General features: G+C 44.7%; 1 protein-coding gene across 1 annotated transcript; it reads left to right on the top strand.

Annotated features, from left to right (window-relative positions):
- The first annotated feature begins 17,896 nt into the window (after positions 1 to 17,896).
- On the top strand, positions 17,897 to 58,884 carry ACBD3 (acyl-CoA binding domain containing 3). Its single transcript, XM_058669260.1, has 8 exons — positions 17,897 to 18,301; positions 42,866 to 43,007; positions 43,590 to 43,730; positions 46,800 to 46,958; positions 48,270 to 48,444; positions 52,881 to 53,067; positions 54,687 to 54,971; positions 56,845 to 58,884. The coding sequence occupies exons 1-8, from the start codon at positions 18,013 to 18,015 to the stop codon at positions 57,054 to 57,056; spliced, it is 1,590 nt and encodes a 529-aa protein (XP_058525243.1). The 5' UTR covers positions 17,897 to 18,012; the 3' UTR covers positions 57,057 to 58,884.
- Positions 58,885 to 64,203: the final 5,319 nt, after the last annotated feature.

Raw genomic sequence — 64,203 nt, 5'->3', positions numbered from 1 at the left:
AGCAACCCAGTAGGTGGTACCTGGTGCACTGGCCTGGGCTGAGGCAGAGGGTGTGGCCGGCCTGCACTCTTGCAACTTGCAAGGTCTTTTTTAATTGGCGTTGTATTTGATTAGCACCTTTATTATCTGCTGTCTGGCACCTGGGACAGCTACAGCCCTGTCCCCCTGTGCTGGGCCCTGCACAACACTTCTTCCTGGGCGTTGTTGGGACTTCCCACTGTTACCAGATATGCAGTGAGACGACCACTGCTGGCTGTTAGAACCGCCCAAGCCTGCACCCACACCCTTCTGCTTCTCTCAGGCCTGATGATCAGCAGGCAAGATCTACGGCCTTCACCTGAAACTGAACTCCACAGACCGCATCCTGGCCACCCACGATCCCACAGCCTCCTTCCTCAGCACAAAGTTCCCTTGCCCTGCTTTTCTGATTGCAAATCAACCTCTAACTACTACAAATCTTTGAAAATTGAGGGAGTGGTGTAGCCAACGCTTCAGAGTCCCCAGTTGCAAGACTCAAGCTGTCATTTCTCTCCCCTAGAGATAACACCATTTTTCTTTTAAAGATTTATTTATTTATTTGAAAGAGTTACACAGAGAGAGGGGCACACACACACATGCCTACACACACACACACAGATCTCCCATCAGCTGGCTCACTCCCCAGATAGCTATAATATCCAGACCAAAGTCAGGAACTTCATCTTGGTCTCCAATGTGGGTGGCAGGGGCTCAAACACTTAGGTCATCTTCTGCTTTTCTCAGGTATATAAGCAGGGGTTTGAAGTGCAGCAGCCAGGGCACAAATAAGCACTCATTTGGGATGCCAGCATGGCATGGCATGGAAACAGCTTTACTCTCTATGCCACAATGCTGGTCCCACAAAGTCATTTATTTCTGCCATAGAAAACATTTTGATGCCTGGGCTGGTCTTGAGGATTATTTTTTTCTAGCAATCCTAATGCTCAAGCAAGAAATAAACAACTGACTTACAGGAGTCTACTTTGCCAGCATCACAATTCCTAAAGAATGTATTTTCAGGCCTGGTGGTAGCCCAGTGGGCTGAAGTCCTCACATTGCATGTGACAGGATCCCATGTAATCACCTGTTCTAATCCCGGTTGCTTCACCTCTCATCTAGCTCTCTGCCTGTGGCCTGGGAAAGCAGAGGACAGCCCAAAGCCTTGAGACCCTACACCCACGTAGGAGACCAGGAAGAAGCTCCCGGCTCCTGGCTTTGGATTGGATCAGCTCTGGCTGTTGCGGCCACTTGAGTGAACCAGCAGATGGAAGATCTCTTTGTATCTCCTTCTCTCTGTATATCTGCCTTTCCAAAAATAATTAAAAAAAAGACTCTTAAAAAAAAAAAAAAGAATGTGTTTTCAACCAATCAGAGACATCAGCCCTACAGACCAATCAGGGACACAGCAACGAACTTCTCAACTCCAGGTTCAGTGTAAGAACCTTTGCCCCTAACTTGTCAGGGAGCCTGGGTATCAGGTGACAGCTACTCGCCCCTTGCTTTGCAGTTAACACTTCCTTTGTTCCTTTAGCCCCATGAGAGTGATTGGCTTGCTGTGCATCAAGGGCACAGATCTACTTTTGGCAGTTCTAGGGCAGCTCCAACCAGTTTTGGGGTGTTGCATGACACATCCACCACCATCCCACAACCACCAGACAGTCACAGAGACATAAATATCATCTGTGATTATCAGAGCATTGCAAAGTCATATACATAGAGAGGAGGAGAGACAGAGAGGAAGATCTTATGTCTGATGATTCACTCCCCAAGTGAGCACAACGGCCAGAGCTGTGCCAATCCAAAGCCAGCAGCCCAGAGTTCTTCCGGGTCTCCCACGTAGGTGCAGGGTCCCAAGGCTTTGAGCTATCCGTGATTGCTTTTCCAGACCATAAGCAGGGAGCTGGATGGGAAGCGGGGCTGCAGGGATTGGAACCAGCACCTATATGGGAGCTTGGTGTCCTCAAGTCCCAGCACAATGAATTTTTGCTTGGTTTTAACCCACACTGAACTTCTCTGAGAAATTATTTACTACCAAAACAATGTTGTTGTTGTTGTTGTTTTCCCAAGGATCATTCAAAATTTAAATGATTGCTCCAGGAGTGAGTCTTTGGCCTTGCAGTTAAGTAGCTACTTGGGAAGCTCACATCCCGTTTCAGGGTGCTTGTGGTCAAGTTCCAGCTGCACTTCCAAATCTGGCTTCCTGCTAATGTGCATCCTGGAAAGCAACAGTGATGGTTTAAGTAACTGAGTCCCTGTCACTCACCTGAGTGACCCAAACTGAACTCCTGGCTCCTGGTTTACCTGCCCAGCCCCAGATATTGCAGGCATTTGCGCATTTGTCAGATTGGGTCAGATTGGTGGTACCTTAAGCTTCCCCTGCCTGATCCCTTTTGATTGCTGCACTTTTAACATATGTGTATGGGAAAGTGCAAGTTGTGGGATAAAGAGGATAAAGAACTTTACTAGGAACATCTTTAGGGAAAATTAACCCTGACCCTTGCTCTGACCTGCTCAAATACAGGGGCTCCAAAGAGTTCTTAGAAAAGAGTGATTAAAACATAACATGGGGGCCCGGCGGCGTGGCCTAGCGGCTAAAGTCCTCGCCTTGAAAGCCCCGGGATCCCATATGGGCGCTGGTTCTGATCCCGGCGGCTCCACTTCCCATCCAGCTCCCTGCTTGTGGCCTGGGAAAGCAGTTGAGGATGGCCCAATGTATTGGGACCCTACACATGCGTGGGAGACCCGGAGGAGGTTCCGGGTTCCCGGCTTCGGATCGGCGCGCATCGGCCCGTTGCGGCTCACTTGGGGAGTGAATCATCGGAGGGAAGATCTTCCTCTCTGTCTCTCCTCCTCTGTGTATACCTGGCTGTAATAAAAAATGAATAAATCTTAAAAAAAAAAAAAAAAGATAACATGGGACTAGGCATTGTGATAGAGTTAAGCCACCACTTGCAATACCTGCTTCTCAGAGTGTCTGGGTTCAAGTGCTGGCTGTGTGTCTGCTCCAGCTTTCTGCTAATGTACACCCAGGAGAAGCAGTAGATGGTGGCTCAAGTACCTACGTTCCTACCACTCATGCTGAAGACTTGAATGGAGTTCCTGACTGCTGGCTTTGGTCTGACCCAGCCCTGACTGCTGCTGGCTTTTAGGGAATAAATCGGCGTATGGAAGGCTCTCTGTCTCTCTTGTTCTCATTCTTGCTCTCATTCTGTGTTTCAGATGAATAAATACGTTTTTTTAAAAAGATTTATTTTATTTTTATTACAAAGTCAGATATACTGAGAGGAGGAGAGACAGAGAGGAAGTGGAGCTGCCAGGATTAGAACCAGCGGCCATATGGGATCAAGGCGAGGACCTTAGCCACTAGGCCACGCTGCCAAGCCCCGAATAAATACATTTTTTAAAAATCTGTCCAGCATTATGGTGCAGTGGGTTAAGCTGCCAACTATGACACCAACATCTCATGTGGGAGTTGGTTTGAGTCTCAGATGTTCTGCTTCTGTTCCAGCTCCCTGCTAATGTGCATGGGAAAGCAAGAAGGTCTAAGGGTTTGGGCCCCTGCCTACGTAGGAGACCCAGATGGAGTTCTGGGCTCCTGGTTTCAGCTTAGACTGGCCTGGGCCTTTGAAGCCATCTAGGCAATGAACCAGCAGATGGACAATCTCTCTCTCTCTCTCTCTCTCCATTACTCTGGCCTTCAAATAAGTAATTTTAAGAAAGAAAACAAATATTCAATTTAAAAAATCCTGTGCATTTCCATGAATCTTTTGAAGCTCCTTCGTGTGAAGGGACCAGCATGTGTTTTCTGAATGAACATGAGCAACAGCTGAGTTTCTGGTGAGAGGGGCAGGCTGCAAAAGTTCTAAGAAAGTCTTGTCCCTTAATCTGCTCTTCAGGGACTGTGGACACCCTTGAAGGGTTGGTATGGTGGATTCAGTTCAGGAAATAGTCTGTGAGAGAAATTAAGGTAAGAAAGAAATGCCTCTGACCTTTACACCATGTTTATTCATTTGCTGAACACATGTTTATTTAGCATCTATGATGTGTTGGCTCCAGGAGGCATTTCAACTACCCTAGCGCTAGCAGCTGGTAAAAAATCCTGCAGTAGACTTTGACAAAAAGATGATTTTATTAGCATGCAATCATGTACGAAATCAAAAGGTTCTCCAAAAACTTAGCATCTTCCCAGAGAAGCCTCCACAGCATTTGGAAAAAAAAAAAAATGGATGTATGTGGTTAGAAAAGTCAGGTAGTACAGAAAAGGAGAAAATGGAAGGTTAAACTCCCCTCAACCATCCTGGCAATTTCTACTTGTCCCATCTGCATAAATATCTTAAGTCACATGACCTAAAACAACCATACATGAAGTTCTGTGCTGGGCTTTTGCAACCATAATAACATCCTATTGTGGTTTTTCCCATACTAAGGCATCCTGCTAGACGTTCCTGGCACCTTATCGAGAGTACACACTGGGATGCCTGCATGGGTCACTTGTTCTCCCCAATGGGGATTCAGTAGATTCTGTGTCGTAACACTCATGCAGCCCTTGCCACCAGACTGGAGTTCTACTTCGTCCTCGCCTAGCTGGAGGAGAAGTGAGCAGGGCTTTGTCTCCCAAACATAGTAGTCCCTGCTGGGTTGGACTCCATACGCACCCTGGCAGGGAGAGCAGATAGTATCCCCAGGAGCTCTCTGGTGCCAAAACTCTTTGGGCTTTCCCTGAAGCACATTCCACGCTGGCAAAGTGCGCTGTAGCACACAAGCACTTTCATAGTTCAGACCAGTGGGCCTAGATTTTCACTGAATTGCTTGATGGCACACTCTGAAGGCAGATCTTCCCCCTCCTGACAGACTGGCTTTTCCTGGGGGTGGAGCAGGAGCTGTGCTTTCTCTGGAAGATTTCTATAAAAGTAGAAATAACATCCAGTGCAGAGGCTAAAGTCCTTGCCTTAAATGCATCGGGATCCCATATGGGCACCACTTTTAGTCCCGGCAGCCCTGCTTCCCTTACAGTTCTCTACTAGTGACCTGGGCAAGCAGTGGGGAGGACAGCCCAAAACCTTGGAACCCTGCACCCATGTAGGAGACCCAGAAGAAACTCCTGACTCCTGGCTTCAGATCAGCTCAGTTCCAGCCACTGTGGCTGCTTGGGGAGTGAATCATCAGATGGAAGATCTTCTTCTCTTTCTTTTTCTCTGTATTCTGACTTTCCAAAAAGAAAGGAGAAATAAAGTTGGCATTTAGTGGACTACTTCAGTCACCATTCTGTGATATGAATATGTGAGTTGTGATAAATGCCCACAGCACTGCCCTGGCTAGGTACTGTTATTATAGTTCCATTTTATGGATGTGGCAATGGGGATACTGAGCAAGTGTGTCTCATGGCCAGGATGGCACAGCTAGATAAAACTGGCTCCAAAGTCAAATGAATTAGCTTGAGAGTCCAGTGTGCATGGCATACTGTTCATGCAGCTGTTAAATGAGCTTCTCACAGGCCTCCGTGTCTTCTTCCTCAAAGGGGAATGGGACCCCAGCATTCAATTCCAGAGGTGTTTGAGAAACAAAGGGGTCAGGATATGAAGTGCCTGGATTCTGGGATGTGAGGATGGAGTGGTGGCCTCAGGGTTTTGGGGTTTGGGGAGCTGGACCCTTGGACTTTGGCCTTGCATGGATCCCTCTACTCCTCCCCACACACTTGAAGAACACTGTCAGCCACAGAAAGTGATGATGAGATGGCTCGTGGCAGCTTAGGCTCCACAGGCTCTGCACTTCAGGCTGACCTCACCGCTGCCGAGGCTTTGGGGAAAGCCGACCCGGCCACACATCCTCATTCCTCCCCCAGCTCCAGGCAAGGATGCACCACCAGCATACATGGCTTAGCCTCCGTGACTTGGTTCCCCTGATGTTTCAGTGGGAACAAAGATGTGTATCATCCACAGCTGTTGGGAAGTTCAATAAGACTAAGTGCACGAGAGCTCAGCCGAGTCCCTCGCACCTACAGCGTGCTCAGTTGCACGTGCTAGCACTCTTTCTCTTTCTTTCTTTCTTTCTTTCTTTCTTTCTTTCTTTCTTTCTTTCTTTCTTTCTTTCTTTCTTTCTTCTCTCTCTCTCTCTCTTCTTTCTTTCTTTCTTTCTTCTTATTTGAAAAGGCATATTTGCAGAGAAAAGGAGAAATCTGTCCACTGATTCACTCCCCAAGTGCCCACAACTGCCCGAACTGAGCTGATTCAGGAGCCAGGAGTTTTCTCTAGGTCTCCCATGTGGGTACAGGGTCCCAAAGCTTTGGGCCATCCTCGACTGGTTTCTCAGGCCACAAGCAGGGAGTTGGAAGGGAAGTGGAGTGGCTGGGACACAAGCCAGTACCTGGTAGATGTAAGGTGAGAATTTAGCCACTAGGCTATTGCACTGGGGCCCTCACAGGCACTCTTTAAAGAAAAGTCCTAATAGTCAGAAAGCTAGTGAGCTGCAATTGACATTCTGAAACTTCCTGGCATTATCATAAAAAAATTGCTGACTTTTCCATTTCTTCGAACGTTGATTGGACATCTCTTCTGTGCCAGAAACTGGGCTAGGTCTGTGAGCTCAATGCCCGTGTAGAGAAGCACTCGTCTGCCACATCACTGGGATAGGCAGCCTTAACCATGCAAGATCCTTGACATAGCTCCCTCCAAGTTCAGCCTGCCTCTCTTGAGTCCGTTAGGCTGTGCCCCTCACATCTGGCTGCTTATTGACTCCAACGAGATCTCAAGCCTGCTTTCTTCCAAGAGGCCCTCCTACACCGCACCAAGCAGTTACATCACCTGCTCTGCATCATCTTGTCAGCACCTGGGGACTCAATTTCCATTCTTCCTATTTGTTTACCTTTGTTGGTTTTCTCATTTTTTGCCACTTTAAAAAAAAACATTTATTTTACATACAGAAGGAGAGACAGAGAGATCCTCCATCCACAGTTTCACTCTCCAAATGACCATAATGAGATGAGATGGCCAAAGAGCCAGAAGCCAGGAGCTTCCCAGGGATTTTCCATGTGGGCATAGGGTCTCTAGGCTTTGGGCCATTTTCTGCTGCTTTCCACAACCAGGGCACTGAATGGGAAGTGGAGCAGCCAAGAATAGAACTGGTGTCCACGTGGAATACCAGTGCCTGCAGGTGAATGGTTAGCCTGTGAGCCATGGCACTAGTCCCTTGTTGCCACTTTTCTAAAGAACAACTCAGTGACCCCAGACACTGTCTGAGGAAGTGAAAGACAGCATGCATGAGGAGTCACAGCTCATGTTCTTCAGGGGACTTTGGTTAGTCTAGCTTGGCCAGTGGGGAGCTCTAGTGCAGGCACAAGTGTAGCAGCATATCCCTGTAGGAAACTGTGATGAAGCTGAGGAAAAAAAAAACTTGAGATGGTTTCAGGACAAGTGAGTGATGGAGCCGTCCTGGAAGACTTGTTTTGGAGCTTTAGTCAGGAGTACGTTCCTGAAACACACCCAAGTGAGAGCACAACTGGATTTTGTGGGGTCTGATACTTACAGTTATGGCAAGGGAGGGGTCTTTAAGAAAAAACAGAAAATGCAGTATAAGAATTGATGCTTCAGTAGAATGAGAGGGGAAAAAACACACACATCAGGTTTCAGCTATTAAAAACCTAGGGACTCAAAATGCAAATAACACAGTAATGATTACAACTGTTATTATTTGTTGAACTACTTGATTTCCTGGCACAGCTATTTTTTTTTTTTTTTGCCACATGCTCCTTGGTCTCTGTCTGATAACATCTGCATAACTTAAATTTTCCACAGACTGAAGAGAGAGAAAATACTGTCTGTCCTACATGGCTGACTGAACTTGGGTTTCTATAACGATCATGTGGAAAATGTCTTCCTCCACAGCTCATTGTCTGTGGTAGCCCTGCCCAGAGCCTCAGTGGCGGCTCCTCTTCCCCCATCTCAGCTGCATTTCTCTTCCCTCACCCAGGCTCAGGAGGCCTTGGAGTGACCAAAGATGCCAAGCAGGTCTGGCAGCCCCTCACCCTGCTGGAGCAGAGCTACCGCATCTGGCCAGCAGGGGGCGCGAGGGACATTCAAGCCTAGGCTTCAGTCTATTTTTTGAACAGATCTTTGATACAAGGGCTGTGTTGTAATCACCATCACCACTGTGATAGGAATACTAATTTTCAGGACAAATGGAAAATATTTTTTCCCAAGTAATAGGATTATAGGAAATGTTTCCTTATATTTGAGTCCCTTTGGTTAGAGTTATTTTTCTTTTGAATCTGAAAGCATCCACATGACTTATTCGTGGACAGTGACCCTTAGGAGTGGTTTGGAGAGCAATGGTGATAGTAGTGATAGCAAGCCAACCTTATCTATTTAGGCTCTGAAGCCCCTTTGCTGAGAGAAGTGACAAGACCCAGACAGAAGTCATGTCCACTTTTACAGATACGGAAATAGAGGCCCAGGCAGTGGGCCAAAAGTCCCTACGGCTGACAGGTGCCTCCTTCACCTGCTTCCCCTCATCTGCTCGCGAGCTTGCTTGACTCAGTTCACTGTACACTCAGCATGTTTGCTAAGGGGACTGTCAGAAGCTTCTAATTGGCTTTCTTGCTGCTAGCCATTTCTTCCACGGCATGATAGTCTCCTGTGGCCGGCTTCTACCTCTTTCCCCTGTTCATTTCCTGTCAGCTTCCCCTGACTCCACCCACATTAACTGAACATGCCCAGTTCTACTGACACTCAGGACTTCAGCAAAAGACGCTCCTTCTGCCTAGAATGTCATTTCTACATTCTTCCACCATTAAAACCCACACCAGGGCGGTGGGGGGAGGGGAATTTGTGCTTTTTCTGTTTTAGCAAGTTACAGCATGAATGCCTTACCGTGGTGCTGAATGTTTTGGTCACTAAACAGGATGGTGTTAGGGTCAGGGCTTTCGGGAAGCGGTGAGGTCATTAATGTGGAGCCCTCAGAGGGTCTCCTCCTACAACAGACCCCAGAGAACTCGTGTGTGAGGACACAGCCAGAAGAGCCAGACCCCAGATCAGCTGGTGTCCTAATCCTGGACTTCTCGCACCTTCAAAATAGTGAGAAATACATTTCCGTTAACTGTAAGCCACATTGGCTATGGTCTCCTGTTACAGAGGCATGACTGGACCGAGATAGTGACCAGCTTGATAAGAACATCAGCTGCTAGAGTTCATATCTGGTCATCAGTTTGCACGGCCCACTTTCAGATTCCTGCTGTATGGAGCACGGTCAGGCGTCATGAATGGCTGTGTCTATCATATAGGGGATGCACTCTGGGCAACCCTAGTTCTCCGCTGTCAAGCCCTGATGCTTGGCCCACGGTTGCCACATTGCGTTTTTTAAAAAAGATTTATTTACTTTTATTACAAAGTCAGATATACGAAGAGGAGGAGAGACAGAGAGGAAGATCTTCCGTCTGATGATTCACTCCCCAAGTGACCGCAATGGCCGCAGGGTCCCAGTGCTCTGGGCCGTCCTCAACTGCTTTCCCAGGCTGCAAGCAGGGAGCTGGATGGGGATTGGAGCTGCCAGGATTAGAACCGGTGCCCATATGGGATCCCGGTGTGTTGAAGGCCGCTAGGCCATGCCGTCGGGCCCTGCCTTTTTTTTTTTCAACCTGAGCCATACATCTAGATTTTTACATTTAAATATCCAATTTTACAAACCTAACAACAGACTCAAGTTTAAAGCTTGGTGGGCACCAGCTCCTGTAGGTTTAATGAAAGATACTATTTGGCACTTTATCTTGTGGTATGCGCATGGCCCCTCCCCTGTGGCTCACCCCTCTTTTCCATTGTGATGGCACACTGTGTCTAACAGTGATCAGCTTTTCTTAAAGCACCATATGTGTCATACAGAACTTCTGCTCAGTGATGTGAATCCAGTTTTCTCAACAGCCTGAAAGGTGGGTACTATAATTATTACCCTTCTATAAAAGAGGAAACAGAAGTTCAGCAACCTGCTCAAGGTGACTGAGTGGGTAAAAAAAAAATCCCAGCCCTTGCAGCCTCACCCTGACCTGTCATGGTGCTGCCCCACCATGGTCCTTCCTGCTGGACACAGGTGTCTTTGCTTAGACACTGCCACCCCTCATCTTCATGCCTCCTACCACACCTCGTATCCCGGGCTCTCCTCCAGTGTGGCTCAGCTGAATGGCTGTTACATGTCACAGCTGCAATCACACTTCCATTCACTCACCCAATAAAACACTCTGAGTGCCTATGAAGAGGTTTCCCAACGTCTCTGCCAGCAATGGTGGGAGTGACTGTGACCTTTGCCTTCCAGGTGCTTGCAGTCAATTTGCACAAAACAGTTCTCATTCCTCAAGGAAGCTGCACTATTCAATTTTATGAGTGACGGCATAGGCGCTGATGACCAGTTCTCCCAATAATGTCAGGAACAGAATGCTGAACTCAGTGCCTCTCTGGCAACGTAATAGTATCTAACAGAGTCGAAGTATGTGACACACACAGAAAAGGAGAGGTGGATTTTAGGGAAGAAACTTAAGAAAACAAATTTAGAAATGGTGGTCCTATACCTGGAAAACAACTGGATGGAATGGAGCCCAATCAGAATTCACACAGCAAAGTGAGTAAGCGGAAGTGTTCTTGTGTGTGTAAGAATGGACTTAGAGAAGAGATTTGAAAGGTTTCTGAAAACAGCACTCTGTGGTAATACTGTGGACCTCCTCACATCCAAAAGATGAGAGATTAGAGAGACAGGTCTCAGGCCTAGTGCAATGCTCGATTCACTAATCCTCCCCCTTCAGGTGCCGGGATCCCATGTGGATTCTGGTTCATGTCCTAGCTGCTCCACTTCCCATCTCGCTTCCTGCTTGTGGCCTGAGAAAGCAGCAGAGGACGGCCTGATACCTTGGGACGCTGAACCCATGTGGGAGACCTGGAGAAACTCCTGGCTCCTGGCTACAGATCGGCTCAGCTCTGGCCATTGTGGCCATTTGGGGAGTGAGTCAGCAAATGTAAGATCTTTCTGTCTCTCCCTCTCTCTGTATATTTGCTGTTCCAATAAAAGTAAATAAATCTTAAAAAAAGTCTGTACAAGAACTGCTTACATATGTCATTCACTACTGTAACAAGCACACTGTCATAACTGTGTATGAAAAAGTCCTACGAGAGAGAGAGATTTAAAGAGACATGGTGGCTACATTATCTTTTTGTTTTAAGATTTATTTGAGGGCCCAGCGGCGTGGCCTAGCGGCTAAAGTCCTCGCCTTGAACGTCCCAGGATCCCATATGGGCGCCGGTTCTAATCCCGGCAGCTCCACTTCCCATCCAGCTCCCTGCTTGTGGCCTGGGAAAGCAGTCAAGGACGGCCCAATGCATGGGGACCCTGCACCCGCGTGGGAGACCCGGAAGAGGTTCCTGGTTCCCGGCTTCGGATCAGCGTGTACTGGCCTGTTGCGGCTCACTTGGGGATTGAATCATCGGACGGAAGATCTTCCTCTCTGTCTCTCCTCCTCTCTGTATATCTGACTTTGTAATAAAATAAATAAATCTTTTGAAAAAAAAAGATTTGAGACCTATGGTCTGACAAGGGAATGCAACTGTGAAAACTAGACCTCCTCAGTGGCTTTGACAGAGCACTGGACCCAGAGGCACATGGAGGATATATCAGACCACTGGAGCCTGCAGAAGACACCTGTACCATAGCAGAGGACGGAGGGCAGAACAAATTGATCAACTACCACAGTAAAGCACAACAGCAAGTATCTGAGCAAATGGAGATTCAGAGGTGGACTGTGTGAACCAATGGACCTGGAAAGGTTTCCTCATCCTTGCATCTGTGAGATCAACAGCATTTCAGAACGATCAAAACCACCTGAGCAGAACTCTTGTGGCATGCTCCACATCAGGGACTTTGGGATGACATTGATCTCCATCCCTGGGTCCTAAGGCGGTTGTGGGCTGAGTGTGGTTTCTTCCCTCATCTCTCCCTTTCCCCCAGATACAGGAAGAAGGAAAAGAAACAAAGGTCTCACCCATTTCTCCCAATCCTGGACTAATCAACTATGTAAACATTATAAAAAAAAAAAAAAGATTTATTTGTGAGGTAGAGCAGGAGCGAGTGCGCAAGCTTGAGAAAGAGATTCCATCAGCTGTTCATTCCGCAAATGGCCAAAACAAGGAGCCAAAAACTGCATTTGGGCCTCCAGTTGGGTGGGAGGGACCCAAGCATCTGGTTCATCTTCTGCCTTCCCAGGGATATTAGCAGGAAGTTGGATGGCAAAGTGGAGCAGCTGGGACTCTCAAACTAGCCCTCAGTTACAGGAACTGCAGCTTAACTTGCCACGCTGGCACCTGTTTGTTCTCATGATTGTAGTAACGGTTCTGCGATTATATGCATATTTCAAAACCCATCAAATTGTAAGCTTTAGTACCTTTCAATCATACCTCATTAAAGAAGCAGAAGAAAAGTCTCCTAGACTCTTGGCTCTCAGAGTAGCACCCATGTCATCAGGAAGCGTTTCTGGAAGGCATACTCGTGGGCCTGCCAACACACCTGCTGCTCAGGGCCTTGCAGGTGGTTTCCGTCCACGTGGCAGTGGGCCTCTTGTTCTAGTGAGTGCCTGCACCTCATCTCCTACACTGAGTAGGGAAGGTATGGCCTTCCATCTTTTTTGGGCACCAAGAGGAATGACCTGCAGCACGGCCTTTCAGGAGTCTATTACGAAGAGATTTAGCTCTTTGTTCTGGAAGATGTTTGGGTTTTTGAGGAATATTCAATAGGCTCAATTCCAAGACAATAAAAATATCAATAGATTAATTTTTATTGTGTTTTATCTATCTTTCTACATACATCCTACAGGTTTTAGTATCCATACTCTCTTTTCTAGTAACTTCTTTTTACAGAAGAAATGCTTACACCATGGAAAATAGCATCTATAATTCTATGAAGTAAAGGTATGCTTACCCATCTCATTATCACCCTGAACAGCTATTGAATAAAAAGGGTAGGACACTGGGTCAGACAGATAACTATATGAAATATATCTATATCTAGATATTCATATGTTCCTTATTATGTGCCTCCTTTTAAACTGCTTCATGCTAGCCCTAGAGATCTAAACTAAGTTGGAAAAACCTAGGGCTTATGTGGTAGCACTGGTTTTGGGACTGAGTTTGCTTTAGCTCAGGACCTCTTATGACAGCTCTTTCAAGGGCCATGAAAGGCCCTAGCAGTGTATGCACACAGTTAACTGTTTCTGTGAAGGTCTTCTTTTAAATTTTAATCTTACTTTTTAAAATATTGGGGCCCAGTATAGTAGCCTAGCAGCTAAAGTCTTTGCCTTGTATGTGCCAGGATCCCATGTGGGCGCTAGTTCATGTCCCAGTGGTCTAGCTTCCCATCCAGCTCCCTGCTCGCAGCTGGGAAGGCAGTCAAGGACGGCCCAAAGCCTTGGTACCCTGCACCTGCGTGGGAGACCTGGAGGATGCTCCTGATCCTGGCTTTGGCTCAGCTCAGAATGGAGCCATGACTCCAGCCCAAGCATGGGCACTCTGATAGAGGACACAGGCTTCCCAAGCACCATCTTAACTACCCAACACATCAAGTGCCTGTCCCCTGTGTTACTGTTTTAAAAGTTAGCGGTTTTAGGGGCTGCCATGGTGGCTCAACAAGCTAATCCTCCACTTGCAAGTGCAAGCATCTCATAAAGACTCTGGTTTGTGTCCGGGCTACTTCCCATATAGCTCTTTGCTTATGGCCCGGGAAAGCATCAGAGGATGGCCTAAGGCCTTGGGACCCTGCACCCATGTGGGAGACTCACAGAAGCTCCTAGTTCCTGGCCTCATATCAGCTCAACTGTGGTTGCTGTGGCCATTTGGGGAGTGAACCAGCAGATGGAGGATCTTCATCTGTCTCTCCTACTCTATGTAAATCTGCCTTTCCATAATAGTAGCAAAAAGAGTTAGCTGTTGTGCCTGGTATGGTAGCCTAGCGACTAAAGTCTTCTCCTTGAATGCGCCGGGATCCCATATGGGTGCTGGTTCTAATCCTGGTGGCCCCACTTCCCATCCAGCTCCCTGCTTGTGGCCTGGGAAAGCAGCCCAGGATGGCCCAAAGCCTTGGGACACTATACCCGCATGGGAGATCCAGAAGAGGCTCCTGGCTTCTAACTTCAGGTCAGCACAGCACCGGCCATTGCAGTCACTTGGGGAATGAATCATTGGACAGAAGAGCTTCCTCTCTGTCTCTTGTTCTCTCTGTATATCTGACTTTGCCATAGAAATAAATAAATCTTTAAAAAAAAAATCTTAAAAGAGTTTGTTTCAGAATGCTGTGTGTTTCTCCCTTCTGTACATTAGGAGTTGTTGGAATGGCCATAGACATTGGGGAATCCAGCTAAGGCAGTGATGGTTGCATAAGGGATACATTTAGCTTGGATTTAAGGGCATGCATTTAAGTGGTTTGAGGTCACTTCCGTGTACTGTTCAATTATTGCTCACTGTGGGTGTGGGAATGGCTTTCTGGGATACACTTACTGCTCATTATGCCAAAGTAGCCAGCACCATGTCAAAACAGTGCAGGGCCAGAGGGCAGGAGTTCTGTGCTGTCTGGCACAGGAAGTATGTGGGTAGTAGACAAGAACTAAGGTTTGAAAGAACAGAAGCTAGCCATAGAATGTTTTTCCAAACATCAGAAGGGGAAATTTATAAGCAGAGGAATTGATTCTCTCAAGGCTTAACGAGATGGGAGTTTCTCACTCATAAAAAAATATAAAACTGGCATCCACTCGATCATAGAGGTAGTATATTTTTTATGTGAGCTATGTGAATAGGGTGGTTAGAAGTTCTGTTTATAGGACACAAACCTGTAATTTTACTACAGTTAATCTGTTTGCATGCAATAATACATGCTTCATTTATCTTAATAAATCAGATTGTTAGACTATAACAGATAAATCTTTTAAAAAATTATTTCTAGGGCCCAGCGGTGTGGCCTAGCAGCTAAAATCCTCATCTTGAACGTGCCGGGATCCCATATGGGCGCCGGTTCTAATCCCGGCAGCCCCACTTCCCATCCAGCTCCCTGCTTGTGGCTTGGGAAAGCAGTTGAGGACCGCCCAAAGCTTTGGGACCCTGCACCCGCGTGGGAGACCTGGAAGAGGTTCCAGGTTCCCGGCTTCGGATCAGCACAGCACTGGCCGTTGTGCTCACTTGGGGAATGAATCATCAGACAGAAGAGCTTCTTCGCTGTCTCTTCTCTGTATATCTGACTTTGCAATAGAAATAATTTTTTTAAGCTTTATTTTATTTTATTACAAAGTCAGAAATACAGAGAGGAGGAGAGACAGAGAGGAAGATCTTCCGTCTGATGATTCACTCCCCAAGTGACTGCAATGGCCAGTGCTGTGCTGACCTGAAGCTAGGAGCCAGGAGCCTCTTCTGGGTCTCTCATGAGGGTATAGTGTCCCAAGGCTTTGGGCTATTCTAGACTGCTTTCCCAGGCCACAAGCAGGGAGCTGGATGGGAAGCGGGGCTGCCAGGATTAGAACTGGCGCCTACATGGAATCCCAGTGCATTCAAGGTGACCACTTTAGCCGCAGAGCCACCGACTGGGCCCAGCAGATAAATCTTAAACTGAATAATCTCTCTCAGACACCAGTAACAAACAAACAAACAAACAAACCCCCCAATAATGGGCAAGTACTGTGGTATAGTGGTTAAGTCACTGTTTGGTGTACTTAATCTCATACAGGAGTCCTAAAATGGAGTACCATCTCCAATTTTAATCCAGCTTCTTGCTAATATGCACCCTGGGAAACAGAAGGTGATGGCTCAAGTACTAGGGTCCCTGTCACCCACATGGGAGAAATGCTCCTAACTACTAGCTTTGGCCTGATCCAGCCATAGTTTGGGGGCATTTGTGGAGTGAACCAGCAATGGACAAACATGGTTTTCTCTTTTATCTCTCCCCATTTCTCTGTTGGTCTCCTTCCAAAGAAATAAAAGTAAGCCTAAACACACATTTGTCAAGGAATAGCCAAAGAACTCTAAAATGTTAAAGCTTTTATGGATACGAGGAAAGTTTGATAGAGATCTTCCCAAACTTGACAGTTCACTCTAAAAATTAAGTAGAAATATCAGTTATGACTTGTGAAACTGAGAGAAATGTGTACATAATTTTTCAATATTTTATTCATTTTTGAGAGAACAGTTTTAATTTAATGAAAGGTTTAATGCTGCTATTAAACAGTGCAGTAATAGGCAATGGCTGCATACAAAAATAAAGGGAGAGAGGTTCAACTTTACTCATGTAAATTTTAATATAGTCACAAAATCATGAAAATTATAGTAGTAAACAATTCCTGGGCCCGGCGGCGTGGCCTAGCGGCTAAAGTCCCCGCCTTGAAAGCCCCGGGATCCCATATGGGCACCGGTTCTAATCCCGGCAGCTCCACTTCCCATCCAGCTCCCTGCTTGTGGCCTGGGAAAGCAGTTGAGGATGGCCCAATGCATTGGGACACTACACCCGCGTGGGAGACCCAGAAGAGGTTCCGGGTTCCCGGCTTCGGATCGGCGCATAGGCCCGTTGCGGCTCACTTGGGGAGTGAATCATTGGACGGAAAATCTTCCTCTCTGTCTCTCCTCCTCTGTGTATATCTGGCTGTAATTAAATGAATAAAAATCTTAAAAAACAAACAAACAAACAAAAAAAACAATTCCTAACGATGTTGGGCAAAGATTTAAAATAAAATTTGACAAAAACACTGTGTTTGCAATAAAACTGACTTACGTGGTCATTAAAAAAGAAATGAGCTCCCATATAAGGAAATAATTATCAATACAAACAAATGTAATCAATTGTGCCAGAGAAAAAAACCGATTTATCACATTTCTTTATAGAAAATATTATGAAGTAATTGCCATCGGAAAAGTGATGAAAAGTATGCAGCCAAAACACATAAAGAAAAGATCCTATTCAGTCGGTGCCCCAGAGTCTAATTCACAGTCAAGGGAATACGTGGACTGGTAGCTTCAGTCTTGTTTCTGGGTTATCCTACAGCAACTTACCAGGCAGTGAACAAATATTACAGCATGTTGGTGTTGGGTGTGGCGGTTCAATGAAGGGTGGGGGCTTCCTTCTCACAGAGGGTGCTTTCCTTAGGGCAGGCCCTGGGGAAGGCAGTGCAGGTCAGTGATTGGGTTCCTGCCGCCCACGTGGGGGTCCTGCATGGACATCAGCTCCCAGTGGACACTGGGCCCAGTCCCCAGACTTTGCTGGAATTTTAGAACAAACCAGCGGATGGGAGCTCCTTTTCTCTTTCTGCCTCTTAGGGGGAAAAAAAGGTGGGGTGGTCTTTGTGTGTGTGTTTTAGTTTAACAGGCTATTTATGATTTTTAAGTATATAAGGAATTTTTTTATTCATCTCATACTTTTTTCCCCCTCTAAAGAGTCCCCTTAACTCTATGAGCTTCAGTTCTTGCAAAGCCACCATCTTCCTGTCTGCAACAGGCTAGGAAAACGCAATGAATCCTCAGCTCGGGTCTCCACTGAAAAGAACTGGCATTGGCCTGGCATTTTCTCCAAGGGAGACTAAACCAAACCAAACCATGCTGGGCACAAGGGCTCTGCCCCACAAACAACTTAGCACAGCGGTGAAGACTGCCTACTGGACCCGGCCGGGCCCACCCCGCCCCGGCTGGACCCGTGGGAGCCGCGGACTGACCGGGACGAACCGTGCGGTCGCGGAGAACCGGGGTCGAGCAAAGGCTGTGAGGAGACCGGCGCGGGGAGGCCGGTCTAGAACGGCGTTCGCCAAGGGGGCGTGGCCGGCGGGCTTGAGAGGGCGTGGCCGGGCTACCCGGAGGGGGCGGGCCCCCAGGCTCCAGCCCCACTCTGGAGCTCCAGAGCCGTCTCAGCAGCGGAAGTTCCGGTGTCGGTAAGCGGAGGTTGGAGGTCAGCAGGAAGTCGATACGTGGCCGCCGCCTGTGCCCCGCGGAGGAGGCGCAGCAGCCGGAGATGGCGGCGGTGCTGAACGCCGAGAGACTCGAGGTGTCCGTCGACGGCCTGACGTTGAGCCCAGACCCGGAGGAGCGGCCCGGCGCGGAGGGCGCTCCGCTGCTGCTGCCGCCGCCGCTGCCGCCTCCGCCTGCGGGGCCCGGCCGGGTGCCGGGCGCCGGCGGAGAGCAGCCCGGGGAGCCCGGGGAGGCGGCGGCTGGGGGCGCGGCTGAGGAGGCGCGGCGGCTGGAGCAGCGCTGGGGCTTCGGCCTGGAGGAGCTCCACGGCCTGGCGTTGCGCTTCTTCCGAGGTGAGCCGGCCGGCGCCGCGCTGGGCCGCCGTCCTTGGCTGGGTCCCCGAAGTTTGTCACTGCGAGCTCGCTGGTTGGGTCACACCCTTTGCGGGACCGTCCGCGTCCTGCCCTCCCGAGGTGATCAGGGCGTGGGGTACTAGCCTAGCGTCCCTGATGTCCAGTGGCCAGGTCCCCAGCCCCGGCGAGCCCCTTCTGGATTTGGGGCTGCCTTTTTTTTTTTTTTGTAACCGATACTTTTCTGTGTTCCATGGTGGCTACATCAGATTGCACCGATTTCTCCGCTTTTCTTTGAGCGGAAGAAATCCGTGGGTCCCCCCACATAGCTTCCCAGGCACCCCCGGATAGGAGCTGGTCGGCTGTCAGTACTGATGTAGTAGGGCTGGAAGTCGAGGCAGCTCTGGTGCTCCCTCTGGCTGGTCAGGCTGCGCCGAGCGGGAGGTCCGCTACCTTCTAGTAACTTGGCGGCGGCATGGAAGAGTGCATTCTGTGCTTTTCGTGTAATGAGTCGTTCGTTGTCTCCTGTCTCGGAGCAAGGCTGTGGTGTGTGATGTGTTTGTTTCACTGGGTGCAATGGTGGCGATAGCAGTCACATGCTGTTAGTGGGAAACACTACTGAGAGGGCTGTGGGTTTGACTCTGAAAGATGTTGCCCTCTTGGTGGGGGGAGGGGCAGGGAGCGAGACATCTGCACAGGAAACTTTAAAAGGGGTTGCTAGGTTTCACATACATTCCAGAACCGCTTATTCATGACACCTTCCCCCAGAGGGAGTGCCTTTTGGAGTCCGTATTTTATTAACTGAAGTTGAATAGTTCAGTGTAATGATATAGGCTAGTTTTTTCTTTCTTTCAGAATGATTGATTGTTAAAATTTTCCAGAACATTCAAATATTCTACATTCTTTCTCGTTAAAAAGTTTATCCTTGAACTATTCCTTTTCGTTGCACAGTAAGTTCAGCCCTCAGTGTATTTGCTAGCTTCAGAAATTGGTAGTGGCTGGGTTTTGAATTCACTTGATCTTTAGCTGCCATTTATTTGCTTATCCGGCTGCAGTTTGTTTATTTGAAAAGCAGAGTCACAGAGAAAGACAGAGATCTTCATCCTCTGGTCTATTCTCCAAATGGCCGCAGTGGCCACAGCTGGGGCAGTATGAAGCTAGGAGCCAGGAGCTTTCTCCAGGTCTTCCATGTGGGTGCAGGTGCCCAAGCATTTGGGCCAAACTCTGCTGTGTTCCCCCGGCACAGTATCCAGGAGCTGAATTGGAAGTGGAGCTACCAGAATTCAAAGTGGTGCTCACAGGGGATGCTGGCACTGTAGGTGGACTGTCTCCCTGGCTGGAATTTAAAGTTTGTTGTAGTAATGACTCTATATTCCCACTAGTATAAAAATGTAGTAGTTTCTGCACAATTCATCTGTATTCTACTTTAACTTTTTATTCTTGGAACTTACTTTTTTAAATTATTTATTATTTTTAATTCATTAATTACATTGTATTATGTGACACAGTTTCATAGGTACTTGGGTTCTCCCCACCCCTCCCCAAACCCTCCCACCATGGTGGATTCCTCCACCTTGTTGCATAACCACAGCTCAAGTTCAGTTGAGATTCCCCCATTGCAAGCGTATACCAAACATAGAGTCCAGCATCTTATTGTCCAGTCAAGTTCAACGGCTTCTTAGGTATATCCTTTCTGGTCTGAAGACAGAGCCAGCAGAGTATCATCTCAGTCAATTGAAAGTTCCAACATACCATCACCAAAAATTTACATCATTATGGATTGGAACTTACTTTTAAAGGTTCAGTTACCTTGTAGAAGAGATTGGGAATCTAAAAATACCAAGTTAACATTCTTCACTTTTGTCATGACTAACAGAAATGAGTAATTTCATTTTCTGTCCTTGCTTGTTTGAAGGTAGTCATATATTCTTTGAAAGAACATTGAATAAGGTGCAGTAAGCATCACATTGCTGTGAGATTCAGGAAGCTTGGTTCTGGTTACCACATCAACTCTCAGATGGTTAACTTTTCCCAGCTAGTTTCACGTGTACATTTAGAGCTGGATTCCAAAAAAAATTTGGTATCTCAGATTTCAGGTTCAGTGGCTTAACCCATGAGATTATTTGAGCATGTTTGTGTTCATTATTTAAATCATCTGCTGAGTGGCAAAAATTTTAGCGAACCCATAATTTGGGGGCCAATTATCAATCAGCTTAGAGAAAAAGCTACACTGAAAGATATGATTCGCTCACTTAAATTCAGCACCAGAGCCACATCCAAGTGGTTTAGAAGGAGGATGGCTGTTTGGCAATTAAAATCTGCCTTTCTGCCTGTATCATTACATCCGAGAGCAGTGAAGAGGCTGCCAGCTCTGGGAATGCTAACCGGAAGGATGTAAAGACAGACTAATGATGGAAAGGAGAGCAAGCCAAGTAATGCAGACTTTATTTTTTTTAATTATTTTTTAATAATCTTACTTAGTTGATTAGGGAACAAATTGTCAAGGGCTACAGGGTGAAAGTGGGTAATACCATTGTTTCCACATCAATATCATTTTACCCTGTATCTGGGGTCAGGAAAAAAACAAAGGGAAAAGCCCCATCCAACCTCCCACCCATCCCAGATCCCCAACGGGAGGCACGCTCTGAGGGTCCTGCTCATACGGTTTTGATAGTTCATCAGTTCTGGATTGCTGCCAATCTCTCAGTTCCAATCGCAATGAACCCTATTCAGAATCCACTGGCTGACAGTCTCTTCATGGTTGGGGTTCTAAGATCAGCAGTTCAGTTGGAGGGATCTCCAAAGAAACTTCATCTAAGATGATTCCAGGCCTGATTCTTGCGCGAGTTTGCTAGTACAGAGTCTGACACCGTCCATCACACCAATCAGCTTATGCTCATGCTGGTCGTTGGGATTGCTGGGTTCATTCTGTTTCCAGGCCTGTCTTCCTCGTGAACCAATGGGTGTTGTAGTCCAGTTCGATCCTGCCCACTTCATACTCGGTCCTCACGCAAACCGGTTGGAGCTGCAACCTGGTTGGGGCAACTCCCCATAACCCCCACCAGTTCTGCCCCCTACCCTGGTTCCCATGCTTGCCAGTACGCACCACAGGCTTGTCAAGTCTGTCCCACATCCTGTTTAGCTCTCGCACATGTCAGTGGGCATTGAAGCCCAGCTCAACCTAACCAACCTACTGTCTAGCCCACACACCTACTGGCAGGTGCCCTTCTGTACAGCCACCCCTGCCCCTGTCCTGGTGTTCGTGTGGTCCAATGAGAGTGGTAGCCCCGAAGCAGGTGCCCACTATTTCCCTTCAAGGCCACACTCACTCCCAGATTATGCACTCTCCAGGTAGTTCTGGCATTTGACTTGACAGAATTAGCTCCAAGTGCCAGCCTCTGCCAGCTAGTACTGCGGCTAGCCCAACCAACCCTCACCCACTCTAGTTTTTGCTTGCACCAGTCGAAACAGTCAGCCCACCGTGGCCCTTCCCCTATCTAGCCCACTTGAGGCCCACAGGTGTAACAGCCCTGCCTATTCTGATCTGCCCCCATCCCGACTCACGCTTTCCAATGGAAGTAGTTGTCCAGCAGGGGAGCCCACATTCCCCTGTCAGCTTTGCCTCCTCCCCCTGATTATCACATGTGCTGTTTGGGCGCTGCAACCACATCTGGTACGGCTCATCTTACCTTGGCATTCCTTATTGTGTACTAGTATGTGTCACAACCGAACCTGGCTCGACCCACACTCTGTTCTGGCGCTCGGACTCACCAGCGGGTGATGTGAATAAGTTCAGCCTGGTCTGCCCCCAATCTATGCCATGTGTATGCCAGTGGGATAATTTCCATAGCCTGTACTGGGCTGTTTCCTATTGTGCTTCTTGCGCTTAACTGCAGGGACTGTGTCCTGCCAGAAGAGTTGCCCAGGCTCCTCCATCAGAAATTCTCCCAGTGTCAGGTTTCGCGCATACCAGTAGGTCCATGAGCCAGCCCTGTTCAGTTACCTCCTGTCCTAGCAGGAACAGTGGTGTTTCCTGACTGTTCTTCAACCCAATCTGGTTCTTATTGTTGGATGTTTCAACCCAGCCATGGCTCTTCCATACCCCCATATAGCTTACACAAGGTTCAGTAAGGGCTGAGACCTAGCCTAGTCTGTCATACATTTCCCCTGGTCCTGCAGAGCACCAGATGGTGTTGGAGTGTGGCCCGGCTTGGTGCTTCCATTCCCAGTCCACACTTGTGCCAAGTGGGATTACACTCGTATCCTGATCGGAACGCAGCCCCATTTACAGCCCATGCGCTCATTGGTGGGAAACTCAACCCAGCTAGAATATCCCCTTAGCTGCCCAACCGGGCCTATTCCCAGCCTTAGATCTCGTGAAGGCCAGTGGTTGCTCTGATTCAACTTGGTAGAGCCCCTCTCTTGTCCTGTCCCCTTAGATTCTGTGACTTATCATCCCTGTCTTACGCAGATCAGTAAGTGCCAGGAGCTACTTGGCATGACCTGTGCTCCAACCTGATTTCTGTTGTTTCTTGTGAGTTAAGGTTTGTTCAGCCCTGCCCATTCTGTCCCCTTCCAGTGGCAGCAAGGCCCACCCCACATCCTGTTAAAGGATGCACTTTCAGGTGCTGCTGCCTTGACCTGCACTGACTGTTTTGGGTTCCTGCACCCGTGTGTGATGGCAGGTGGCATGGTCACATCTAGCTTAGTCCATCCCAACCCCAGCTTGCGAGTTAACCAGAGGAACTTGTATTTCCACAGGGTTGGGCCCACACAACCCCATAGAGTCTACCCCCAGACCAAGTTCTCTCGCGTGCTGGATAGAGTCTTGACCCTGCCAAATGTGACCACTCCACCACTCCATCAAACAGTAGGGTAATGGTACCCATCACTGCCAAAGAGGCTCCCATCCATAGCATTGGTGTGGGCTGGTGTGTGACGATCAGTGATGTTCTAGGCAAACAGGCCATTTCTGTATTCCGAATTGGGTTGGTGTATCTGACTAACCGTAATTGTCTCCTGGGGACTTCCCTCCAAACCACCAGGTCTCAGTCCCCAAGCATGCCTAAAACATCTATGACCCTGTCACTGGGAATCACCCAAGATTCAGTACTCACCTACACTAAAATTGGACTTAGTCATAGGTGTCCCCAGGCAGCAAACATATCTTTAAAAACCCCAGAGTTTGCCGCGGGGCGGCCAGCAGGCAAAGCCTGGCACCACATGGTGCACTGGCCGCCCTGGGGGAGGCTGAGGACTCGTTCACTGCCTTGCGGCAGTGTCTTTGGTGTGAGCCCCCAGCATTGGGTCCGACTTGGCAGGGGCACCCCCCACAGCCGCCACACTGTGAGGAGCGGCACTTGCCCCCAAACCCAAGGCCCGAACCCCTCCCAAACTCACCCAGATGCAAGATATTAGCAGCTGGGCGGAGCCAGGAATTTTAACCCAGTTCCCAAGTTCCCTCATGGTGCACTTACCCTGAGGAAAGAGCTCTCTTGGGTCCTGGGTGAGGCCGAGGACTCGTTCACTGCCTTGTGGCAGTGGCAGACTTTATTTTAATGTGTGAAATCTTGAGAATTCCTGGCATTTTTTTAATCAGTCTTAATGAGGGCTTCTAATAGATCATTACTTTATGAGTTTTGCATTAGAATGTCAAGAATTGTAAGAAAAATACATTTTGTGGAATCATTGTGGAATAAGAATTTTGAAAGCTTTTTTTTCTTGAATAGTTTGGATTGGCAATCAGGAATCATGTTTTTTGTTCCTTCCTTGATTATGGTTGTCCTAGGCCAGTGACTAGACACATTATGTCAACTACCTACTCTTGGTTTTCTGAAGGCAAAGCAAAAACAATATAAGAAAATACAGGGTATCTCAGAAAAGTTCATGGAAATGTGAAGTTGAAAGACAAGTTCATTATGGAGCAGAAAAACTGGAAATATGTGCAGTTTTTTCATATGCTTAGATTTTTGAAGGCTTCTTGTATTGATTTCAGGATTGTGTGGGTATGTATGGGTGAGCTTACAGCAAAATAAACATTTGTCAATTCCATTCTCTACATATGAGGAAATGTAAGTTAGTGATTTTCCTTCTAAATTTTAGTGGTTTGTTGGTGAGACCATCTCTGGTCTGAAGGTAGAGCCGGCAGATTATCATCCCAATCAATTAAAAGCCCCAACATAATATTTCCAACCATTTACAACATTATGGCCTTAACTGACATGGTATTGATTAATATGTTACTAGGAAAATGCAGGTTCTCAACCACAACCTGTGACTTCACCTGCTAAATTTTAAACATTATTGAATTTTTTTATTTTTTAAAAAAGATTTTATTTGTTTAAAAGAGAAAGAAAGAGATCAGTCTTCTATCTGCTGAGTCAGGCTGAAGCCAGGAGCCATGAGCTTCATCTTGGTCTCTGCGTGAACACACAGGCCAAGCATTTGGGTGATCTTCTGCTGGTTTCCCAGGCACATTAGCAGGTAGCTGGATTAGAAATGGAACAGCTGGGACTCAAACTGGCACCTATATGGGATGCTGGTGTCCCAGGTGGTGTCTTAAGTAGTAATGCTACATTGTTGACCCCTGTTGAATTCTTATTTTGGAAAAAAATTTTCATGTTGGGTTACCACTATGATTTTATTTGTTATTGCTGTTATGGAGCTTGTAGTGCAGAGGAGGAGTCAGGCTCAGTGACAGCTGCAGTGTGAAGGACTGAGGGAGCACATAGCATTCTAGAGGGTCAGCTTGTGTGGCAGCAGTAGACAGCTTGGTGCAGAGAGGTGGAAAGGTGAGCTGGGTTCCCGTCCTGGGAGAATGGGAATGTCATTGTAAATAGTTTCGCTGTTCTGTGAGGTTGAGATAGGGTACCTTGGAAGGCTTTTAAATGAAGGAACAAAGTTCCTCATTCTGTGTTAGCACAATTAAAGTGGATAGTCTTACCTTTTGGGTTAGGGGCCAAATGGGCTCACTTCACTATATAAGCTTTACACTTCTTGGGTGGAGTTAACCTGGGGAATTGTATTTTGGTTTTTAGAGTTCTTTGGATAGATTTTCCCTTCTCTAGTACTTTATTGCCTCATTAAATTAAGATGGTAAATTGTTTGCATCAGTTGTTTTTATTATTTATTTTTAATTTTAGTATTGCATCAGTTGTTTTTAAAGATTTGTTTATGGAAGGAACCTGGAACTCCATTTGGGTCTTGCATGTGGATTACAGGGGCCCAAGTATTTGGGCCTTGCTGCTGCTTCCCTAGATGTGTTAGGAAGGAGCTGGATCAGAGGTGGATCAGCCAGGACTATAACTGGTGTCCGTGTGGGATGCTGGTATCACAGATGGCACCAGCTCACTATATGACAGCACAGAACATTAATTTAAAGTTCCAGATTAATGATTGCCAATAGTTATGAAGCAGATACTCAGTAAATGTCTTTCATTCTTCTGAAGGCTGTGTATAACACTGTTTTCTTAGTCCTCTAAGCCCATCTCTGGGGCTGTTATCCCCATTTCTCGTTTGAAGAACCTGCCCTGGGCCTGGTGTGATAGCGTAGTGGTTAAAGTCCTCGCCTTGAACACGCCAGGATCCCATATGGGTGCCAGTTCTAGTCCTGGCTGCCCTGCTTCCCATCCAACTCCCTGCCTGTGGCCTGTGGGTGCAGTAGAGGACGGCCCAGGGCTTTGGGACCCTGTACCCATGTGGGAGACCTGGAGGAGGCTTGTGGCTCCTGACTTCGGATTGGCTCAGCTCCAGCCGTTGCGGCCGCTTGGGGAGTGAATCAGCGGGTGGAAGATCTTCCTCTCTGTCTCTCCTCCTCTCTGTAGATCTGCCTTTCCAATAAAAATAAATAAATCTTAAAAAAAAAAAAAAACCTGCCCTAGGAGTAAGAGACCTGATTGATTCTCAGATTGATTGCAAAGACTTCTGATTAATGGAGGTGAAAAGTGAATGTAAACCCTGCTTTTTTAGTGGTGTTCAAACTTATCTTCAGCTGTGTTACTGCATTTGGGAATTTCTTTAATATATTTGCTTGGAAAAAATTGAGGGCTGATGGAAAGATCAAGCTGTTTTTTCAAGTGTGATCATTTTATGGAACATCCCAGATATCTGTAAAAAATAAAGTGTGGGGAAACTGTCTACTCTGAGTGATAGGAGTGTGTGCTCAGTGTTGACTGAATTGGTTGTTACTTCAAGGCCTTGTCAGTAGACAGGTGTTGGAGGTGGGAGGGAGTAGTTTTGAGGGTGTCCTGTGTGAAGGGAAACTGGGACTGGTGGTGTGGTGCATTTAGTTGAGCTGCCACTTGTGACGCCAGCATCCAGTATGAGTTCTGGTTCAAGTCCCAGTTGCTCTACTTCCAACCTGGTTCCCTGCTGTGGTGCCTAAGAAGGCAGCAAAGGGTGATCCAATTAATTGGGCTCCTACCACCCATATGGGGAGACCCAGATGGAGTTCCAGGCTTCTGTCTTGGCCAGTGCAGCCATTTGAGGAGTGAACCAGGAGTGGAAAATCTCGCTTCCCTCTGTTTTGCCTTCTCTGTAACTCTTTCAAATTTGTATGCGTGCACACACACACACACACACACAAATCTGTGGTTGGATTTGGAGGAACTAAAGTTTTGGGCCGTCTCTTTATGGGGTAATCTAGTTCTACTAATATTACTGTTGCTTATATCCAGTGTATTAGAATGTTACATGTTTAGAGAATAATAATAATGGCAGTGACAGTTGAAATGGTTGTTTTTCCTGTTGGTTTCTTTAACTGTAAACATTTGCAAGAACTTTTACAAATGACTTCAGAAATGTTTTGAGATATTATACAGCTGTCATGTATTTGTTGGTAATTTATATAATTAGTGTGTGTTTCCTGTACTTAAATGGTCTAGGCACAGATAGTTTCAAGTTTATTACAATGAAACATCTGTGAATTTTGAATTTATTTTTCCTTTTCTTTGTCTTTTGTAATAGTATAGAATGTAATGTAATAGTGTTTCTTTGGAGTTAGTGCACTCTGTGTGTATGTGTTTAAGACTTACTTGTTTTTGTTTGAAAGGCAGATTTACAGAGAAAGAGAGACAGCAATAGAATCCATCTGCTGCTTCACTTCACAAGTGGCTGCAGCAGCCAAGGGTGAGCTCGGTTGAAGCCAGGAGCCAGGAGATTCTTTTGGTTCTCCCTCTTAGGTACAGAAGCATGTGGGCCTTTCTCTGCTGCTTTCCTGGGTCGTAAGTAGGGAGCTGGATGGTAGAAGTTCTGCAGCCAGGACAAAATATGTGATGCCAGTGTTGCAGGAGGATTAGCCAGCTGTGCCACTATGTCAGCCCCTGTATATGTATTTTAATTATTTCAGTATTGCCTGAGGACTCCCTTTTTCAATTATGAAGAGAAATGTATAGATCTTAAGTATGTAGCTTGGTGAATTTTCACAAAGTGGGCATATAACCAACACCCACAATGAGATGTTTAGTTTTTTAGATTTAACTATACTGAGAGCCACTGTGACTCATTATTTGTTTAGTAAGGTATGCTCTGGGATGTTTCCCCCCTCACCCTGCTTCTTAATTCTTTAAGCTCTTTGTGTCTTTCTAAGCTCAAAGGGTTGTAAGAATTATAAAAAAACAATGTAAATTCTTTGCAGATTATGTAGCTGTTGATGTTCTCTAGCTGTATATGTTATTGCTAATGAGAAATCAGTAAGGATTGATTATGGAGTGTTTGAATTGATGGGGAGTGTAAAATCCTAAAATATACTCAGTACTGGGACCAGCGTTGAAGCATAGCAGATTAAGCTGTCCCCTGCAATGCTGGCATTCCATATGAGCACTGAGTTGAGGCACAGCCACTCCACTTCCCTTCCAGCTCCCCACTATTCACCTAGGGCTTCTGCATGGAGTTCCAGAGATCCTTGCTTTGGCTTTGTGCAGCTCTGACCATTACAACCCTTTAGGGAGTGAACCAGCAGATGGAAGATGGATCTTTCTCTCACTCACTCATTTTCCTTCCCCCTCCTCTCACCCTGCCAAACTCTGCCTTTTCCAATAACTCTTTTTTAAAAATTTACGAAGTACTTGGTACCTGTTAGATAATTTCCTAAGTATTTCATAATGTATCAGTTTTTATTTTCCCAATCCATCGTGGGGGAAATATATATTTTTTTAAAGATTGATTTATTTTTATTGGAAAGGCAGATTTATAGAGAGAAGGCAAGACAGAAAGATCTTACATCCATTGTTTCACTCCACAAATAGCCATGACGAGTGGAGCTGAGCCAATCTGAAGCCAGGAGCTTCTTCCAGTACAAGATCCCTAAGGCTTTTTTTTTTTTTAAAGATCTATTTATTCTTATTACAAAATCACATATACAGAGAGGAGGAGAGACAGACAGAAAGATCCTCCATCTGATGATTCACTCCCCAAGTGAGCCGCAACGGCCGGTGCTGTGCCAGTCCGAAGCCAGGAGCCAGGAACCTCCTCCAGGTCTCCTACACGGGTGCAGGGTCCCAAGACCTTGGGCCGTCCTCGACTGCTCTCCCAGGCCACAAGCAGGGTTCTGGATGGGAAGTGGAGCTGCCAGGATCAGAACCAGCACCCATATGGGATCCTGGCACGTTCAAGGCGAGGACTTTAGCCACTAGGCCATGCCGCCGGACCCAATCCCTAAGGCTTTGAGCCATTCTCCGTTGCTTTCTCAGGCCACAAACAGGGAACTAGGTGGGAAATAGAGCAGCCATGACACAAACTAGCACCCATATAGGATCCAGTGCTTGCAAGGCGAGGATTTAGTCACTGAGCCATTATTCCTGGCCCAGAAATGTGCTTTTGATTTTAATATTTCTTAAGAGATGGGTTTATCAAAGTGTACCTCCTGTGAGGCTACAGTGGAAGTATGTCCTTGAAAGGAAATGGATGTGATTTTGGGCTTCTGCTGCGATAGCAGTGTGGTACTGTGGATGAGGGAAGAGAGGCTGTTGCACTCTTCATCTGGCCCGTCAGTCTTAGACACTGCTTTCAGTTGGAGGTGTTATCTTTTAAGGTTAAGGTCAAAATATGGCTCCTCAGAGAGATCAACTTGTGTTGGGGGAATGCAGTGGTTAGTATAATGGCTGCTGTTGAGTCAGTGTGTCTTGTGTGCAGACTCTATACAAAGACTTTGGAACTTTGATTTCTCACCCTCACAAGAACTCTAAGAGAGTAGTATGTCTGTTTTATTGATGGAAAAACTGAGGTTCTGGGGCTGGTGATATGGCATAGTAGGTTAAGCCAATGTCTGCAGTTTTATGTGCAGGTCCCAAATGGGTGCTAGTTTGATACCTGGTTGATCCACTCGCGCTCCATCTCTCTCTACTAGTGCCCCTGGGAAAGCAGCACAGGATGACCTAAAGGCTTGGCCTCCTGCATCCACATGCAATACCCGAAGGAAGCTCCGTGCTCCTGGCTCCTGGCTCCTGGCCTCAGCCTGGCGGGGTGAACCAGCAGATGGAAAAACATTTTGTCTCACCCTCTGTCTGTGTAATTCTGCCTTCCAGATAAATAAATACATTTTTTTAAAGATTTATTTTTATTACAAAGTCAGATATACAGAGAGGAGGAGAGACAGAGAGGAAATCTTCCATCCAATGATTCACTCCCCAAGTGAGCTGCAACGGCCGGTGCTGTGCCGATCCGATGCCGAGAACCAGGAACCTCTTCCAGGTCTCCCACATGGGTGCAGTGTCCCAATGCATTGGGCTGTCCTCAACTGCTTTCCCAGGCCACAAGAAGGGAGCTGGATGGGAAGTGGAGCTGCCGGGATTAGAACCGGCGCCCATATGGGATCCCGGCGTGTTCAAGATGAGGATTTTAGCTGCTAGGCCACGCCGCCGGGCCCATAAATACATTTTTAAATAAAAAATCTGAGATTCGGGAAAGTGAGATGACTTTTCTCCTATTGTATACTTAAATAGTGAAGCTGGGGCTTATGTTTTGGTCATTGTGAGTTTTGATTGAATTAAAGGGGTGGTTAGCCTGCAGGATTGAGAACCCAGACATGACATGAGTATTTTGTGACTATTTTGAGGTCTGATCTGTAGGAAGTGTTTTATCTGATGCTATGGACAAGAAATAGACTCTGGATAGAAATGAGAGATCCCAACTCAGCTACCCAGCAATGGAGTAGACTGTTGTGGGACAGGACTTCCCATCACCAGAAATTCAAGCGTAGGTTACTGGCGGATGGATATATAGAGGGGATTTGAACTGTGGTTTTGCAACTCAGTCACCTGTGTTTAATACGTCTTCCAACCCATTGGATTTATAGCATTCATTTAAGCAAATAATGATATGAATGTGATATATCCACTTAAAATTACTTCCCGAGAGGAGAAGCATGTGAAAACATTTCTCCTATAAGCTAGCAATTGAAATGTGAGCATAATTTTTGTATAATCAATTTTGCGTGGAAGGTAATTATCTTTCAGAGCTTTGGGCTTGGTAATAAACTATAACACTATTTGCAAGCTACTTTTAAAAAAAATATATCAATTTTTATTTGAATGACAGATTTTATAGAGAGAAGCTTCCATCCGCAGTTCACTCCTCAAATGGCCACAATGGCCGGAGCCAAGCTGATCCAGAGCCAGGAGCCCCTCCAGGTCTCCCATGTGGGAGCATGGGTCTAAGGATTGAGCCCTCCACTGCTTTCCCAGGCCACAAGCAGAGAGGTGGACGGAAAGTGGAGCAGCTGGGACACCAACTGGCACCCGTATGGAATGTCAGTTCTTGGAGGCAGAAGATTGGCTTGCTGCATTACCATGCCAGCCCCCTTAACATGCTGTTTGTGTTATCTTATGAGAAGTTTAAAGTTAAATATTTGTAGATTCAATAAGATAATAACATAGATACTGTGTGTATTGTTATTTGGGAAGATGTATTTTGTATGTTGAATTAGTTTTCTTTTGCCCTTGTAACAAGTTACCAAAATTCAGCGGCTTAAAACCAGCCTAAACACTTAATAGAGGTTAGAAATCCAAAATGGATCTTCCTGGAATAAAATCACCACATCAGCATGGATTTGTTCTTTGGAGAGACTCCAGGGGAAAATCTGTTTTTCTGCCTCATCCAGGTTCTAAGGGAGCACTGTGCACTTTGGTTTGTGGCCTCATCTTCCATTTTCTTTTTTTTTTTTTTTTTTTTTTTAAGATTTTATTCATTTTATTACAGCCAGATATACACAGAGGAGGAGAGACAGAGAGGAAGATCTTCCGTCCGATGATTCACTCCCCAAGTGAGCCGCAACGGGCCGGTGCGCGCCGATCCGATGCCGGGAACCTGGAACCTCTTCCGGGTCTCCCAGGCGGGTGCAGGGTCCCAACGCATTGGGCCGTCCTCGACTGCTTTCCCAGGCCACAAGCAGGGAGCTGGATGGGAAGTGGAGCTGCCGGGATTAGAACCGGCGCCCATATGGGATCCCGGGGCTTTCAAGGCGAGGACTTTAGCCGCTAGGCCACGCCGCTGGGCCCTCATCTTCCATTTTCAAAACCAACAATCCAGCATCTTCACCTTGGCCTCTGATTATTTTTCCTCTTCCATCTATGAGGACTCATGTGATTACGTTGCACATGAAAGGGTAATTTAGGTAAAGTTGCTGCAACCTTGGTTCCCCTACCGTAACATGCATATGGGTTCCAGGGATTAGGACATACACATAGGGGACCAGATTCTGCTGACTGCATGTCAGAATATCTTTGTAACTGAAATTGAGTGTATGAATTTATTCCGTTTACAATTCTATCAAAGTAGAAATCAAAGCAATTGAAAAGGTCAAATTGTACCATAAAATTCGTAATGAAAAATAACCATCCCTGTTTTTCCCACCTTCTGTATCCTAATCGCTTTCCCAGGCGGGCACTTTCCTTTATTTTTAAGGGTTTTTTGTTTGTTTGTTTGTTTATTTGTTTTTTTAAAGGTAGGATTACAGAGAGAAGAGAGACAAAGAGATCTTTGATCTGCACATTCACTCCTCAGATGGCGACAGTGGCCAGAGCTGGGCTGGTCCAGAAAGCCAGAAGCCAGGAGCTACTTCTGGGTCATTTCCACTTCTTTTCCAGGCACATTAGCAGGCAGCTGGATTGAAACTGGATTTGGGAGTTGAACTGGCATCCAGTTGGGATACCAGCAGCACAGGCAGAGGCTTAGCTTGCTATGCCAGGCCTGGTACCAACCTTAATTTTCTAGAAAAATTTTTATTACTTCCATTTTTATATTGTTCTTTTAGCTTTATTTTTATTTGAAAGGCAGAATTACAGAGGTGAGACAGAGAGAGATCCTTCATCTGCTGGTTCACTCCCTAAATGGCCACAATGGTTGGAGCTGGGCCAATAAGAGGCCAAGAGCCTGGAGCTTCCACCATTCCCAACCCATCCCCCCAGGTTTCCCACATAGGTCCAGAGTTCCAAGCACTTGGGCCGTTCTTTTTTTTTTTGGCTCTCCCAGGCCACCAGCAGGGAGATAGGTCAGAAGTGGAGCAGCTAGGGCATGGTTCTGGCCCCCACACAAATGTGTGTATCCATCTTTCCAAACTTTTAATTTTATACCTCATTTGTGATTAAGTCAATGTTAGTGTTTGGCTGTTTGTGTTATTGTTACTGAGGCAGATCGTGTACTTTGGTTACACTTTGTATAAAAATGTCTTTTGTGGGCCTGGTATGGTAGCCTGGCGGTTACCTTGCATGCGCCAGGATCCCATATGGGTGCCAGTTCTAATCCCGGCAGCTCCATTTCCCATCCAGCTCCCTGCTTGTGGCCTGGGAAAGCAGTCGAGGACGGCCCAAAGCCTTGGGACCCTGCACCTGCATGGGAGACCTGGAGGAGGTTCCTGGCTCCTGGCTCCTTGCTCCTGGCTTTGGATCGGCACAGCACTGGCTGTTGCAGTCACTTGGCGAGTGAACCATCAGACGGAAGCTCTTCCTTCCTCTTCTCCTCTCTGTATATCTAAATTTCCAATAAAAATAAAATAAATCTTAAATAAATAAATAAATCTTTTTAAAAAAGTCTTTTGTGCAGTTAGAGATAATTAGTTTCTAAGTACATGGTAACCCCCCCTTTTTTTTTCTTAAGATTTTTTTTTTTTAATTTGAAAGGCACATGCATCGCTTCTCGGCCTTTTGGCTAAGATCAGGTGTAGTATTTGAAAGGCACAGTTACAGAGAGAAGGGGAAAGAGAGAATCTTCTATCTACTGATTACTCTAGCAGGATTTGTCTGAAGCCAGAATGCAAGAGCAGCTTTTGTGTCTCCCAAATGCAGGGGCGTGTTAGCAGGGAGCTGGATCAGAAGTGGAACAGCCCTCTGGGACTGGAATCAGCACTCAGATGGATACTGGCACATAGATGGAGGTTTAACCAATTATGACACGGCTTCAGCCCTAGTAAACATTTTTTTTTCTTTCTTTTTAAGACAGCTGTCTGAGATGTCGTTAAATTCTTGAGTCTTTTTTTTTTTCCCCAGATGTTTTCTTGGAAATTGCCTTTACCTTTTACTCTCTCCAGTTTGCTTTTCCCTGAATCCTGGTTTTTCTAGTGCTTTGTTATTACTTTGGAAGTATGCAACTTCAAATTAAGAAAAAAGTGCATGGGAATTAAAATAATTTTGGAGAACAGACATTTCCAAAGTTTTGTCCTACTGTCTCATTCAAAGTATGATTATTGGGGCAGGGCTGTTGGGAAGTTAGCGAAAGATTGACCAAGTGCTTGGGCCTCTGTATCTGAAGCTCCTAACTTTGGCCTGGTCCAGCCCTGGTGTTGTAGCCATTTTGGGAGTGACCCAGTGAATGTTAGGGTTCTAATCCCAGCAGTTCCATTCCCCATCCAGCTCCATGCTGTGACCTGGGAAAGCAGTGGAGGATGGCCCAAAGCTTTGGGACTCTGCACCTGTGTGGGAGACCTGGAAAAGACTCCTGGCTCCTGGTCTTGGATCAGCTCAGCTCCAGCCGTTGCTGCGGCCTGGGGAGTGAATCATTGGGCAGAAGATCTTCTTCTCTGTCTCTCCTCTCTGTGTATCTGCCTTTCCAGTAAAATAAAACAAATCTTTAAATAAAAAAAGGGACAGAATTTGTTCCCGGTCAGAATGGTAATATAATGTGAATGTTCAGTAATAGTATTTAATAGAGAACACCTCTTTGTTAAAACTATTACATACATATTTTAAAAACCTAGTAAATATATAAAAGGCTCATTGAAAATGTCAATGCCGTTTGCAAGAATGAATGTTCTGGGCCCAGTGCATTAGCATAGTGGTTAAAGTCATCACCTTGAACGCACTGGGATCCCATATGGGATGGAATTTGTTTCCAATCAGAATGGTAGTGTAATGTGAAGATTTAGTAATAGTATTTATTTTTAAAGATTTCTTTCTTTTCTTTTTTTTTTGGAAAGGCAGATATACAGATAGGAGGAGAGAGACAGCAAGGAAGATGTTCCATCTGCAGATTCACTCCCGAAGTGGCTGCAGTGGATGAAGCTGCGCCGATCTGAAGCCAGGAGTCCAGATCTCCTTCCATGTCTCTCATGCAGGTGCAGGGTCCCAAGGCTTTGGTCATCCTCCACTGCTTTCCCAGGCCACAAGCAGGGAGCTGGATGGGAAGTGGGGCTGCTGGGATTAGAACCGGCGCCCATATGGGATCCCGGTGTGTTCAAGGCGAGAACTTTAACCACTATACTATCGCGTCAGACCCTAGTAATAGTATTTAATAGAGAACTCCCCATTTTTTTAAACTAGTAGATAAAAAGACTCAATGGAAATGTTAGTGCAGTTTACAAGAATGAAAGTTCTGCTTTGCTTTTTCTTTTAAGGTATATTTATTTTTTATTAGGAAGGTAGATTTACAAAGAGGAGAGACTAGAAAGGATCCTTCATCTGCTGGTTCAGTCCCCAAATGGCAGCAGTGGCCAGAGCTGAGCCCATCTGAAGCCAGGAGCCAGGAGCTTTTTCCAGCTTTCCGCCTATGGGTGCAGGATCCCAAGACTTTGGACATTCTGCTGCTGCTTTGCCAGGCACATTAGCATGGAGCTGGATGGGAAGTGGAGCAGCTGGGACACGAATATCCGTATGTCATGCTGGCACTTGAAGGTGGACGGCTAGTCTGTTGATCGATGGTGCTGGCCCCATGCTTCGCTTACTATCGCCAGAATTGATCCATTAAGTCAACTTCAGTAGCTATATTTGTTGAGCATGATTTTGGTGGCTAGTGCCTATGAACATAGCATGATGAGAGTATTGAGGTTCCTCAAGGGAAAATACCTGTTTGACTCCTCAACTAGGGTTAACCCTGAAAACAAAGCCTCTTTAGAAAAAATACTTGATTTACTGTATTTACAATAAGGTTTTCCATCCACTGCTTTACTCCACTTACATTTGTAAGTCTGTCTAGGCATAAAAAAGGCAGACAGTAAAGCAATATCCTTAACGCTCTGAAACTCACCTATTTGGTGAGTCATTTTTTTAGTGCTCAAGGTTAGACTAGTGCTTTAGTAAATGCTGGGGACAGTTTGTGTATTTACTCATCATTTGCTATTGTTTTCTGTACCTGAGTTCTACTACCAGATGATTGAAATGAAGCAGATTTATCATCTGGTAGAAAATGGACTCTCCTAAACAAATAGTAGTGTTTCACAAATAGCTTTATAGTAGTCATAGATTTTTTAAGATATATTTATTTGTTTTTATTAGATTTACAGAGAGGAGGAGAGACAGAAAGATCTGGTGCGCTCCCCAAGTGGCCACAATAGCCAGAGCCAATCTGGTCCAAAGCTAGAAGCTAGTAGCCTCGAGCTATCTCCAGGTCTCCCATGCGGGCATAGGGTCCCAGATCACTAGGTCATCCTGTACTGCTTTATCAGGCCACAAGCAGCGAGCTGGCTGGGAAGGGGGGCTGCCGGGATTCGAACCGGCGCCCATATGGCAGCCCAGCACAAGCAAAGCAAAGTCACTAAGCTACCACACTAGAACCTAAAGTAAATAAATATTTAAAGATAAAAAAAAGGAAAAATAAGAATTTGTTACACCAGATGAAGAAACTATTCGGTATTGTTGGAGAACCAACTGAAAAGATTGTGCAACAGGTTAAACCTTGCTTCGTGGAGACAGGTGACTTCTTACAAGAAAGGAGCCCAATAATAGGATTATAGACCACTAGCAAGCAGATACCTCCCATCTGCCAGCCATCAAGACATGTATAGAACCAGGAGCATTTTCCACATTCAAAAATATCCAGGTAATTTGGAAACTTAGATGTTAATAAGATTTCCAGCATTGCCTAGGGTGTGGGAGATTCTTACCAGGGATTTATTTTTCCATACCTGGGTAGATAATAGATAAATTGATCTTACCTAATGAGTTTATAAACTGGCTAAGCAAATGGCCAGTTTATAAACAAGTGGAATCAGTTATTACTTGTACCTTTGTTTTTTCAAGAATAATTTAAGATCAAGTAAAGGGCCCAGCACGGTAGCCTAGTGGCTAAAGTCTTCACCTTGCAAGTATGTATAATTTCCTCTAGTTCTTGGCTTAACCGTAGAGTCTATTTGCCAGTTATCTCCTGGTTTTGCTCCTTGAGTTTGCATCCCTTGATTACTAGAGGTAGTCCTGCTTTGGGGTTGTTTCTAGTACAAGTAATAATTCTGAATGATGTTTGGATAGTCTTTTGCATGTGAAACCAGATAGTGAATTTATGTAACCAGTGATGGGTTTCATCTCTCCCGTTATAAGTGAAAATGGCCATTGAGTACCATATGAAATCCCCATTCATCTGTTCTTGCTTGGTCCATTTCTGAAGTGAGGTTCAAGTGGGATAAATTCACACTTAGCATAAATGCAGAATCCTTCAGTTGGCCTCTTTGGTCTTAGCTCTGTGCCTCCTGATCCATCTGATTATTTTCCTTGGCTATGCAGCTGTAGATAGCCTGGGGAGTATGCTGTGGTCATTTCTTCTGGCAGCGTAATGACTTCTAACAAGTCCAGTATCTCTTTCACATATTTAATTAATTGTCTTTTTTCTCTGGAGGTTAAACAAGCCCATCTATATGGCCCCATGTGCTGCAGGAACCATTTACATAGAGTTGCCTATTTCTTTGCCAGAGGTGCAAGATCTGTGAGGGGATGTGAGCTCTACCTTTTGAGCAGGGGCATCTTATGTGAGGACCTCCACTTCCAGGGTCTCCCGCTGAGTCACAGTTGTACACCTTTCTTTCTGGCATGTTTTATCATTGAAGCTGCTATTTGTACACATCTCCAAGTTCAATTCTTCCAAAGGCTGAGCAGTCACATCAGATCTGCTGGAGTAAATGTCAGTTATCTTCATGCAGTAATTATGTTTTTCTGCTATTCTTAGAGACAGGATGGTTTAGGTTTATACTGAACACCATCTTTAGTTTTACGTTTGGGTTATTCAGTAGTATCACCTGTATTTGTGTAATCTGAGAAGTAAGCTGATACCTGCTTTTTGTTCAAACAGAGAGTTAGGGTGTGCACTGTGATAGCCTCTCAAGGCGGAACATTCTAGCCTTTTTTAAGACGTCATATGTTGCAGTTACTATTGAAAACACACTGGACATTCCTGATATACTGTGTCCAGCTCCTTAGAAAAGTATGCAACAGGCCTCTAGGTGTTACTTAAATTTCATGTAGTACCCCACGGCTGTTCTTTGCTGTTTGTGCACAAAGAAATCAAATGACTTTCTTACATCTGGGAAAGCAAGGCCTGGGGCTGATAGGAGCTTTTCTGTTATGGATTGAAATGTCCAGTGACATTCTGCAGTCCAGTTAAGTGGCTCATTATCATTTCCTTTGAGAGCTTCAGAAGGGGGCTTGACCATGAGTCTGAAGCTGGGAATCTAGCCAGATACATCATAACACAGCCATTCTGAAGAATCCTGGTAATTGTATTTTGGTGATGGGTATGCATTTTAGCCTCTCCCCAATCTGGTGGTAGTTTTTGTTCTTCAGACAGCTCAAAGCCTAGATATTTTACAGGTTGTTGAGAAATTTAGATTTGTTTCTTTTTAAGGTTGACTTATTTGGGGTCTGGTATTATGTCATAATAGGTAAAGCCATTGCCTGCCATAATGGCATCGCTTATGGGCACATCAGTTTGAATTCTAGCCGCTCTGCTTGCGATCTGGCTTACTGCTAATGATCTGGGAAAAAAAGCTCTGCATGGCTCAAGTACTTGGGCCTCTGCACCCACATGGGAGACCTGGAAGAAGCTCATGGCTCCTGGCTTCCACTTGGCTCATTCTGGTTCAACTTGACCATTATGGCCATCAGGGGAGTGAATCAGCAGATTGAAGTTCTTCCCTCCCCCCCATTACTCTGATTTTGAAATACATACTCTTTCTAAAAATTTAAATTTCTTTAAAGGCAGAGTGATAGGGAGAGAAGGAGGGACAGAGAGATTTACTTGTTCAATCCCCAGGTGGCTACATCTAGCACTGGACCATACTAAAGCCAGAAACTCCATTCTGTTCTCCCACGTGGGTGCCAGGGACCCAAATACTTGGGCCATCTTCTGATGTTTACCTAGGCACAGAAGCAGGGAGCTGGATCAGAAGAGGAGCAGTTGGCACTTACACCAGCATTCCCTGATGTGTCTGGTTAACCAATTGCGTCATAACACTGGTCCCTGTGCCTTTTTTTTTTTTTTAAAGATTTACTATTATTATCATTATTGGAAAGCTGGATATACAGAGAGGAGGAGAGACAGAGAGGAAATCTTCCATCCAATGATTCACTCCCCAAGTGAGCCGCAACGGGCTGATGCGCGCCGATCCGAAGCCGGGAACCTGGAACCTTTTCCAGGTCTCCCACGCGGGTGCAGGGTCCCAAAGTTTTGGACCTTCCTCGACTGCTTTCCCAGGCCACAAGCAGGGAGCTGGATGGGAAGTGGAGCTGCCGGGATTAGAACCGGCGCCCATATGGGATCCCGGGGCTTTCAAGGCGAGGACTTTAGCCGCTAGGCCACGCCGCAGGGCCCGTGCCTTTATTTTTGAAACATATTTGGTATGCCTAGAATTTTAGTGTCAGGATTACATTTTGATCTGCAGTTTCTTTGGTTTTACCAACAATTGAGTGTCGTGGATATATTGGAGTAAAATGCCTTCATTAAGTTATTAAAAGCCTTGAATTAAAAAGTTTTTTATTTTATTGGAAAAGCAGATTAACAGAGAAAGATCCTCCATCCACTGGTCCACCCTCCCCTGCCAATGCCTTTCCTCCCCCAAAAATGGCTACAGCTGGAGCTGAGCCAGTCCAAAGGAGCCTCCTCCCAGTCTCCCAGGTAGTAAAGGGTCCCAAGACCCTGAGCCATCCTTCACTGCTTTCTCAGGCCACCGGCAGGGAGCTGGGTGGGAAGCAGAGCAGTCCATATAGGATCCCAGCGCTTGTGAGGAGAGGATCAGCCAGTTGAGCCGTCATGCCAGGCCTTTCCTCAAAGATGGCAGGCACATTTTTTAATCCTTGTGGGAGTGAAATACAATACTATTTATTTTCTCACATTAATTTCTAGATCATGCCACTCAAAAGCAGTTTTTGGGACTCTCATGAGTATACAGTAATGTTGTCTTTTAAATATGAGACTGAACCAACAACAGCCCCCAGAGTTAAGCAAGGTTTGTGGATTTGGCACCATAACGTGTATATCTTCTATGTTTTGGCCCATTAATTATTGCACAAAATGATGCTATTTGGTCTCCAGTTTTTGCTGTGACAAATGGGAGTATTACATGGAGACTGGCAATGTTGAATGAGTTGGTATCTAAGGAATGTAGCTATCAGTGGCTCTGTGCCTTTGTTGAAAACACTGTGCTGAATATTGAGCCTTTGCATCTAAGTGGGTCTTGGCTCTATCTTCCTTCCTTCAGTCCGTACTTCTGGTGCTTCTTCTTGTAGGATTTCTTCAAAAATTTCCGATGAAGAGTGAAGAGCACAGGGTTGGTCGGGAAATGCCTTAAATATCTAGCGTCTCGGGTAAAAATTGAATTTGTACATTAGTTTCATTAGCACAAATGCCAACCCACCCAAGGTATTGGATATTCAGGTGTGTATTAAATAGGTTTTTCTTGAGTGATACTCAGTAGGCTGAACGAGGGACTTGTGGAAAGTAACAGCCATGGTCTTGGAGGACAGAGGGCCTTGTTAGGTGTTTAGAAGTGAGTACCTAGCTCCAGTGTTGATTAAAAAGTTTTTGAGTTTATTTTCCTTGGTAGTTGTTACCTGGGGTTCCTCCTGAGAAGTGGTGATGTAGTCCAGAGGCACCTTCATCTGGGGCAGCATGAGTAGGCTGTGGCATCTGGTAGGCTGATGGTGATGTGTTTCTTCCTTTACCTGCCAGTGGAAGCTAGGACATTGTGGAGCATGATCGGAGGGTGCTGCTTAAGTGGTTCTGAAAGTTCTGAGACATTGTTGATTTCATTGCTCCAAGTTGGGGAAATCCAAGGTATTGGTTGACATATTCCGCCCTAGTCTCAATTCGCCCAGATACTTGCTGTCAAAACTGGACTGAGGGCTCAGTGTGGTAGCCTAGTGGTTAAATTCCTCTCACTGGGCCTGGTGCAGTAGCCTAGTGGCTAAAGTCCTCACCATGCACGTGCCTGGATCCCATATGGGCACCTGTTCTAATTCCAGCAGGGTTGTAAGGCATGCCCAAATGGGCTGACCTTAGGGCTAGAGCAGTGCACATATTATAAGCAAAAGGCTAGCAGCATCTGCTAGCAGGTACTGGGACCAGGGGCAAGTCCTATCAGGCTAGACCATTGAAGCACCTGGAAAGTGCAAAATCCAGGGCTTCAAGTGGGCATTTTTTTCCTAGCAGGGAATTATGGGCACCCCTCTGATATGCTAGAACTCCCATCGATGAGCATGAGGACCAGAGCTGAGGTCAGGGACCGCAGCGACTGGTGCTGCGCCGATCCGAAGCCGGAAACCAGGAACCTCTTCCAGGTCTCCCACGCGGGTGCAGGGTCCCAAGGCTTTAGGCCATCCTCAGCTGCTTTCCCAGGCCACAGGCAGGGAGCTGTGGGATTAGAACCAGCGCCCATATGGGATCCCGGCGCGTTCAAGGCGAGGACTTTAGCTGCTAGGCCACGCCGCCGGGCCCCAGTATCCACTTTTGACGCTGACTCAGGCAGACCAAGCTTTTCTTAAATCCTCTCCTCTGGTCCAGATCTTACCCATTTTCTGCAGGCTTTTATTTTGATACAGGCATACAAGATTAGGCAGATGCAATCTCATCCCATCCTCCCTCTTGCTTTTAGAACAGGTCCAGCTGCACAGTAGTGTTAGTTTAGAGATCCATTTTTAATCCATTTTCCATGACTGATTGCTAAAAATTACCATTTGTAAAGAATGCATCATAAAGGACTGCAGTCAAATATGTTGTTAACATTTCGTATTTTGTGCAGAAGTCTGACCTTTACTTGAGAGAGGGTATTTGTAGTGTGTGATACTGTGCTTGTGGGAATGTGGGAATTCCTTCTCAGAGAATCTCCAACAGGTGGAATTTGCTCTCCTTCACGTCCCAAAGGTTTCCTAGCACTGAGTGTTTTTGGATTATTTGAGATGCTGGAGGTGACAGTCCATTAAATGTCCCTGCCAGATGAGCTGTTGGAATGCCCTTTCACCTGGAATAGGGAGTGCTCTTCTGGAATGAGTCCCTAGGAGCCTGCTGCATGTCCTGGGTAAAAAGCAACTGACACTCTGTGAGAGTTGTAGTTACTTAGCAACACCCTAAAAGACCCAGAGGGACTAGTGTGTCTCATCCTGACTTCCATGCAAGTCCAAGGACTCACTATTAAATAGGGTTTTCAAGTTTTAGTCTCTGTTGGATCAAATATCATTAAACAGATCAAAACCATAAATACAACAAAACTCTCATGTAGACCCAAAACTAGTAGAAATGAAATTCCTTGGTGTCTACCACTTTTTTAGTGTTATCTTTCTTCTTTGAGACTCTGGCCCAACAGATGGAAATTTTACCCATAGTCTTTATGAGAATGAAGATAACTTAAGAAGTTAGGGGCTGGTATAGGGACTATAATAGAATAGCATGTGAAGCTGCTGCAGGACATGCCTGCAGCATCCCATGTAGGTGCCAGTTCAAGACCCGGCTGCTCTACTTCCAGTCCAGCTCCCTGCTAAGGTGTATGGGAAAGCAAAAGAGGGTGACTCAGTGCTTGTAATCCTGCACCCATGTATGGGAGGTTAAGAAACTCCATATTATAGGCTTGAGCCTGGCCCAGCCCTGGCTATTGACCTGGCTTTTGGGAATGAACCAGCAGATAAAAGATAGCTTGTTGTGGACACTCTCCCTCTCTCCCTCTCTCTCTCTCTCTTTCTCTCTCCCTCTCTTCCCCTCTCTAAATAGATAATTCAGCATAGAAGGTTTCTGCCTTAGAATGTATTTAAAATTTTGAACTTGAAATAAATATCTCACTCTAATATTATTTATATAGTGTGTGACATACCTTATAGCTAAATCTTTATATCATGATAAAATTTATGTATTTTTCCAGTGCTAATTTTCCTTTGTATTTCTTTTTTTTAGAGAAAGATGGCAAAGCATTTCATCCAACTTACGAAGAGAAGCTAAAACTTGTAGCACTGCATAAGCAGGTTCTAATGGGTCCATATAATCCAGACACTTGTCCTGAAGTTGGATTCTTTGATGTGTTGGGGAATGACCGGAGGTAACAAATTTTTTTAGTATACATAAGTTCATGAGAATAGTGTTAGAAAGTGTGTCAATTGGTTACATGTAAGTAGCTGATTCATTAGTTTAGAAAAAGAACCATAACATTTTTCTTTGTAGCTGGAGACCTCACTTATTTATCTGTTTTTCAATTGGAAATGATTATGGCTAAATATTGTGGAAGAAGTTTACTCATCTGATTATAAACATAAATAATATTAGCAGCAGCCATTTAAAATACATATTAATTGATGACCTTATTGGGATGTAGAGTAGTAGCATAGTACATTGAATGTATTTTGTTCAGTTAAGGCTAAATGTAAAAAAATTAAAGCACTGATATTCCTGCTGTATGGGAATTATCAAAAATGCAGTTAACTTGAAGTGTGTGACCTGTATAATTTAGTAAATTTATTAAATCATATGCTTTTGAAACTTCAAGTTTTGAGCATTTTTCTTAGGTTAAGGTTAGAATTAATTTTCATTTTAATCATAATTGAGAATTAGTTCACATTTTGGTTTAAGTTCAGGCAAGTTTTCACTCTTAAACTTGGGAAACTTTCCTTGTTATTTTCTGCAGGAGAGAGTGGGCAGCCCTAGGAAACATGTCTAAAGAAGATGCGATGGTAGAATTTGTCAAGCTCTTAAATCGATGTTGCCATCTCTTTTCAACATATGTTGCATCCCACAAGATAGAGAAGGAAGAACAAGAAAAAAAAAGGTGAAGTTTGAGGGTACAGACTATTTTGTTCCTGTGCAGCCCTTTAGACTGATTATATTTTGTGAAGTGTGTATTCTAGACCAGGTGTCTTCCCTTGGGTCTCAAGTTACAGTAATGGTTTCAATTTCCTAATGTGAGCAGGCATTTATGAGTTATAGAAGAAGGTAGGCGTGGGGCCTGGTGCAGTGGCCTAGGGGCTAAAGTCCTTGCCTTGCATGTGCCAGGATCCCATACGGGTGTCTGTTCTAATCCCAGATGCCCCGCCTCCCATGTAGCTCCCTGCTTGTGGCCTGGGAAAGCAGTTGAGGATTGCCCAAAGCCTTTGGACATTGCATCCATGTGGGGGACCTGGAAGAAGCTCTGGGCTCCTGGCTTCGGATTGGCTCAACTCCAGCCGTTGTGACCACTTGTGGAGTGAATCATCGGACGGAAGATGGTCCTCTCTGTTTTTCCTCCTCTCTGTGTATCTGACTTTCTAATAAAAATTAATCTTAAAATAAAACATACATATTTTACTTTAAAGTCAGAGTTATAGTGAAAGAGAGGGAGAAACAGACAGATACACCTTCCATCTGCTGGTTCACTCCCCAGAAACCACAGCAGCTGAAACAGGGCCAGGTCATCTGGAGCCAGAAGCTTTTTCATGTTTCCTGCATGAGTGCAATGTCCCAAGCACTTTGACCATCGTGTGCTGCTTCCTCCGGCTGTTAGCAGAGAGCTGGATCTGAAGTCTGGAACTGGTACCCATATGCGATGTTGATACTACAGGTGGAGGCTTAAGGTGCTACACTATGGCACTAGCCCCTTAAAATGGTTTTTCAGAAAAAAATACATAAATACCTTCCATATAGAGATCTTTCCTTTTGTAAAAAAATATGAAACACTGAAAATTTTCCTACCTTTCTTTCAGCTCTTTCTTTTTCATAGGTAATAACTCACATTCTTTTTTTTTTTTAAGATTTATTTTTATTGGAAAGTCAGATATACAGAGAGAAGATCTTCTGTATGCTGATTCACTCCCCAAGTGGCCACAATGGCCAGAGCTGAACCAATCCGAAGCCAGGAGCCACGGAATTTTTCTGGGTCTCCCATGAGGGTAGAGGCTCCCAAAGCTTTGGGCCGTCCTCGACTGCTTTTCCCAGGCCACAAGCAGGGAGCTGGATGGGATGTGGAGCAGCCAGGACATGAACTGGCATCCATATAGAATCCTAGCACACACTAGGCTACTGTGCTGGGCCCTGTTACATCTATTTATTTATTTGTTTGTTTGTTATTTGTTTATGTGAAATATTTAAGTTGTTAAAATTTTTCTTGGAAAGTCAGAGAGAACGAGAAACAGAAAAATCTTCAGTCCACTGGTTCACTCCCCAAATAGCCGTGATGGCTGGAACTTAGTTGATCAGAAGCCAGGAGCCAGGAACTTCTTCCAAGTCTCCCATGTGAGTGCAGGGTCCCAAGGCTTTGGGCATCCTCGACTGCTTTCCCAGGCCACAAGCAGGGAGCTGGAAGTGAAGCAGAGTCACCAGGATTAAAAGTGACACCCATATGGGGTCCTGGCACGTGCAGGGCGAGGACATCAGCCACCACTAGGCTATCATGCTAAGTCCAAACCATCACATTCTTAGAGATAAAAATATGGGGTCCCAAGCAGTGTTTTACTGGGCCAAACATTCAAGAATGATTTGGGGAAGAATATAGTAGAGTTAACATTGAAAAAATTTGACAGGGTCCCATGTGGTAGCCTTGGGGTCCTCATGTGGGAGACCCGGAAGAAGCTCCTGGCTTCTGGCTTTGGATCAACTCAGCTCTGGGTGTTGCAGCCACTTGGAGAGTGAATTAACAGACAAAAGATCTTCTTTCTGTCTTTCCTCCTCTATCTGGCTTTCCAATGAAAATAAATACATCTTTAAAAATTTTTCGACCAGTTTGGGGTATGTCTTTTAGAACTTCTTGTGTTCACTTTTTTGTTTTCATTTCCTTTACATTAGGTCTTCTGTCCTTCTCTTAAGACATTGTACGCTTCTGTACATGGTTGTTGAGGACTTATTCTTTCTGCAAACTTGGAGGATGTAATGGTACAAGATAAGCAGTCCTAGTCCTTTTGGAGCATGTGCACTTGAACGGTTAAGGCAGATGTTAGATAGGAAGATCCTTTAGTGCTGTGAGCATATATTAGAGGGGATCCTTAAGTGTTTTTTTTTGGGGGGGAGGTTGTTTTGTTTTGCTTGTTTGTTTAAGATTTATTTATTGGGGTCAGCCCTGTAGCTCTTCAGGCTAATCCTCAATCCTCAAGCACTGGCTTTCTAAATGGGCAATGGTTCATATCTGAGCTGCTGCTCTTTTGATTCATTTCCTTGCTGGTGGCCTAGGAAAGCAGCAGAGGATGGCCCAAATGAGAGACCTGGAATAAACTCCTGGCTCCTGGCTTCAGCTTAGCTCTGTCTGTTGCAGCCAGTTGAGGAGTAAACCAGCAGACGGAAGATTTTTCCAAATAAAAATAAATAAATCCTTTAAAAGAAGACTGACTTATTTTTAAAGCGTTACAGAGAGACAGAGATCTTCCTTCTGCTGGTTCATTCCCCAAATGGCCACATCGCCAGAGCTGGGCCAGCCTGAAGGCAGTAGCTTCTGGATTTCCTAAGTGGGTGCAGGGGCACAAACACTCTGGGCCATCCTTCACTGCTTTCCCAGGCAGTGTTAGCAGAGAGCTGGATTGGAGGTAGAGCAGCTGGGACTGGAACCAGTGCCCCATACTTAAGTATCTTGCAGACAGAAGATCTTCCTCTCTGTCTTTCCTCCTCTCTCTATATCCGACTTTCCAATAAAAATAAGTAAATAAATCTTTTTGTAAAAAGTATCTTGTTTGTGGACATCTTTTTCTATTGCAGCATAAATATTGATGTGATCTTGAATGTGATAAGCCTAGTGATGTGAGTAGGTTTCAGAACTCTGATGGATATTGCTACATACTTAGTAAAAAGGTTTTGTCAGTTTTCACTGGGAAATGAAGTTGTTAATTAATTTTAAACAGCTTGATTATTAGGACTCATTCTTTGTCCTTTACTGCAGGAAGGAGGAGGAGGAGAGAAGGCGGCGTGAAGAGGAAGAAAGAGAACGTCTGCAAAAGGAGGAAGAGAAGCGTAGACAAGAAGAGGAGGAGAGGCTCCGGCGGGAGGAGGAGGAGAGGCGGCGAATAGAGGAAGAGAGACTCCGGTTAGAGCAGCAAAAGTAAGCTTGTTGTGTGAATTATATTTTAAATAGGAAATGGACTGCCACTCTGTTGCCACTTGAAATTTTACCGTTATGTACTGAAGAATAATTCTGTGACTTGAAGGAAATCCGTATTTGATATTGCTGAGAAGGCCTTATGTTAAGCATCTTTTGGTTGGGATTAGCTTTCACAACCTGGAAATTGCTTGGTCTGCTCTGGGCTCACATGATCTCATTTTTACTTTCATTTGCTGCCTTACTCCTGTTGTCTAAAAATTATCACTCCCTTTTTTGGCGTACACAAAGCTGTTGGAGCCTGAATTTGTGTGATCTGGGGCTGTTTCTAAATAACAATCTTGACGAGGGAGCTGTGAATACAGGGAAGAAGTGATTTGTACACATTAGAAAGCCTGGCGTTCTTGGAGTAACATGGTATATATAGGTTAAACCACAGAATGTGAGGGTCCATTGAATTTACTTCATTATTTTAGGGCAGTTCTTCAGAAGAAGCTTCAGTGCTTGCTTCAAACTCCTGCAGGGCCACATTTATCCTGAAGAGAGACTATGACTGTTCTGTTTTTCAGGACTGGGATCCTCTAGGTAGACATCTTGTCATGCTATATTCAGGGGATGTGATTGATACTTGCATTGTTACTTATCCATTATAAGATGGCTTCGAGTTTATCAAGATGATGACATTACTGGGTTAAGCATCATGTGCCTGTATGAAACAAAATAAAAAAGAATTATAATAGCTCATAGAAATTAGTATTTTTAAGCCAGGCATGCACAGATGTATTTAGTATTTAGTATTTTTTTTTAAATCATTCTTTAAATAAAATGGTATAGATACAGAAATTTTTACTGGCTTTATACTAATTAGTCATCCACTACTAGCTGTGCTGTCTTTAACTGTTTTTCATTTATGAAGTAGAGAAGCCATGGGCAACAGCATCCCTCCCTCTGCCATGTGTGACAACCATCAGCTTGCAGCATTGTTTTTCACTACTGTGAGCTCTGAAGCCAGACATCCTGCATTCAAATGCAGTATAATCTCAGCCAAGTCTTTGAACATGGCATGCCACATAGGATGTGTATAGTAAATGTTCATGATTGTGAAAATAGTGGTGGCAGTAATGTTCTGAAGTAAAAATTTAGAGGCCAAGTTTATTTTCATGAATCTTTATTCAGAGCTTGTAACACAGGCTGTTTGGTATAGATTATTAGCTTAGATATTTTTGAGTTATAAGCCATAACAATAAATAACATTTATTTTATTATGAACAGTCTCCTGTAGTCAGACTAGTGTATATTTTTTAATGTTTTTAGGCAGCAGATAATGGCAGCTTTAAACTCCCAGACTGCCGTGCAGTTCCAGCAGTATGCAGCCCAGCAGTATCCAGGGAACTACGAACAGCAGCAGATTCTCATCCGCCAGTTGCAGGAGCAACACTATCAGCAATACATGCAGCAGTTGTATCAAGTCCAGCTTGCACAGCAACAGGTATGATAGACACCACTAGACTCTAGCCTTAGAGAAGTTTTTTAGTTTCATGGAAACTCAAGTTCTTTTTAGCAATTGCCAATGCATTTTGCATTAGTTAGTCTCTGAGGTATAGTGTAACTTCTAAGTTGTCTTTTAGACAGAACTTGGTGTTGCACTGGCAGTTACAACAGAAAACATAGGCTGTTGAAGCAGCAGATACAGCCATTCTCCTTGGGGTTGGGTGAGCTGCATAGGCCAGTGGCATTATAGTGAGTCTGGCATCGATTCTAATAGTGCTCCCGGAACCATGGGGGCCTGGCCAGCTGGCCTTGGTGGAAGGACATCCTTCAGTCAGTGAATTGATGTCCTCTCCCCATAGGCCACTTTACCAGAGCTTCAGTGGGTCCATTTTGACTTTGTGTAGGCACCATAGCTAGAGAGTGCTCACCACAACATTGTAGCGTTTAGTATTAGGATAATTTAGGTGGAAAGGCACAGTAATACCAGCCTGGAAACACGCTTGATTCTGTTGCAGCTTTGCTTTAATCTTAGTTAGTTACTGTTGCTCTGATTTATTAGTTTTTGCTTCTCTGTATAAGAATAGAATATAAAACAAGGACCTACCCTGTTACCCTTGCAGGAGTGTCAGAGGAATAAAATAATAATTATCTTGTGAAAATGCTCTCTCTACATAGAAAATACTGATTTTACATTCCTTTTATGGATATAACAAATGGCCTCTTTTAAAAATATTTATTAAAAAAGAGAGAGAGGGCCTGGCGGCGTGGCCTAGTGGCTAAAGTCCTCACCTTGAATGCACCGCGATCCCATATGGGCACCGGTTCTAATCCTGGCAGCCCTGCTTCCCATCCAGCTCCCTGCTTGTGGCCTGGGAAAGCAGTTGAGGATGGCCCAAAGCCTTGGGACCCTGAACCTGTGTGGGAGACCTGGAGGAGGTTCCAGGTTCCCGGCATCGGATTGGCACAGCACCAGCAGTTGCGGCTCACTTGGGGAGTGAAACATCGGACGGAAGATCTTCCTCTCTGTCTCTCCTCCTCTCTGTATATCTGACTTTGTAATGAAATAAATAAATCTTTAAAAAAAAAAGAGAGAGACTTCCATTTGCTAATTTAATGTCTACAACCAGGTGAGACTGGGACAGGCTGAAGCCAAGAGTCAGTAATTCCATCCTCATCTCCCCAGTAGAAATCTACCTGAGAAGAAAAGGATGCCAAACCAGAGTTCATTCAAGACCAGTGTTTTGTTGTTGTTTGTTGTTTTGCTTTGTTTTTAAAGGTTTATTTATTTTTTGGGAAAGGCGGATATACAGCGAAAATGAGATACAAAGAGAAAGATCTTCCATCTGCTGGTTCACTTTCCAAGTGGCCACAAAGACCAGAGCTGAGCCGATCTGAAACCAGGAGCTTCTTCCTGGTCTCCCATGTGGGTGCAGGATCCCAAGGCTTTGGGCTATCCCTAACTGCTTTCCCAGACCACAGACAGGGAGCTATATGGGAAGTGTAGCAGCTTGGATACCCATATGGGATCCTGGTGCATGCAAGACGAAGACTATAGCCACTAGGCTGCCACACCAGGACCAACCAGTGTTATTTTTGAGAGCTTTCCTCTCTGTCCTCTAAAGCCTATGCAACATGCTATTTCCCTTTCCTTGCTTCTTAGATAGCCATTAAGATAAATCTTTGATAGAGTAGTTCATGCACTGTCTTGTTCAGATCTCTTTTGTCATTTTTAAATTATTATTTTATGATATAGTTCTATAGGCCCCAGGATTTCCCCTCCCCCTCCCCAATTCCCCTTCTTCCACCCTCACTGAGTTCCCCATATCATTACCATAGTACAGCTCTTCATAGTCAAATGACCATCATTGTAGGCATGGACAATGGCAACATTCCAGCATCCCGCCTATTCTGCCATCTTGATTCTCCTGTTTTGTCACTTAATCTGAAGAAAGTCATGAGGACAAAATACTAAGAATTGTTGAAGTAATTAGAACACAGCAATTGAGATTAGAAGAAACTCAGCTTTTCAGATTGGTTGCTTCTGGGAAAAGTGGACAGGCACTAAGAAAAGAATAAAGGGAACTTCAATCCTACAAAGTATTAATGTACATACTGAGCAAAATGCAAGTAATTGGATCCATGCCATCCTTTTGGGAGCCATGGCTCAAGTTGCCAACTCCTGGTTTGGCCCAACCCTGGCTGCTGGGGCATTTCCTCTCAGTCTCTCTCTCTCTCAAATTTTCCACAGTGTAGAAAAGATTTGGTAGGTAGTCACAGTCTCTTGTATGTAGATGCATATTCTTGGGCAGTGGGGTTACAGAGATTGAAGTTTGTTTATTCTGCTAAATAACTTCAAGAACAGCTTGGTGGAAAAGGAGCATTTGAGCTGGGGCTATTTCACCAATGAAAAATGCTGTTCCACTTTCTGGTTGTTCTGAACATGCTGACTTGTGTTGGTTGTGTGCACTTTTATGGAATCTGACGCATAGAAAATTTGGAAGTTATTAAAAATCTAGGCCTTGGAAAAAGGTATTTTAAAATCTTAAATGTGTTACCAGCTTGGGCTAGCAAAAGAAAGGGGTGTTGATGATCATTTACATAATTGATCTGTAAATGATGCATTAAATGAGCATGTGTACAGGTGGGCTAAAATATTATAGTATCACTAAGCCATGGGTTTAAAAGGGCTTTGTATATATTTAAAACTAGAGCCATTTCATAGCATATACCATATTAGTTATTCATTTATGTGAAATTCAAAAGTAGACAGAACAAACCCATAGTGTTACAAGTAAGAATAATTCTACCCTTGTAGGGCAGTGTCTGGAAAGGGGTCCCATGGAGAAGTCAGGGCTACAGAGATGATTGATTTTTGAAAACTGATGAAGTTGGACAATTAGGATTCGTGCTTTTTTCTTATATGTATGTTGTAGTTCAATTCTTGATTTAGAATGGGAATGTCCCCCAAATACTTGTACTTTGGGTTTACTTTTATTGTCTCATTTTGACTTGGGACACTTTAACTTAATATTTATAGACATAAACAATCTAATAACTATTAAGTGATTTTCACTGAGAAAATATTGTTTACCTCAGATTGTATTTTTAAGCCTTTTAAATTCTTAGGTCAGCATGTTTTTGCACCATGATTAATAGTTTTCAAGTTAATTGTGATCATAATTTTTCTGTGGGTTTTTGTTTTTGAGAGACAGAGATTAGATAGACAATAAGTGAACTCCTATCTTCTGTTTTATTCCCCAAATGTTCACAACAACTTGGTCTGGACTGGGCTGACGCTGAGACCCAGGAATTCAGTACAGGTCTTGAGTGCAAGTGTCTCAGCCACTCAGTGTAGGATGTGGCTAAATACCAGGTCTCAATTGATTGTTTTTGTCCATGTTAGAATAACTATTCATATTTGATTTGTTTCTTACTTTGAGGATATATTATCAGATTTTAACCGTTATAGTTTCTACCTATATTAATTGCTTTTGTGACTGTTTCCAGCAAGTTTAATTTTCCTAATTCAAACTTTATGTATTTGAATTTTTTCCCCTAAGATTTATTTACTGGGGCTGATGCTATGGCATGGTGACAAGTTAAATCACCACCTATGATGCTGATTAGCATCCCATTTGGCACCAGTGCAAGTCCTAGCTGCTTCACTTCTGATCCAGCTCCCTACTTATGCAGCTGGGAAAGCAGCAGAAGATGACCCAAGTGTTTGAGCTCCTGAACCCTACTGGATGTGGAAGAAGCTCTAGACTCCTGGCTTCAGCCTGCCCTAGGCCCAGCTGTAAGGCTCATTTGGGGAGTGAGCCAGCAGATGGATAGACCCCTCTTTCTCTATATAACTTTGCCTTTCAAATAAATGAATACAAAATTTTATTATTTGGAAGAGTTATACATACATACACTTATACAGAGCAAGATTCTTCCAGATCTCCCATGTGGATGGCAGGGCCCAAGGATTTGGGCCATCTGCTTCTGCTTTTCCTAGGCCATCAGCAGAGAGCTGGATCAGAAGTGAAGCAGTCAGGACTCAAATCAGTGCCCTTATGAAATGATGGTACTGCCAGCTTAACTTGCTGCACCATGGTGCTGACACCATCTCTCACACTGTGTTCAATTTTTTTGTATTTAACAGTTTTACTTAAGGTTATTTCTACCTACTTTAATTTTTCCTGGTTCTTCTAATGACTGTCCAGTCACAGAAATGTTTCTTGTCCACATTAAATTTTTATCATTTTTAACAGTTTAGTACTACACGACTCCTACTCCTTATAGATAATCTTACCAGCTTTTATTTTATTAATCATTTTTTGGAGATTACTTACGTTGAGCACAAGTGTAAAGGCCGAATGCACACCAGGGTAAATGTCTCATGTGTTAGCCATCCTGGTCAGCGTATCTTTGCTATTTCTTGACTTGTAGGCAGCACTACAGAAACAACAGGAAGTAGTAGCGACTGGGGCCTCTTTGCCTACATCTTCAAAAGTGAATGCAGCTGTATCAAGTGATATGCTGTCAGTAAATGGACAGGCCAAAACCCATACTGAGAACGCTGAAAAAGATCTTGAACCAGAAACTGCAGAAGAAGCCATGGAGAATGGACCAAAAGGTATGGCTCCACTTATGTATTCATGCAATTCAAAATGAAGAACAGGTGTAAGGCGAGTGGCACTAGCTTTCAAAGACAGTTACCTGGATCTGTTAAGATGGAGCACTCTTACGTAGTCTGCCTCTGCCACTTCTGCAGGAAAGCAGATCAGATGTCATTTCTTTTTACATGTATGTTGAGTTTCCGTTGCTGTGTAGCAAATCATACCCAATTTACTATCTTTAAGTAGCCCACACTGGATATTTAACGGTTTCACACCATTTCTGAGGGTCAGGAATTCAGGAGAGGTAGCTCAGTGGGTCTAGCTGAGGATCTCAACAGACTGCAGTCAGGACAGTGGCTGAAGCTGTGGTCATGTGAAGGCTTGACTAGAACTAGAGATTCTGCTTTCAAAATGTGTCCCTCACTTGGTGAACCTGTTAGTGCTGGCTGCTGGCAGTTGTCTGCATAGGGCTGCTTACATGTCATCAGCTCAAAGTGGTTGGCTTCCCCCAGGGCATAGAACCCGAAGGGAATAAGGCAGACGTGGCAGTGTCCTTTATGCCTTAATTTTGGAAGTAAAGCATTAGCATTCCCACTGTATTGTATCAGTCACACATAGCAACCCTGATACATTGTGGATGAGGACCCGGGCTATGGGGATCACTGTGGGCCATGTGGGAGGCTGGCTACCATATACTGAAACACAGTTTTTGAGACTTAAGGTACTGTGCTGCACAGAAGGTAAACTAGCATTTCCCAAGTTCTGCTAGCTTGCAATAGGCAGCTCATTCATCAATTTAATAGTTGGTTGAAGGTTTTTTGAGTCATGGTATATCCGTGGTGTGGTAGAATCACACACAACGTACATTTTAGTATGTGAGAGGGTGATTAGTCACAGAGGTCAGAACAGGCCTCCCTGAGGAAGGGACAGGTGAAGTGAGAGAGTAGCAATTAACCAAATATGGAGAACAAGAGCAGCTCAGTGATGGTAGTGGTGGGGGTAGTGTGGTTCATTAAGATTTTTGGTTTCTGAGATTTTTATAACTAGTAACATAAAAAAACTTCAGAAAAACCTTGAAACCCTTGGTTTCCAGTTCCCTCTCCCATTTTTTTTTTTTTTTTCTGAGCTAGAGTTTGTAAAAATGTTTTCAACTGAGACTAAGTTTTTGTAATTTCTGTTGAGTAGGGTGGTGTACACAGATACTACTCAGGAGCAGAACTTCTCACATTCTTGGGGTTCTAATCTAGCCAAAGTTTCCTGCATTTTTGAACCTCTTTAGAATAGCCCCAGAAGCTTTTTCTGAACAGGTAGACTGGTGTCAAAGCCCTGTTTCCTTCCAGTTAGAAAGTTTCCAAAGTCACTGTTAAATCCTCATACATAATTAGAATGTTGGAAAAAAATCACTTCTAAGATTGTGGATTGCATTTGTTACTTGAACTGATTTGTTGACCTCCAAGTACTTGTACTTAGTAATTTGCGGGCAAGACTAACAAGGGAGGCGTTTTTATCCCTCTAAGACCTTGGAATATTAGCTGTACTGAGGTTCCATGTTAAACTTGGAAGCTCAGTACAGCTGGGCACATGGTCCTGGGAGTGCTGCTGCCTCTCTGTAGCTTTGTAATCCTGTTGTCTTTAGAATCTCTTCCAGTGATAGCAGCTCCTTCCATGTGGACACGACCCCAGATCAAAGACTTTAAAGAGAAGATTCGGCAGGATGCGGATTCTGTGATTACAGTGGGCCGAGGAGAAGTGGTCACTGTTCGAGTACCTACGCATGAAGAAGGATCCTATCTCTTTTGGGAATTTGCCACAGACAGTTATGACATTGGGTTTGGGGTGTATTTTGAATGGACAGACTCTCCTAACACCGCTGTCAGCGTGCATGTCAGCGAGTCCAGTGATGACGACGAGGAAGAAGAAGGTAGAACCATTGGTCCCTGTTCAGTAACTGCCAGGTTGTAGGACGACAGAAATGGAACACAGCTCAGATATCAGCCAGCGTTCTGCTTCCTGATCAATACTTTATAGACAGGGAGCAGCCTCATTCAGCCTAAGCTAACACGGTTGTGAGAAACACCAACCTCCTATTGTGAGACGGGTCCTGAACGTGAATTTTTTTCTATATGCCAGGGCTTGCAGTCACACTGCTTTTTGAATGCCTTTTTAATTGTTTTGTATATTTGAAAAGCTGACTGTGTGAGATCATTTTGAAGAATTTAAAGGAGCAAGAATTTTTCAGTTCTGAAATGTATCTAAATTTGTATTTCCTATACAAAGGTGCTTTAAAAAGTTTGTGGGAAATGGAATTGTGAGTTTTGGTGTTTTTTATTTAGGAGTCAGCATAGCTTTGCCCCACTTGAAGATTGAACTCACATATTTCAGTTACCCGTATGTCTTTAATCCATATGTGTGTTTAATTGAAACTTCGGACTTAATTGCAGATAGAGGAAGAATACAATTTTTCTTGGTCATTGGCTTTTCCTTAGTCTCAAAGTAGACAGGAGTTTGTTTTCTCTGATGAAGTAGGATGTTGTAATCCCTCCTCCTGTGGGTTTTTGAAACTTTGAAAAGATTTATTTATTTTTATTGGAAAGTCAGGTATACAGAGGAAAGAGAAAGAGAAACATCTTTCGTCCAATGGTTCACTAATTGACCCCAATAGTTGCAGCTAAGCCAATCTGAAGCCAGGAGCCTCTTCTGGGTCTCCCTCCCACATGGGTACAGGGTCCCAAGGCTTTGGGTCATCCTCAACTGCTTTCCCAGGTCACAAGCAGGGAGCTGGATGGGAAGCAGTGCCACCGGGATTAAAACTGGCACCCATATGTACAAGTGGCATATGGCATGTGCAACGCGAAGACTTTAGCTGCTAGGCTATCACACTGGCCCTAATGAAAAGAAACTTTAAAGGGACTTGTTTTTAAAGTATCTGAAAACAAAAATCTTTCATTCATTGCTTTATGCCCAAATTCCTGTGACAGGTGTGGCTGTGCCATCCCTCATCCTGTTTAATTCTTCACTTTGTTTCTAAGTCCAAGTCTTTGTTTAAATTAATAAGATTATTTTGTTTATCTTTTCCAGTAATCTTTCATTGTGCAGTTTTGAAGATATATTTATTTGAAAGAACTCTTGCATCTACTGGTTCATTTCCCAAATGGCCGCAGTGGCCTGAGGCAGATTAAAAGGGCTCCCACAGTGAAACAGAGGCCCAAGCACTTGGGCCTTCCTTATTTGTAATGGAAGTAGAACATCCTGGACATGAAACGGGCACCGGTATCTGTTGCAGACTACACCCAATGCTGGCCCCCCACATTAGTCTTAAGCTAAATGAGCTAGAGTGTTTCACATGGATTTAAAAAAAAAAGGCCCAGGGTGCATCAGTTACTGTCCTGGCTGTTCCATTTCCCTTCCAGCTCCCTGATTGTGGCCTAGGAAAGCATTAGAGGATGACCCAAAGCCTTGGGAACCTGCTCCCATGTGGGAGACCTGGGAGATTAGATAAATTGATCTTATTTAAATGCATGAGAATTAGGATTGGGATGCATGTGGAAGTGCAAAATGAGTTTCAGAAATAGGAGCAGTGGTGACAAGAGAGAATAGGGCTTCCAGGGCCCACCAGTTCAGTGCTGGGACATAGGAGGTACTCAGATATTTAAATCCATTAATTAGTGCATGCTCACATTTATGCTGCAGAAGGGTTTGAGAGGATTCCTAAAAAGCAGTTTTTCAGAGACAAGATAGTTGTTTGGTACACATACAGTTTCCTGATCCATTCATTTACTTGTCTTTACTCACAGAGAACGTCACTCCTGAAGAGAAAGCCAAAAAGAATGCCACCAAGCCTCTACTGGATGAGATTGTACCTGTGTATCGACGGGACTGTCACGAGGAAGTATACGCTGGCAGCCACCAGTATCCAGGAAGAGGAGTCTATCTCCTCAAGTTTGACAACTCCTATTCTTTGTGGAGGTCAAAATCAGTCTACTACAGAGTCTATTATACCAGATAAAGATGCTAACAAAGTCTGAAATCTAGGGTTAGGCAGAATACGGTGTTTAACTTGGAAATTTCTTTTGACTTTGGATGGAGCACTAGAGTCAGTGTTGACCCTGTTGATTTTGGTCTGATGGTTCTTGAACTCTTGTTGGGCGTAAGGATTTCCTGGAGATGCTTTAGCATTAACTCTTTGGGGTTAAGAGGGATTCCCAGACTCATGCAGCCCTCAGGTGCTGGTCAACAGAGTCACTAGTGGATTCTGAAGTTACAAGAGCTAAATGTTAAATATTTAAAGTCTCCAAAATAAAACACCCCAGTGTTGACCCCACCTGGCTGACGGTTAGTCCCTTATTGCCTGCTTTGTGTGTTTTAAGGAGCTGGTAGTTACAGCACCCTGGAATTTGATATGTTACAAGCAGCTGGCTTTGATCGAAGGTTACCATTTCTAAAATTTAAGGCTGAAGATCTCACGGAGTATAGAAAAAAATTGTCAATTTGATCTTGCTCTGGTTGAATAACCCAGATTGCTTCTGCTTTGGGTACACTGTTTAGAGTTATATTGCAGAGGATTATTTTCTAAAATAATCTTAAACATTCAACCCAAAAGACAACTGAAATATCAAGATGCATGAAATGTAGCAAATGTTCTTGAGGGAACCTCTGCAACTCAGGCCTTTTCTCTCTATTGGTTTTTATACTACCAGTAGCAAACAAAATTAACTCTTGCTTTGATACAGCATCTCAAATTGAAACCATTTGCTCTACAGAGCATACAGTTAGGGACTTGGTAAACTCAAAATGGCACCTACTGAATTAAAATACATAAAATTGTTCAAATGCAGTATGTGGGGAACATTGCACTGAAATGGAAATTACTGCCAGACACAGCCCATTTTCTTCTTGTTTGCACTATCACTTAGACACAAGACTGACAGGATTTCACTACCAGAATTGGAAATACATATGCCCACATTAAAACTTTATAGCTTTAATCTATAATGTCTTCATTGATGGGAAGAAGTACATCTTTGTTTTCCTTACTAAAAACAAATATGGATTAATTGCCTCAAACTGTGTAAGTAACTGACTAGTCTCAAGATTGTTTTGAGAAGGGTGGGTGTTAGACAAATGATAAAGATGGCAATATACATGCAATGTTATTACTGAAAGTTAATTTTTTTCAATTTCAAAGCATAAATCACTTCTTGTAAGTAGGAAGATTTCCATTAGTTGCTGCAGCATACACAGTTCACTGCAGATGGGCTATTGAGTTTCGTGTTTGTGTGCATTTACTTGTTTTTTAATACCTGGTTTTGTATGTACCTAACTCTGTTCTCTTTTCGTTGTTCAGAAACTGGATTGTTTTTCTCCTTAGTGCTTTCTTTGTGTTTAAATTTTGGTTCAGAAGTAGTCCCAGATCACAGATGCCCATCCGGTTACATCCCAGGCATTTGTCAGGCTGTCTGACAGCTCTTGTGTACATATGGTATAGGAACCACAGAGTTAGGCATTCCCTGACTTTTTTTTTCAATGAGAAAAAATACTGTATTTAAAATGTAAAATAAACTTTTAAAAAGTAGGCACTAATATATATTTCTTCCAGCCTTTGATTACAAATTTGTCCTTGCACAGGTTAAGATGAATTATCTTCTAAAAATATTGTTCTTGGGAACAATGTGTGTTACTTTACATAGCAGCAGGTCCTGTCATGTGTTCATGTTAGAACATTTTGGGTTTTAAACTTTTTTATTGCCTTTGGCTGATGATTAGTACAGTAAAAGTGTGATTTCAAAAAGATCTTGAAAATAATATATTTAATCAATTAAAATGTTTATCTGTAAGTTGTTGATGTTTCATTAATATAGAAACTCAGGCATTGATACAGAATTTCATCATCTAGGTGGACAAGAAATGTTTTAAATGTTTGTTTTTTTTTTTTTTAAGATTTATTTTTATTGGAAAGGCAGATATACAGAGAGGAGGAGAGACAGAGGGGAAGAGCTTATGTCCAATGGTTCACTCTCCGAATGACCACAACGGCTGGAGCTGAGCCAATGCGAAGCCAGGAGCTTCTTCTCGGTCTCCCATGTGAGTGCAGGGTCTCAAGGCTTTGGGCCGTCCTCGACTGCTTTTCCAGGCCACAAGCAAGGAGCTGGATGCGAAGCAGGGCTACCGGGAGTAGAACCGACTCCCATATGGGATCCCAGGTGTGCAAGGCGAGGACTTTAACCACTGCGCTATTGTGCCTGGCCCTAAATGGTTTGTTTCAAGGGGATCCAGTTGAAGAAAAAAAGTTCCCTAATTATTATTTTAACTCACAGCAAGAGCTAGATTTAAAAGTTTCCAGACTTGTTGATGCACATGACTAAGTCCTAGACTGGCCTCTGCCACCATGGCAGAAGGGTCTCCCAGGTTGTGGCTGCTGCCCTGCTGCTGTTTCCATCTCTTCCCTGGACATGGCTGCTGCTCAGGGGAAGACTGCCAAGCAGCAGCATGGGGAGGCGTGCAGGAGCCAGGCCATCATAGTGACCTACTGAGGTGCAGGGTGGTCTGGGAGCACCTTCATTGTTTTGAAATTTGGAAAGACAAGGTAATCATGTTGTGCCTGCTGGGTAGGACACCACAAAGCCAGATTAAAGAGACCTGTGAAGGGCAGTTGTTGTGGTGTGGGGAGGGAAGCCACCTGCTGCAGTGCCACCATCCCATTTAAGCGCCTGTTTGAATCTCAGCTCCTCCACTTCTGATCCTGCTCCCTGCTAACGTGTCTGGGAAGGCAATGGAAAGTGGAAACTTTGCAACCCATTTGGATAGAATTCCAGATTCCTATCCCAGCCCCAGCCATTGTTGCCATTTGCAAGCTGATGCAGTGAATGGAAGATCGATTCATTCTCTCTTTGTGACTCTACCTTTCACATAAAAGAAAAAAATCTGTTTAAAAACTGTTCATGTTAACACATCTTGGAAATCTTGTTTCTGGGTCTTGGTCATGTGTCTTGAAGAGAAGCAACCAGTTGTCAGTCATAAACGACTGCTAATAATTCTTCAGGGGCTTGTGTGTGACAGTCTAAAACCAAAGGCATCTTTGCTTCAAGTCTAGGCGTTTTCTTAGTTCATCACTTCAGTCAGCAACATAAAAGGGCAGGTCGGTGTATCTGCTTGTGGTAGACCAGCTCTTCATTTCCATTCCCACTTCCAAATCTCCTTAAGTCAATTTGAATTTCTGTCACTACTAACCTGTGATTCTTCAACTTTCTTACTGGGGGAAAAAAAAGGCTGGGTGGTTGTCCTCCAAGACCTTTATTTTGAATACGTTGCAGTATTTTAAATGCTTATTACTTTGCTTGGTTTCTTTTGTAATGCAGAGCAGAAGCTGTTCTTCCGTGTTGCTAGTGGACACCCCACTTGCAGTTTGGGATTTTCCCTGGGTGCTCAGCTCAGGACCAGGACAGCAAGCGGCTGGTCTGAGCAGCATGGACACTGCAGTTGGTACTCGAGCGGTCTCAGCTGAAGGACAGAAGGGTCAGTTAGCTGTTTGCTTATAGCTCAACTGCAGGCTTGTGTCTCATTGCTCATCGCAGCCCTGGAATAAAGTGATCACATTTATTTCTGGAAAGAGGGACATACAAATTGAATTATAAATGTGAGTTTCTAACTTTTTCTTCATGACACATAAAAACAGTTTTTATACTTTGATGGTGGGGTTTTGTTGGGGTGGTGACATGGCAGATTATCAATGTGAACATGTTAATCATAAGGTAATGCATGTTAGCCAACTTCCTAAATTCGAAGCTGTGTATTTTGATACTTTCCCTGTTAAGAAGTACTGATCTGTTCTGTTCATCTGCTGTGTGTTCTGTAGTGCAGCTCTTTGGCTAATGTTCTCTTGCTGACGATTAGGTTCTTCCAAGTTTTTGATTATTCTAACCAGGTTTGTCTTTTGCAAACCTGCATGAGTTTTTCACAAGTAGATACCAAAAGGTGGACATGGGATCATTAGTCCCTTCCTCTTTTTTTTTTTTTTTTTAAAGATTTTAGGACCCAGCACGGTAGCCTAGCAGCTAAAGTCCTCACCTTGAACGCACCAGGATCCCATATGGACAACTGGTTTTAGTCCCAGCAGCCCTGCTTCCCATCCAACTCCCTGCTTATGGCCTGGGGAAGCAGTCGAGGACTGCCCAAAGCCTTCGGACCCTGCATCCATGTGGGGGACCCGGAAGAAGCTCCTGGCTTCAGATCAGCTCATCTCCAGCCTTTGTGGCCACTTGGGGAGTGAACCAGCAGACAGATCTTCCTTTCTGTATATCTGACTTTGCAATTAAAATAAATGTTTTAATACCCAAGAAAAATGGGTAAAGGACATCAATAGGTGATATTCAGGAAGAGAAATGAACAGATAGCCAAAGTAGATGAGTAGGGGGGAGTGTTGTGGTGCAGTGGTTAAGTTGCCTTTTGGTACATCAGTATCCCATTTGGAAGTGCTGGTTTGAGTATCAGCCACCTTCTGGCCCAACTACTTGCTCATGTAACTGAGCAACAGTAAATTATGGCCTAATTTTGAGAGTCCTAGCCACTAAGTGGAGGAACCGGCGCCCAAATGGGATCCTAGCACTTAGAGGATTAGCCAGTTCAGCCAACATGTTTAGCTAGTTTTGATCCTTTTGTGTATTAATTTTTCTCCCTATTAATTTATTGACCTTTTAACAGTACTTTAATTTTTTAAAAAAGTACATCTCTTTTCCAAATAAATCTAAAAAGTGTACCATGACACAGTGGGGGTAAGTTGCCACCTACAACACAGACATTCCATATGAGCGTCGTTTTGAGACTCAGCTGCTCTGCTTGCAATCCATCCTCCTGTTAATGTGCCTGGGGAAGCTGCAGAGGACGACTCAACTGTGATACCTGGAATCTGCACCTGGCTCTGGTTTGAGCCAAACACAGCACTGCAGCCCTTTGGTGAGTGAACCAGCAGATGGAGACACACATCTCCATCTCCCTGTGTAACTCCTGAAGGAAAACAACGGGATGCCAACTTGAGTCCACACATCCAGCCCAGCTCCCTGCTAACAGACCTGGGAAGGCACTGAAGTTGGTCCAGGTGCTTGGGCCCTGCACTCTGGAAGTCCTGAGCTTCTTGTTTCAGGCTGGCTCAGCCATTTGGGGAGTGAACTAGTTGTAAATGGAAGATCTCCCTCTCTAGCTCTGCTTATCCAATAAATAAGTCTTCATGGTTTTAAAAGAGGGGAACTGGGGGGAAGGGGAGTGCTGAATGCAATACCTTAGTGGCTAAATCTTCACCTTGCATCTGCTGGCACCACTTCCCATCCAGCTCCCTGCCTGCAGCCTGGAAAAGCAGTCGAGGATGGCCCAAAGCCTTGGGGCCCTGCACCTGTGTGGGAGACCTGGAGGGACTCACACCTTCGAGGATGAGATCAGCTCAGCTCTGGCAGTTGCCACCCCCTGGGAAGTGAACCGGTGAATAGAAGATCTCTCCTTTCTAGACATCTGCCTTACCATAAAAATAAGTAAAAGCTTATATAAAAGAACGCGTCCTGTCCCATATCTTGCCACCCAAGAATGCTCAGGCTTGCCTTGAACCCAGCCACTATTGGCAGCTGTGTGATGCCTTAGTCAAACATTTTTATTTCCCCCTTTAGAACATTATTAATGTGTCCTTAACATTCTATTGTACAACTTTTCGCCTGAGAACTTACTTTGCTATCATATCATGTGTAAAAGCTGCCTTTTTATGAATATAGTGTTTTCCTGGATGATCCTCTATATATGAGGTACTTCAGAATAGTCACAGACAATTTGAATTAAGAGTTTTGCACATGGAGCAGCATTGTGATGTAACAGGTTAAGTCACTGCAGTGCCAGTGTTTCATACAGATGCCAGTTTGGGTGCCAGCTGCTCCACTTGCAATCTAGCTCCCTGCTAGTGGTCTGGAAGACGACAGAAGGTAACCCAAGTGCCTGGGCCCCTGCACCCTCATGGGAGACCCAAGAAGCTCCAGGCTCCTGCTTTCAGTCTGGCCCAGTTTCTCCCTCTACAGGCATCTGGGGAGTGAACCAGCAGATGGGCAATCTCTCTTCTCCATTTCTGCCCCTCTCTAACTACCTTTCAAATAAATATTTTGAACCAAAATAAATTGAGTTCCGCAATTCATAACACCCATGTTGATGAACTTAAAGAACATCTGATTGAACCAAAAGTAACTTCCATTTTCCATAAACTTCGTGAAGGACCTCAGTGACCTTATTTAAGGGTGAATTTAAGTATTATGAACTTTGAAATAACTCATAGGAAAATGCATACTTGGAAAAGCTACATGGATTTCAATAACTTTTTCTTATTGGAAAATCAGATACACAGAGAGGAAGATCTACCTTCCGTTGATTCACCCCCCAAGTGGCCGCAATGGCCGGGAGCTGAGCTGATCCGAAGCCAGGAGCAAGAGCTCCTCCGGGTCTCCCACGCAGGTGTAGAGTCCCAAGACTTTGGGCCGTCCTCAACTGCTTTTTCAGGCCACAAGCAGGGAGCTGGATGGGAAGTGGGACCGGCAGGAATAGAATCTGTTCCCATGTGGGATTCTGGCACGTGCAAGGCAAGGACATTAGCCGCTAGGCTATTGCTCCAGTCCCAGATTTCAATAACATTTTCAATTCCATTTCCCAGTCTGCTTCATAGACTGGCCAGATGCTTTTTGCAAACCCTGCTTTTTGTACTGTCAGCTGACAGGATTGCTGAATCTGTTCAGCAATGAGAGGGGCTCCCCATCGCCACCTGCTGGGCCACAGGGTCCTAGTCATGGGTGACAGGTGAAGGTGGTTTGTTCAGCGGCCATCTGCAGCGTGTGCCCCCAAGCAGAGACCCCTGTGGCCCCAGGGACTTTGTGGGGCTAACTGCCCTGGAGGGAGGCATGTCTGCCTTTGTTTTGTTCTTGCAGAGACTGATGAGTATATGAGAACACATGGATTAGCCCAGCCTCACATCCCAGCACTGGCCTTGACCCCTCTGCCATCTTGGGCAAATGAAGGCAGACAGCTGGAGAAGCTGAACACTACAGTGTGACTCGGTCCTTTGGCAAACGGCAGCCCTGTTCCCACTCCCTGGACTGACATTGTCTGAACAGGAATGCCCACAGCTGGTCCCCTCA

This window comes from Ochotona princeps, chromosome 10, assembly GCF_030435755.1.
Source record: "Ochotona princeps isolate mOchPri1 chromosome 10, mOchPri1.hap1, whole genome shotgun sequence".
Taxonomy (NCBI): domain Eukaryota; kingdom Metazoa; phylum Chordata; class Mammalia; order Lagomorpha; family Ochotonidae; genus Ochotona; species Ochotona princeps.
This window is presented reverse-complemented; position numbering and strand designations above follow the sequence as displayed.

Bases quoted from the DNA above. Each gene is read 5' to 3' on its own strand.
- ACBD3 (XM_058669260.1), top strand. From the start codon at position 18,013: ATGGCGGCGGTGCTGAACGCCGAGAGACTCGAGGTGTCCGTCGACGGC. The intron at 43,731-46,799 runs GTGAAGTTTGAG...CCTTTACTGCAG, and splicing joins GAAGAACAAGAAAAAAAAAG to GAAGGAGGAGGAGGAGAGAA. The intron at 48,445-52,880 runs GTATGATAGACA...CTTGACTTGTAG, and splicing joins TCCAGCTTGCACAGCAACAG to GCAGCACTACAGAAACAACA.